General features: G+C 44.4%; 1 protein-coding gene across 1 annotated transcript; it reads left to right on the forward strand.

Annotated features, from left to right (window-relative positions):
• The first annotated feature begins 27,748 nt into the window (after window positions 1-27,748).
• LIPG (lipase G, endothelial type) lies at window positions 27,749-49,347 on the forward strand. The gene is made up of 10 exons (XM_078674789.1): window positions 27,749-28,155; window positions 32,398-32,594; window positions 34,658-34,837; window positions 35,255-35,366; window positions 37,126-37,350; window positions 37,827-38,069; window positions 39,756-39,876; window positions 44,687-44,908; window positions 45,919-46,029; window positions 47,004-49,347. Exons 1-10 carry the CDS (start codon window positions 28,068-28,070, stop codon window positions 47,035-47,037), a joined length of 1,533 nt encoding a protein of 510 aa, XP_078530915.1. The 5' UTR covers window positions 27,749-28,067; the 3' UTR covers window positions 47,038-49,347.
• Window positions 49,348-72,089: the final 22,742 nt, after the last annotated feature.

Consider the following 72,089-nt stretch of genomic DNA (forward strand, 5'->3'; position numbering starts at 1 on the left):
CCTGTACAATTGGCAATACCAATAAAATCTTTTTTTTTTTACTCAATTGTGACATTTTATTATCACTCTCTTTCACTTCACATTCACAAACCCAGCTCCGCAGTAATCTGGCGTTGCAGCACACCAGGGTGGCATTCGGCCACTCCTGGTGGGGCCCGATGATGAAGCATGTCACCAACCAGGTTGGTGAGTGAGGGCTTTCTATTTAACCTATTAAGGTGGTCATTAACAAGAGACTCAGAATCTTTGCTTGACCACTTGCCTATCCTGCTCTGATGCATTGCAGAAAATAGTGACACTCCTTTGTTGATTTTTTGGTTTACCGCCCAAGGGGAATAGGAACGCTCCTCGTTTCCCTTTCTCTCTTGTTGTTATAAGTCACCTCATTTTTACACCACAACAGTTCATCCATAATTTGGAAAAATTGTTACATACTAATAGCAGACTACCTGCTCTTTAATATATGTTTATGATCGTAGCAATGACCTTCTTGAGTACCTCATTCACCTCAATGGCTGTAAACAATTCCTCTTCTGATAAAGCATTTCCACATCTAACACACACACTAGCTACAATCTCATTCGGCTTAGCTAGTTCCTCAACCATGCAGGTTTTTTCAGGTAGCCTTGATAAACAATTAGCAATTCTATTTTGCCATCAAGGGATATACTCAATATCGTAGTTGTATTATTGAAGTCTAGCCCCTATTCCTTCAGAACACTTAACATTAACATTAACATTAACAGCACCTCCAGGTTGCAAAACCTTTACTATTGGTTTATGATGCATTCTCAACACAATTTTGAATCCCCAAATGCAAGTAAATTCATATTTCACACCTCATGTAGTTGCTAATGTCTCCCTCTCTCTATAATAGAGGAGTTTCTCACAAACTTGCTAAGAGACCGATATGGAAAAGAAACTCTATTTTCCTTCCCTATTGTTGGGCAACACCCCACTAAAATGCCCCTTCTTTCTCGGCAATTCTCACACTGCAGTTTTGTCTGCAAAATTTCTAACAAGTTTTGCATAATATTCAACAAGCCCCATGAATGACCGCACTTAGGGGCATATGTATCAAGCTCTTCTGAGGTCGCAAACACTGCGAATCGCAAAAAAAGTGTTTGCGATCGCAAAATAGCTGTCTGTATGTATAACAGACTTTCGCATAGCAAAATAGGTATTCACTAAATTTGTGAATACCTATTTTGCAAGGCCCACAATCTGCGAACATTCATTTGCGAATTCGCACATACTGTATCGTATTTTGGGAATATCGCAAAAAACCATATCGCAAATAGCGAATTCGCAATCCTATGTAACAATAAATCGCAAATTGTGAATATACGAAATTCATACTTTTGCACCTGATTTTTACCACCAACTCAAAGCAGGGGGTAACCAGGTGCAACCAATTTAAACAGGCCCACAATACCACAGGGACTTCCACAATGGCAGCGCTGTGTGTGATAGCCAGGAGGATGCGGATTCAAGCAGCAGCACAGAGAAGGAGGCGACAGGAACAAGTCTTCAGAGTGCACATCACTCTGTTCGAGCAGACAGAGGAAGAGATACATGAGAAGTATAGGCTGGACTCGGATACCATACTGGACTTGATTGCTGAGCTCAAACCTATGCTTGAACACCCAATCCGCAGGACCCAAAACATTCCATCACATGTGCAGGTCCTGTGCTCACTGCACTTACTGGCATCGGGGAGCTTCCAGGGGGTGATAGCGACAGCAGAAGGGGTCTCCCAGAGTTGCCTGACGCGCTTCTTTCATGCATTTTTGGATGCACTGTTACAGAGGCTGCATCATCACATCACATTCCCTGCCACACAACAGGCATTGCAGCAAACCAGAGTTGATTTCTACCAGATTGCCCAATTTCCCCATGTCATTGGTTGCATAGATGGTACCCATGTAGCCCTCTCATCCCCCTCAAACAAGGAGTACGTAATTCAGAAACCGCAAATCATTCCATTCACTCAACATAAAGGTCATCTGCAACGCTAAATATATCATAACTGATAGTGTCAAAATACCCTGGAAGTCCACACGATTCCTTCATTTGCAGACACAGTGGGATATACACACGTCTCACTGGGGTGAATTTGGCGAGGGCTACCTGCTAGATAAATGCATGTCAAGCACTCTAACATACAGTTAAGGGCTGAAGTGAGAGGACAGTGATTAACCATATGTCTTTCATCCTGCAGGTGACAGTGCATATGCAGTGCGCAAATTCATCCTCACACCTTACCTCAATCCGGCTAATCCAAGAGAGCGAAGATACAATCAAGCACACAAGTCAATGCGCTGCGTAATTGAGCGGACATTTGGTATACTGAAGAGCAGGTTCCGCTGCTTGCATAAAAGCGAAGGAGCACTACAATACAGCCCAGAGACCTGCTGCAAGATTGTGGCTACTTGTGCAAAGCTGAACAACATTGCGACTAGAAAAGACATACCGGTGGAACTCTCAGATACAGAATCAGATGAGTATGAGGTACCAGGTCCACGTCGCAGACCAGCAGGTGGTATAGGGGCAGCTGAGGGATGACACAATGAAAATAATGATTTGTGAATGACTGTGTTTTAATGTACCTTAGCATCAGGTAAATTGCATTCACACAGACTACAAACACACTTTGTTAGAGCGGCAGACCCTGATGCAGAGGTCTAGCCCGGGACCAGGGTTCAATTCCCCGCCTCGGCGGGTCTTGGGCTCAAAAATTCCACGGACCTGATAATTCTCGCCTCGGTGCCTATTCCAATCATGGAGTCCCACTCTGCAACTCTGGGCAATAGCTTGCTTAATATCCACAACGGCCCCCACAACGCTAAGGATGCCTGGCCTCCACCTTGGGGGTGCCCAGGAGTGGACACCTCACAGGGAAAGCCAGGATGGGTTCCACAGCGGTATTCGTACAAGCGCCTTGAGACCCATGCGGGTGAGTAGTGCGCTATACAAGTATCAATTTACATTTTTACATTTACTTTATGTGTGACACTTGCTGTTGCACATGTCAAGTACACAGGCCCTGGGTAATGGGTTTACAAATGTCCATATGCCATGGGTTACTTCACCCATTAGCATTCATCTGTGGTGACTCAGTTCATTTCTTCCGTGCACGTCCTGCAGTTGCATGCTCTCCCTTGAGGCATCTGATGGTGTTCGTGCCTCACACTATGCTGTCTGGGTTCTGCAATTGGTGGGGTGATGCTGCTTTGGCTGGAGAGCTCCTCACTGTCCCCTGAGCCCAGGAGACCTGTCTGCAGCTGGTCAACTGCATTGGTGACCTGCACCAAACCTTTGGCAACATCCTGGCTGCAGTGTGCCATTTCTACCTGCATGGTCACTGTGCGGCGTGACAGTACCGATGTGGCATTTGACAAGTGGTTGACCGCCTTGCTATGTATGTCCAGATGGCTGAACAGATGTTGTTTTCCCCTGCGTCTGGATGCCTGGTCCCTTTCCATTGTGGCACAAAGTTCTTTTATTGCTCCAGTCATGTCCCTGATGCTGTCTGCACAGGCCTTATGTCCCCTCATCGACTTTCTGATTGAGCTCTCTGATGCCCTCCTTCATGTCTGTAAGATTATGATTAACAGACACTAAGTGCCTGTGTATTGATTTCATGCTTTTGGCTTGCAGGCGCTGGAACTTCACCATTGTGCCTTCCAGGCCGGAAAGTACGGAGGGATCCTCTCCTGCGTCTGCGCCGGTGTGTGCCCTTGGCTGTGTCTCCTGCAACTCTCGTCCCTACGGTGCATAGGGGGCTGATCATATACCTGCTGTACACGCTGCTCTTGCTCTGGCTGTGCCTAATCCTCTATGGATTTGGGTTCTCCCTCCAGCGCCAGGAGTGGAGGCACAATGGTAAGGTGTCTTCATGGGATAGGTGTTGGCAGTGTAGTCTGCTTTGTGTCCTCTCCTCCGGCCTGGTCCTGTGCCTGTGCTGCCTCCTCGGCTTCAGTGTTGTCACCCTGTGTTTCAGGTTCAACTGTAAATACAAAAGCACTTTTTATTGTGTATTCTGTTTTCCATTGTTCACTGAATAAAGTTTTCTGCATTTAGGTTACCTAAGTACTGTCTTGCATTGTTGGCTTAACTATTTTGTGTCAACTCCCTATACATTGCTGTGTGGCATTGCTCAACTGTATTATTTATTTTTTTTACAGAGTTTTTATATTGCGGGAACTTGACCCGAATCGGGTATCAGAGCGTTTTACATAGCAGCAATTGAATTACATGAGGACACATTCATTTTTGTTAGGCACGGAGAGATTAAGTGATTTCCCAGAATCACAGGATGTTCAGCATCATTGCCGAGACTCGAACCCAGTTCTCTAGATTCGAGGTTGACCGCCCTAGCAGTTAGGCCAACTCCTCTCTTCTGTATTATGAATGTGGCTACATCTCCCATGGTGGAATGGAAAATGTGGAATGAAGTAGCATTGTTACTTCGTAATTGGGGCATTCCTAAGTGTGTAATTAAGTTGGTAATGTGTCAGGGCTGATTTAGCATGCTCCTTACCTTGTCTGGTGTTGAGCGTGTCAGAGCTATCGATGTCTGCCACCCCGCTGATGCTTTCAGACTGTAAGGTGGACTCCACCAACTCCTCAAGGGGTGTGGATTCTATCTCTGTGGATGTACCCCGGCTAGTCTTCTTCGCCTCCGCAAGCCTGGTGGCAATCTTGTCCTTAGACCTGGAGCACATGTCATACCAGCGCTTGTGTAGGTCAGCAATGGAACGCTGGGTTACACCTATGGTATTCACCTTCGCCTGAATGTCCAGTCATATTTTGCGCTATTGGGACTCAGGGACATGAAGGGATTTTTTGCCAAACAGCAATTCATGGCTCTTAACCATGTCATAAATGAGTACCTCCTGCTCCTTCTCACTGAATTTGTGCTTTCCTTTCCTCCCAGGTTCCTCCTCATCTTTTTCCTGTGGATCCAATGTTTATTGGTGGTGTTGCAGTTCACAGTGGTATGCTTCTCCTCCCAGCCTCTGACACAGCCTCAGGCAATCAGGAACAGCATGGGCAGGCACACTTCCTGGGTGTAATGTCATTAAGCTGTACCTGAATAGCAGATTCGCTAATTTTCCCATTTCTTAATAGTAAAATCGCTAATAATGAATCGCTATTATGGAGTTCACTATTTAATTTTGCAATTTTTAAGGAATTGCTAAATATTTGTGAATTAATATTGGCATCGTGTTTTGCAATTCTCAATTAGCGATAAGCTAAAAATCGCTAATTGAGAATCGCAAATCTCTTTTTTGATACATAAGTCCCTTAGTCTTTGTTCTCTGGGATGGTTTCTTCTTTAATTGCTCTCACCAGATCTTTCTTTGGTTACTACCCAGCAGCAGAACTGCTATATCGGAGGTACTCCACATCTTCCACTGGAAAATGGCATTTACCCTTCCGTAACGTAACCCCAGCTGTTGACAACCTGTATAACACTTGCATTAGTAGAATGTTCTGCTCTACAACACTTATGACAAAGCTCAACATATCAACCTGAAAGAACACAACCATTTCCATGCCTGCAAAATATGTCATTATTCGTTGGAATATGTTCACCGCTGAGGCAAGACCAAACGGCAACTGTGTGAATTGGTAACCCTCATCAGGTGTGATGAAAGCTGTTAGTGTCTTCGGGATGGAGTCTGACTAGAGTTTTATAGTGCGCAAACTCGACCCGAAGGTATTGAGCGTCACTGCCGAGATTCGAACCAGGTTCCCAGATTTGAAGCTGACCTCTCTAGCAGTTAGGCCAGATCCTCTCCCCGTTACCAAGTGCCTATGTGCCATGTGCTACAGGGCGTTGTCTCTGAAGGTAAAAGCAGACCCCTGCATTTGAGAAACCTGGTAGTGCCCTGTTGGCAAGATAAATAGTACTTCGTATATAACACCTCATGACTCTCAAATCTGATACACAGAGCTTTAAGTGGGCAGGGTCTCACCGGTTCTGAGCACCAGCAGTTTTTAGGTCTCGCGACCTATGCGCATCGAGCGGAGCGAGAATTCAAGTGGCGAAAATCTTCATGAAACCACCAGCTTTTTGCTGGCGGTTTTCATGAAGTTCACATGAACCACGTGTTCAAACATGAACGCGCATCAGCCTCCCTCCATTTGCCGCACAGCACATCAAAGGGCTTCGCCCAGCGTGCGCTCTGCGGCTTCTCCTCCCCTAATTGAATTCAAAGGATCCGCTCCCCCATCCCCTGCTTTAATTACATTAGCGGTAAAGGGCTTGTTCTGGTTGTGTGGGCCATCCTAGGCTCAAACAATTGTAGGGCACACACACAGCTGCATCCTAGCACTTTACTGCTGTTTATAAAACAATGTGCATGTTAAAGAGGCTTGGGTACTATTTCTCCCCTACTAACAGACCCTGTAGCGCTACTGTATCTATTGCTTGAAGTTTTTACCTTTTCCGAACGCTTTTGCAGCGCTACTCGACCAAAATGGCTTCAGGTTCACCCCCCCCCTCGTGTGCTGCAGACTACGCTAATACAGCTCCTACGCACACAAACAGCCTCAGCCAAGGAAGATCCTCACCGGAGGATTTCGAAAGGCTTTACAACACTAGCTGCATTGCAAACTCCTGTGTGGCAGCCTAAGCTTAAACAACTGTAAGCTACACAAACAGCTTCATCCTAGCACTTTGCTGCTCCTTAAAACAAAATTTGTATTTCAAAAATGCTTCGTTGGTATTTCACTCCTTCTAACACTACTTGTAGCGCTACTCTACGTACTGCTTTTTTTTCATATCCTCTAAGGTGCTTTGTATGCCCATATGATAAAATTTGCACGTGTTCGAGTGGCGACTCGCACAGGTTGTTGCCTTAATTGTGGCTGATTCACTATCAAGTGTTACTTTAACACCATGGGGGGGGGGAGCTTTTACATAGCTGGCGCCGTGTTAATAAGCTTCTTCCTTTCGTAGATCACCTAGCATAACAAAACATAGCATAACAAAACAGCAAAACACAACAAAACATAGCATAGCTTAACAAAACACAACAAAATGTAGCATACATAACAAAACATAGCATTGCAAAGCATAGCAATACATAGCATTGCATAACAAAACACAACAAAACATAGCATAGCATAACAAAACACAACATAGCATAGCATAACAAAACAAAGCTTAGCAAAGCATAACAAAACATAGCATAGCATAACAAAACACAACAAAACATAGCATAGCATAACAAAACAAAGCATAGGATAGCAAACCTAAGCATAGCATAACAAAACAAAGCATAGGATAGCAAAACAAAACATAGCATAGCATAACAAAACATAGCATTACATAACAAAACATAGCATAACAAAAGACAACACATAGCATAACAAAACATAGCAAAAAACAACAAAACATATAATAGCATAGCAAAACATAGCATACCAAACACAACAAAATATAGCATAGCAAAACAAAGCATAGCATAGATAAAGACAACAAAACATAGCATAGCATAACAAAACATAGCATAGCATAACAAAGCATAGCATAGCAAAACATAGCATAGCATAACAAAACAGCATAGCATAACAAAACACAGCATAGCATAGCATAACAATTCAAAGCATAGGATAGCAAAACATAGCATAGCATAACAAAACATAGCATAGCATAACAAAACACAGCATAGCATAGCATAACAATTCAAAGCATAGGATAGCAAAACATAGCATAGCATAACAAAACAAAACATAGGATAGCAAAACAAAACATAGCATAGCATACAGCATCACTCCGCACCACCACAGCATCACTCAGGGGCACCACAACATCACTATGCGCTACCACAGCATCACTGAACGCTACAGCATCACTCGTTCGCCATCACAACATCACTCAGTGCCACCCCAGCATCAATCTGTGCAACCATTTAACAACACCTGGTTCAAATATGTTTTCTCAATGTTTCAAGCTTTATTACAAATATAACAAAAAGATGTTAATATTTCACTTCTGTTCTTGGATTTTCGTCACAATTAAATACACTGAACATAATCTTCACAAAAGTTATTTACAAAACTTTAAGCTATTGCCAATATGAATTACAATAACTTTTATTTAATTATTAATTATTGGGAAAAAATTAAAAGCCATTGTCATTTGTAATAGCAATACATGTAAGCCACGTAAATACAACACATATTGCATTACAAATGCTATAGGTGTCACATTTGCGAAAGTTATAACTATTGGCATTGTAAATGACACAGCAATTAATTTAGCTATTTTCAAAAACAAAACAAATACAAAATGTGTAATTTACAATACCAATAGCTCAAACTTTCCTAATGCGAGACCTATTGCATTGCAAATGCTTGTTTAAAGGGGGGGCTCGAAATGTGTCTCGATCAGGCTCTGTTTTGTGACATGATGCAGGCGGTCTGTTTTTTCCGGACTGCAGTGACAGCAAGCACATTGATGTGCACGTGCTGCCACTGGTCACTTCTCACTAGTGGGGAAGTTACACCATGGCGTCATGCCAGGTGAGCGTTGTAGGGGAAGGGAAATCCTTTAAAAAGAGTCATTTTCTCTCTGGGTTTACCTTCTCTTTTGAAACTCAGGAGCAGCAACATTGTCCTGGTGTCACCAGAGCTTTAAGTGGGAGCGATTTCAATATTATATACCAGCCATAGTTGCTGCTTATTTATCTTATGCAACTAACAACCATTGACAAAGCCAATAGTTCTGACTTGCTGTAGGTATAATGTTACTTGTTGTATCATAGATCTGGATCACAGAAACAGCAAAATACAAGTCAGGCGGCACACTATGCTAATCACAGATTTGTAGGTTATGTGTTATTTTTAAACCAAGCCCTTAATTACATTGGCCACACCCCTTTGAGAGACCCCTCAGTTTTTTCATCCCATTTAAAGCCCTGCTGATACACAACATGGGCAGGGAGGTCAGATCAGAGCTACTGAGACTGGAGTGGACAGCTACTTAGCAGCCAAGGTCTTCCTGAAATTCTGGTATCAAACTTACGAAGTCAGAATTCTATGTGCTTTAAGAAGTACCTTCCAGCAACAGGATCACTTCATGAATGTCTGGTAATGAAGCGGTCTATCACAATATTCCTGTTCAAGCAGGGCAGGTCTTCGTAAAACCTAAGTTTACTCTTGGCCAATGAACATGCAGTGGCAGATAGTCCGCTAAGGCGGAGGAGCGCTGCCCCACTGCTGCAAAGCAGTGAAAGAAAGAAAAAATACAATGATAATGACTCTGACAATTGGTCCCTTATTATCTTGTCGGTTCTAGGCTTAAATTCGCACATTATGGCTAATTCTCTAAGTATTGCCACAACTTCATCAACTGATTCTTCAGGGTTTTGGGGTATAGTATAGAATTTAGCACACATCAGATATTTTCACCTTCGTGAGAGTCCAATTTCCCTGGAAGATACTTAAACACACGCTGACCTTCTTTCCTACCGTACTCACCAACAATTCTATTTTCCTGCTGGAGAACTAATTTGACCACATGCGTCCACGTCATTCTCAAAACTTTCAATCCACACCGAGCAGGCAATAGGCAGACAACTAGAAGGTTGTAAAAATGAGGGCGTTGTAATGATGGCTTGTGCCATTTCCGTGGTGGTAGGAATGCAGCTGGTTAGAGAAACACTTGAGGGGGGGGGGGGGACATCTTCAGCACCTCTATCAATTTCAGAAAATATTCTGTATTTCAGAAATTAGACGAGACAAAATAAAAGCAAATAGTGTAAATATGTTTTTAATGGTAACATTACTTGAAACTACCTCTAGCACAATTGTTTGAACCAAGACTATGATGACGTAAAACACTGGTCACACACAGAACGTTCACACTCAGTGTCCCAGAGCAGTACGCTCGTCCATCCCACCACTAGGTGGCGCCGTAACTTCAGAACCGGAGATAAATTGTTCACACCTCACCTTAAAGCCCTCATGTCTTCTACTGGGAAAACAGTGCGGTGGCTGATATGGGAGAACAATGCAGTGGAGCCGTTCAGATAATATGTTGGCATCTATCTGTGCTTCCGCGCTTGCGCAGCTGCTCACGCTAGCAACAAAGAAGTTACAAAGATGTTCTTCACGCACTCGGAGTCTCGGACTAAGGCTTGTTCCGTTTTGATTTTCCTGCGGCCGAAATGGGTTCTGAAAGACTCTAAACTGAAACGCTAATGCTGGAGGGTGTAGGTGCAGCAGTGTTTGTTCTTTCATGCACTGACTTGGATGAGTGATTGCTCGCTTCACGTCTCAGACTGGATGCGTGTGTGGTTGTGGACTACCCCTAAAATCTTACACCCCAAAAATCACCACCTCAATAGCACGCCCACAGGTGGGCGGATCACTGACTGTTAAACCTCACTTATATGAGGTAATGTGTCTAAAGATAAGGAGCGAATCAGCATATCAAAAATTCATTCAAGTTAAAGGGCAGACTCAGTAAGAGAGTTCTAGGGCAGAGTTAAGCGTTTGGAAGGATTTATTAAAAAAATTCAAAAGGTGCAATACAGAATAATCAAAGTACAGATGTAGAAATAGTGCCATGACGGCTCTCAGTAATAGGTCAGTACAAAATAATAGGCAAAATTAAAAATAGACTAAGTACAAACAAGCAGCAAAGCAGTAAGACATCGGGCAGCATCCCTAGGAGTATGGGAAAACTCTGGCTCACCTCCAAACTTGAGGGTTTATTTAGGAAAACACCTCATAGAAGAAAATGGAAAGTGCATATTTTATCATGGGGTGTGCAAAAGAATTACATTTCCAGCAAATCAGAGCACTGGATTAAAGAGCATCATACAGCCTTACCACTTAAGCACCATCCAACTACGTGAATATTGATTCAGTCCCCTCGGACCTAATGTAATTTGGTGGTGTTAGAACAAACTAGTTACAAAAACAACAGTGAACTACTGTGAAATAACGCAAAATTGCGAACAGGTTGAGAAATCTTGAGAAATCTGCAGCAGAATCGACTACAGCAACACACTGTACGCAGGCATCACCCAGAAACTCCTGAAGGAACTACAGAACATTCAGAAGACCCCTGCCAGACTCATACTCAACATACCCTGCCACAGCCACACCACCAGTCACCTGAGACACCTCCACTGGCTCCCAGTCAACAAAAGAATCACCTTCAAGCTCATTGTGCACACTTACAAAGCTCTATACAACGTAGGACCTGCGTACCTTAACCACAGCCTAGCATGGCACGCACCCACCAGAGACCTCCGCTCCGCCCAACTGGACTTGGCCACCATCTCACATATCCGCAAGACCATGGTTGGAGGAATATCCTTCTCCTACCTCACAGCAAAGACCTGCCTCTCCACCTCAGGCTATCACCATCACTGCCTCAATTCAGGAAGGACCTTCAGACCTGTCTCTTCAACTGTACCACAGCGCCTCTGGAAGCCCCGCTGTTTCTCCCCCAGCGCCTTGAGACCCTTACAGGTGAGTAATGGCACTTTAAAAAAAAACTGATTGACTGACTAATTGATTGATTGCTTGAGAAATATAACATTAGTGAGCTCATGCTAGAGAGAGAGACAACCTTCTTTGAGAAAAGTGTCATTTGGAAATAAACAAACATGACCTGCTTAACTTTGTGCAGCAGAAATAATAAACAGTCAATGAGGCCTGATGAATTATCCATTTTGAAAAAGATGGTTTTAAGGCCTAGCATGGGCCTATTTAACATAAATCTAAAAAAAAGCACTTCAAAAGGTCAAATAAAAATCTTTTCAAAGGTATTAGCATCATTCGAGAGTGCACATGTAAATTCGAATGTAGATCACACTGCAGATTGTTATTAATCCCCTAAGAGAAATTGGGTTGTTGGTTGACAGTGAAGGGGACCCCTGTTTAAGCAACAGCCACAATCAATGTCAGGGTGAGCCACAAAAGTCACTAAATTAACCTGTACCTAACCCCCTGGTTACTAGGCACAAAAGCAATCAGGCATTACTTAGAGGCAATGTGTAAAGTATTTATGCAGTACACAAACAGTAATAAAGTGGAAACAGAACACAAGAAAAATCCCATACTAATTTTAAAAATGAGAGAACATTTTAATCAATTATTTGACACCAAAATGACAAAAATCCAATAAGTAGAACCGGAGTTATGAAATTTTAAAGTTCAAGGTAAAAACTAGGGCCTAAAAGATTAAAGCGGCAAACGCACGAGACCCGGTCAAAGTAAAAAAATATGGCTGGCCACAATAAACACGCAAGTTGGATACAAGAAGTGAATTGGGCCTGTTCAGTGTTTACCTTCCGACTTAGAAGGAATTTGAAGAAAATATTCAGAGAAAGTAAAGTTCAACGAAGTAAGGCTGCAGGTGGTGGCTGACAAGGGTATGTCATCACTGAGGAGACACTAGATGAAGTATTGGGGAAGATTTCCATGTTCGGACTTAGGCTCATTTTTGGAAGTTGAAAATCTCCAGTGGAATGAGACAGGAGGTTGCAGCCAATGAGAGTTCCAGGAGGTCAGATACCCCTTTGGCGCAGGACCACCGAACAGGATTTGCTGCTACGAAGAAGAACATAGTGGGCGCTAACGCGAAGTCAGGTTGACCGGCCAAACACAATGAATGGATAGAGGAGCAAGTTTTTTGTGTGTCACATTTTTGATTTTGTCTATCTGGGCACATTTAGTACCATCACCAAGTGTCCAGGACAAGAGGAGCTCCACTTGGGGGGCGTTAGGAATCAACCAGTTTGGGTCCAAGTGTGGGTTCAATACAGTGGGAACTTGGTATTTCCCTGTGGCTCTGAACAAAAGGCCAGTAAACTAGCCCCTTGGAGTCACTCTGGTAGTCCTGGATTCAAGTCCTTCCAGGTGCAGCAAGGCAGTCTTTTGTAATACACAGCAGGCCAAGGCAGCAAGTAGTCTTCTGAGAGCCCTTCCACAGGTCCAGAAAGTGAACTGAAGAGTGGGTCTGAGGGTCCTTTTTGTATACATGGTGCTCTCTTTGAAGTAGGAGAAGTTTCTACAGGTTTTCCTTTGAAGTGCTTGGAATTTCCTGACTCCCCTTCCCTGGAAATGCAGTGGTGACAATTCCTTTGTGTGAAGGCAGAGCACAGACTATTCAGTTGCAAGAGGGGCTGTGCCCAGCTCTGACTTCCATCCTGTCAGGATTAGGTGTACCTGTATTCAGGTACACCTAATCCTTCTCTTGTGTGACTGGAAGGAATTAATAAAGTCCAACTGCTAACTATACCCAGTCATGTGCCTTAGGGCAGGAAATAGCAACTTTACAAAAGCTGCATTTTTAAAATTGTAATTTAAAAATCAACTTTACCATTAAAGAGGATTTTTAATCACAATTTCAGAGACATCAAACATGAAATGCTCACCTGTTCCCAATCAAAAGTTAGAACTTATTAAATTTAATAAAGCAACACAATGTTATCCAATGGGACAGGTAGCCCTCAAAGTAGTGAAAATTGAATATAGGAGTTTTTCACTCCCAGGAAATGTAACACTCAGAAGTACATGTCCAACCTTTTAATTACAATGCACCCTGCCTTATGGGCTACCTAAGGCCTACCTTAGGGGTGACTTATATGTTGGGCTACCGGTTTTATGGTATTATTTTTTTTTACATTTCCGTCCGTATTTTTCCGTGGCCATCTTATTGGTATTTATCCATATTTATTTTGTGTTTCAAGAATAAATGTAGCTGTAAAATGGTATATTTCTGCGCTTAAATAACTCTTTGACGTACACTGAAACAAGGATGCCTGTCACGTTTTAGTAAACTGAGCAGCCACATATAACAAAAGTCTACACTCACAGCTACATATTAGCATCATACTACAAACATGTCAACATATGCCTGTATTTAAGGAAATCTCATCCAATATTTTGACCCTCCATGATGTCTGTCTGCTCAGCTGTTGCCTAGCGCAAAAAATGTGCAAGCATTCGTGCCAAGAATTTTCAATTCTATTAAGGACGTGGAGGCGAGGATTATGCTTCTCTTTCTTTACTGTGAAAACAGCAGCCAATGAAAAACGTTTTCATAACACAGATAAACTACATTTCCCATGGTGCTTTTCCACCAGTCATGTCCCACCAGACCCTATAAGAGTAACCATCACTGTCCCGTGAGCCTCTTTCTTTGCTCTAGTCCATAATCTAAGTGCGAACATTAATTCGATGAGCCATCTGTGAGTCTATGACAAATCCCAGGAAGTCTATCGTCTGGGCTGGGGATAAGACTGATTTGGGTTCAATGATCACAGAGCCCAGGTTTTGCAGAAGGGATATTGTCATATGCAAATGAAGATTGGCCAATGATTGATTCTGAGCCATGATAAGTATATCGTCTAAGTACACTTTCATGCGAACTCCTTGTGCTCTGATAGGAGCTATTACCGGCTTCATTACTTTGGTGAAACACCAAGGCGCTGAGGAAAGCCCGAAAGGAAGGGCCAAATATTCCAACCATCGGATCCTCCATTGAAACTGGAGGAATCGTCGATGAGGGGGGTAGATAGGAATCGACAAGTAGACGTCCTTTAGGTCCAGTTGGACCATCCAATCCCCCTTATTTAATAGATCCGCCAACAGATGTATACCTTCCATCTTGAAGTGTTTGTCAACCATGAAATGACTGAAGTCTCTCAGGTTTATCACCAACCTGTGACCACCACCCTTCTTCTGCACCAGGAAGATGTTGCTGCAGAACCTCTTTGTCGCAATAAGCAATCACGTGTTTCTGCAGCAATTCTTCTATTTCTGCATCTATAAAAACACATTCTTTTTGGGGAAAAATGTACTTGTCTGGATTATCTGTTCTGAAAGGGTGTCTGATAAAACTCTAGGTGAAAACCCTGAATAGTCTTTAAGACCCACGCATTTTGTGATAACACCCTCCAATTGTGTATGAAGAATTGTGTACGACCCCCCAAGAGTAGATGAGACAATGCTGTTACACTTACCTGTAGAGTTTTGAGCTTGAAATCCTTCTCTGGGGCCACCTCTGTTGAATCGACTTCTGTTGAATCGACTTCTGTTGAATCTTTGTCTTTTCGGATAGAAGGTTCCACCTCTGGAAGAGTCCAAGTTGCCTCTACCTCGACCATAGTCTCCTCTGGGAGGACCTTGGTAATATTGGTGACCTGCTGAGCGTCCTCTGCCTCGCCAGGCCCTATTAAAAAGGCCAGCGTGAAAGACACGTTTAATTACTGACTGTGCCTTGTCTAGGGAAGTAAAAGTACCTACGAACTTTGACACATCTTTGACGAATTTGTCACCAAAGAGGTTACCCTCCGCCAGAGGACCTGGCTCCTCTGAGGCCGATTCTGTCAGATTGGAGTCCATCCTCATTAACAGAGATGTGTGCCTCTCCGCGGAGAAGGCGCAGTTTGCGTTTCACAGGAGACAAATTGCTTTCTGTGTCCAAGCCACCAGAATATCTGTATCTAAAGGACTGGCTGGATCCTTACCCATGAGGGCAATCTCTAGTATCTTGGCCAGGGGTCCTGCTACGTTGAGGGGCTTGTCTTGGCAGCCTCACCAGGCTCGATCAATGCCCTTTTTTGGATACTTTGCACACTTTTAAAGAAATGTTAAAAGGCTGGCATCGATATTGGGAGTTTCTGCAACCCTGTCTGAGATATCCGGTCGAGGGCACTCCGAGCGCAATCTATTGCTCACCTTTCTGAGATTGTCATGCAAAGGTAAACAGAGTATTGGAATTCTTATCAGGTAATAGACTGCCTGCCTTCCTAGATTTCTTTTTAGGGTGTGCCTCCTCGTCCGTAGTATTAGTGTCTGTCGTGTCAGTGTCTATGTAAACTTTTTGTTTGCGTTTGGCTTTGACACCCTCAGCGGTTGCCGGTGTTGTGTAAACATGATCCACTGCGTTCACCTGTGGCAGGTTAGACAGTGCATCAGCATGGGGCCAGGACCCCGACTTCACCTGAATAGCATCTACGGGTGTCTCTTTAGGTGTCTCAAGAGGATTTGTGAACTCGTGACGCTTAGCAAAACTTTCTAGCTGTTTGGTAATTGGCTTTAGAGCCGCTGCCAAGGCTTGTTGGACCGTACTGGGGACCGTGCTTTCAATTGCCCTGTTGATCAACTGCAGAACCGATGCGTCCAGCACGTGGACAATAGTATCTTCCAATGCATTCTCTTGCTGTCCATTGGGCTATGCATGGCAAACGCTTTGTGGCTCTGCTGTAACGTCGGGCTTGACAAGGGAGGCCTCCGACAATGAACACTAGACTCGCGCTTGCATTTCACACCAAAAATGTCCCAGAGCAGCCTTGTTTGCCTCGGAGCAACCTCCGCTCCTGTGGGAGCCGATTTCCAAGTATTTAAAGACTGCTCGGGGTCCAGACACACTCACGCTAAAACGTGCGTTGGCAAATAACCCCCGGGGGGTAATTAGCAAGGAGATCTCCTGCTCGACTCAATATACACTTGTGCAGCGTGCATCACAATGCCACAGCAATCTGCAATTAACAAAGGAAAAACCGGCCGCTCGGGCCAGGGAACACTTGTGCAGGGCACACAACAATCCTAAAGCAATCACACCATTAATCATGTAAATAAGGGCAATATGTTCCCATAAGCGCTCGCACAAGGAACAGCTAATTGTACAAAACGATTATCGATATAAGCAATACATCGAATAGCACTGATCTCTGCCATGTACAGCAAAGAAGGAGGCTCATGGGACAGTGATGGTGACTCTTATAGGGTCTGATGGGACATTATTGGTGGAAGAGTACCATGGGAAATATAGTTTATGTGTGTTATGAAAATGTTTTTTCATTAGCTGCTGTGTTGACAGTAGAGAAAGAGAAGCATAATCGGCAGCCTCCTGTCCTGTAATAGAATTCATGAAAGACAGCATGGAGAGTTTCTCACAAGAAGCCACATTTTCAGTATTTTCCCGCTTTTAAAAATAAATACAGACAGGAAACACATTGTTTTCTGTCTGTATTTTTCTGTATAAATCAGTAAAAACGGAACACCGGAAGCCTTACTTATATGCAGTAAAATGGGAGTGTAAGGATTGGCAAGGGGATTATACTGCCAAGTTAAATTGTCAGTATCAAACTGCATTCAGACTACAATGGCAAGCCTCGGACATGTTTTAAGGGGCTACTTGACTGGGTGACACAATAAGTGCTTCAGACCCACTAGTAACATTAATTTACAGGCCCTGGGTATTTGGTATACCGCCTTAGAAGGGACTTATAAGTAAATTATATATTCTAAGCAGGTGTAAGCCAACTTTACCACGCCTAAGGGAGAGAGCATAAGTACTTTAGCACTGGTTAGCAGAGGTAAAGTGCACAGAGTTCTATGGCCAACAAAACAAATTCATCAAAAGAAATAGGAAGGGTGATAGCAACACGGTTGATGGTGACCCTGTAGAGAGGGCCACGTCCAACATGCACAACTAATCTTAAACACAAAAACACTTTCACATGGATCCCTTCACCATCTTGGTTGTGTGGATGCGCTGTCTAGTGACAGCAACTTATTGCCATAAATAATGTAGTGTCCACAGACAAGTGCCTGATTTATAATTATATGTTTTAATGAAGGCTCAACCCAGAAGTAGCACTTCTGTCACTTGCCAACTTCCCAGCTGATAAACTGTGACCTTCCTTTGACTTAAGAGCACACTTGTAAAACACATTCATTTTTGCCTAACAAAAATGAATGTGTCCTCGTGTAAATCAACTGGTGCTCATGTAAAGCGATCTGATACCCGATATCATCGGGCCAAGTTCACGCTATATAAAACTGTAAAAAAACAACAACAAAAAAACCATAGAACACATCAACTCACAAGGTTTTGTCATAAAAATTAACAAATCCGTACAACATACGCAATACTTTTGGCCTGGATAATAATTTGCAGACAAATACCATACATTCCCCTTTTGCAAACCCCAGAAAGGGGTAAAACACATGCTGTTACTGTGTTGTGCCCCATTCTGAGGTCCAAAACTCTGAATGAAACAGGAATATCATGCTCAGCAAATACTACAACACATGCTATCACAAATATTGGTGCGATATTACTGCACCAAATTTGCAAGGAACACAAAATGAGCCACACACAGGGCACACGGATTTAGAGCAGAGGTGGCAGGGGTCATGCCAAAGCTCATAGAAGGCCAAACCACCATACCAAGCACCTCGACCACTGCTGTGACTGCTGTCCAGTGCCCTGAACCAGCCTCTGCCTGGTGAGAGATGGGTTTGGAGCTGTGAAGTGTGGTGCTCAGGAAGTGAAGTGGCTCCTGTCTGAAAGGAAGCTGGAAAGAGAAGAAGATGGAAGCTCATTAGAGATTAAGAAAGGAAAAAGAGAGGAGAAAGTAGGAGCGTGAGAACGAGAGCGGGTGAGAACGGTAGAGTGAGGCATGTAGGAGAGAGTGGGGAATCAGGAAAAAAGATTAAAACAGGTGAATGTAAGAGAGAGAGGGGACATCAGCATAGAAGAATGAGTAGGAGAATCATCAAGTTAGAGAAAGGAGAGCGGATAAGGGCAAGGCTGAACAGGAATGTGAGTTTACTTTAAAGATAGAGGAGGATATGGGAGCGTGAGAAATAAATTGAAAAAAGAATGAGTGGTGAATGAAATGAAAATAGAAGAATGAAAGGGCAAAAAAATAAGCCTGACGAGAAGCAATATATGGAAACTGGAGCTAGAAAAATAATCAATCTCCAATGTGTTCATCTCTATTAACTGAAAGGAGACCTCAGCAGTAACCACTCAGGGAAAAGTCACAGAGGGGTGAGTGGCTTTAGGGGCAGGATATTTGGAACTCTTCCCCTGAGCTTTTTGGGTGGAGGGTGCACTGGTGCAGTACAGGCAACTGCAGGGCTTGCAATGGTCAGGACATGCAGGGGTGGGGGGTCTTGGTGAGGTAGATAGCATGGGGTCATAAAGTTAGGTAGTTCTTCTTTGGTAAGTGAGCACATCGGTCATTAGCTAGACAGGAGCAGTTTTTTTGTATCCCGCCCTCCCGCCCTCCCGCCCCTGAAAATAAGGTTTGAGTGGGTTTGTTCTTTATTGTGCGTTTGAAGGAAGTTTTTGTTCTTCAAGACAGAGGTGCGCAAAAAAAGGTGATTGTTGATTTGTTTAGGGCGTTGCTGATTCACTGGTGCAGCATAGTGGCAGGTTTGCCGGCTGTTTGAAAAGGTTGGTTACACTACTTGATGGGCGGATAGGCTGGGCGTGGGGAGAAGGGAGAAAGGAAGGGAATAGAAGGGAGGGGAAGAGAAGAGAACTGAGAGAAGGGAAGGGAAGGAAAGCAATGACTCAAGCCCCTGGAATTTTAATACGTTTAGTTATGCAGGATGTGTGTGGATTGGAAAAAGGGGCTGCTGCACTTTTGGGGATCATTAAAGGGAGATCAATTAGGGGCCGGTGTAAGGGTTCAGGATGACTTATGTATAGTGAGGACTTAAAAGTTGTCTGCACGGTGCAGTATTAAAGTATTTATTGATAATTGTTCTGTGTACTGTAGGAATCTGGCACTTTATGTCATAGATCAATAATCTGATATACCATGTAAAGAGCCCAGGGGTTCACTTATGAGTGGACAGGGGCTTGTTCTAGCAATCCTAACTCACTCTGATAGGTATAGTGTGGTCGAGCAGCCTTAGGCTTAACCGGGATAAGTACAAGACATCTGCAAAATACACACAATGACCAATAAATGACACACATGACTCAAGAAGGAGATCCACACCAATTTATAAAAATAGCAAGCATCTTTATATATGTTGAGGCATCGGAGAATAATCTTTCAGGTAAGTAAGTTTTTAAATAGGAATTCTTTTCAGTTCAAAAAGTGGACACAGTGCAGTTTTCAGAGTTCTTCAATGTTATCCTATGGAAGTAAGAACAAGTTCTGCAAACAGGTATATATACGTACAGTCGTAAAACACTGATTCCCATGCTCCTTCTTGGAAGGCTGTGCATACTTACAACTCTAATAACATGCAAATTGTGTGTGGTGGGGTCTGTGTGCTGATAATACAACGCAGTTATGCGTTTACAGACCAGGTGGGTCGTCTACCGAAATTAAAAATAGTCCAGACAATTGTTTTTAATTCTGAAAGCCCATTTCCGCACAGGTAGAAAAAGAACATGTTCTGTAGAACATTCTAGTGTGAAACAGAGACATTGTTTCATTCAAGCGCCTCAAAGCAGTACTGTGCCAGCTGCGTGGGTTGTGTAAGAGTTTAGTTTGTTTCCTTGCCCATCAAAAGACTAAAAACTATTATACAGCGGTCAAATATGTATTATACGTGTTCCTATTGTAGGTTACCATCAAAGCACTGTGGCGCTCGGTCATGCTAACTCACTGCTTGCAATCAGATAGACCCATGATTATTTATTTTTTTAAACACCCTTCAAAGTCAAAAATCTCCTAAGTAGACGTGCAATCGGTGTTTTTCGACTAGCCCTAAAAACCTATAATAAACGCATCCTTGAATCCTCGAGTAGAGAGAGAGGTGTGTGCGAACCTTGTTTGGGCTCCCCCCTCCCTCGTGCTCGAGACGCTCCTCCGCCGCCCCCTCCCTGTGGGAACGAAAGTGGCCTGATTTTTTAGCAGCTCCCGCTTGGATCAAACCAGAGCAGGGGGGCGTGGCCGACAGGCTGGGGTTACTGGCGGTCACGAGCAGCTGCTGCAGCCCCACCTTCCCATCATCCGGGACACGCCCACTCCCAAACTCCAGCCAACCGGCACCTCGGAAGACAGCAGCAATCGGCAAACTCGGTGAACTTCCGCTCATAGGTAGATGTGCTACTAGGTGTGTAGTGTGGTGCTGCGCAATAGGCAGGTATATTATGGGTTCTGCGGTATTATATAGCGCGCACTTGGCCCAGTGGCACCAGAGCTCTTTACAACAGAGCCAATCACATTTTTATGTTTTTTGGGGCGGGGGCGATTAAGTGATTTTCCCCGGAATCTCACGATGCTGACTGTATAGGTTCATTTCGACATCTCACCTGTGGCACTTAGGACGCTGAACAGTGTTCCAAAGTGCATGCATATGGCCGGTTGCAGAGATGGAGTCACGGAGCTCTCGAGTTTCTCACTTCTATTATCGAGTTCCCCACCCAGTCCACCTTTGTCCTTTGCATACTGGGATATGTGGTCCTCTTCCTTTACAGGTGCAAATTGAGGTCTCTGCTTTTCCATTTGTGATAAAAGTTTTGTCATTGGGCGGACCACACTTTTCAACTTGAATGTGGTCCTAAGACTTTAGAGTGCGCCTTGCAAGATGTCCAGCTAATTCTCACATGTTAGTTTGCACCAGCGTTCTTCATTAGGGGTTTGACCCCCATGGAGGGATGAATTTGTGACAGGTGTGCCATCAGTCTCTGACCACGAGGGGGTTTAGTATGTCTCTGGTGAACACGCGGACAGGCGTCATAACTGATAAATGAACACACTGGGACACTTTTAGGGTGTTAGATATGTCAACAGCAGGTTGACACTCATGTATTTAACTGCACTTTTAGAAGGGATAACTGAACGTAACCGCAATGTTCAACATGTTAAACGTATTTTGAGGACCAAGTGGCCCCACTGCTTGTGAAGCATCTTTAGCATATCCTGGTGTTTTAGCCAGTAGTGCCTCGCATTTTGAGAATTGTTTTTTTTCTTATTTAACATTACAAAAGTGGGTTTGAAAATGTTAGAATGCAAAATGCTTTGGGCTAAAATGCTAGGACTGACTGGCGGTGTCCAACGTGACACGGGGCTAGTTTCCAGCTGAGTATGAAAATGTAACAAAATAAAAGACGAGAACGACCAGGAATGTTTCAAGATTTTTTTGATATGCTTTAAAGCCCCTTACATATTTTTGCTCCTTTGCTTACATCATTTTTGTAATTTGATATATGGGATTTCATGTAAGAAAAAAGTGAAACAGAATATTGTTTCTGGGGCGTTCGTTCAATATGGCCCTCTACCATGCATTCTCACGTGAAATGCTCGACTTGATTGATTTAGTGTACCCTGCAAATAGCTAGTGAGGCAGACTGAGAAACTCAACTGGCAATCAGCTGTGTGAATGTTAGTGAGTGCCTACAAGCCCCGAAAAAATATTTTAACTGTCTTGATCTTTTAACATTATGTCAAATTAATATCAGAATTTATGTTTCTTGTTTTTGGAGGGGCGATGCAATTATTTGCTTAAAGCTTTAGAACCTTGTATTCTGGTCCTTGTATATTTGATTTTACTAACATAACATTGCTAACATTACTTAAGACCACTGCATGCTGTGTTGCAGTGGAATTTTTAGAGAGAAAGTGTGGATGATAGGGTTAAAAAAGAAGCTAATCAACACACAGACACATACAAAATAAAGAGATGACACGTCTGTAAATACATATTTTATTTGGTTAACACTGCATCTTTAAAGTACATATTAAGTATTTGTATTGCATACTGTTAAAATGCATAGTGAAAGGATCTGGGAGTGAGTCAGCAACGGGAAGGTGTGTTTTTTAAACACATTGAACTGGTATTGGTGATTTATCGAACCTGGTGATTCGATGTTGTTAAATATGCTGCCTATCCCTGGCAGCTGAGCTCCAAAGTAGGTAAGCAGAAACAGCCATTCAATCAGTGCTTAATTTGTTAAAAAGAAGTTCAGGGCCCTCGTCAGGAGGCTACTGAAGCTTGCACAACTCATTGTCCCTGCCAGCCCTGCCGATGACAGTAACAGCACAACTAGTTACCATCACACCTCTACAAGAGTCACAATTCAGACTATTCCAGGCCCCCAAATCTATGAGAGTGGCTTGGGCAGCACGTATTAGCCCTTTTAAATGTTTATTTCATTAATAAACAACTGTTGTGTGCTCATCTTTGACTTAGACAAACAGCGCCACCATGTGGTAGACTATCATAAGTACTGGCGTTGCCAAATAAGTGCCGGTGCTGAGCACTGGAAACCACAGGCACAAATTAAGCACTGCATCCAATCATGAGCAAGGGTCTGACCCAAATCCCACTGCAAGTGTATGTTAAAGAAGGGCTTGCAATGCTGTCAGCAAAGAAAGCAGTCTGCAGAAAGCCCTCAACTACTGAGAGACGAGGCAACCAACCCTCTCTGTAGAAGCAATTACTGCACTTTTGTATATCATGGCAAGAGAAAATAAGTCTTGACAGGGCGAAAACGGTTGATTGCTTTATGCTGAATAGTTTTTCTGAAGTGTTCACACTGCAAGTACAACATGACAGAAGCAGTGAAGATATGCATGGCTACCCCACTCTAGTACAGGCACCACTGTAATATTCTTTCTCTCACACACACACACTGCCTCTTGGTACATGCAGCAATGCAGGCTTCTCTCTCACTCACAATCTCAGTACACGCAGCAATGCATGCTTCTCTCACACACACTATCTCAGTACACGCAGAAATGCACACTTCTCTCACACACACACTATCTCAGTACACACAGCTATGCATGCTTCTCTTACACACACACTATCTCAGTACACACAGTGATGCACGCTTCTATCATACTCACACTATCTCAGTACACACAGTGATGCACGCTTCTATCACACTCACACTATCTCAGTACACACAGTGATGCACGCTTCTATCACACTCACACTATCTCAGTACACAGAGCAATGCACATTTATCTCACACACACGATCTCAGTACACGCAGCAATGCAAACTTATCTCACACACGCACAATCTCTCAGTACATGCAGCAATGCACTCATATCTCACACACAATCTCTCAGTACATGCACCAATGAACGTTTGTCTCTCAAACACACACACACATTATCTTCCAGTACATGCAACAATGCACGCTTCTCTCACACACAATCTCAGTACATGCAGCAATGCACGCTTCTCTCTCACACATGCTATCTCAGTACACGCAGCAATGCATGCTTCTATCATACTCACACTATCTCAGTACACACAGTGATGCACGCTTCTATCACACTCACACTATCTCAGTACACACAGCAATGCACATTTATCTCACACACACTATCTCAGTACACGCAGCAATGCAAACTTCTCACACACACAATCTCTCAGTACATGCAGCAATGCACTCATATCTCACACACAATCTCTCAGTACATGCACCAATGAACGTTTGTCTCTCAAACACACACACACATTATCTTCCAGTACATGCAACAATGCACGCTTCTCTCACACACAATCTCAGTACATGCAGCAATGCACGCTTCTCTCTCACACATGCTATCTCAGTACATGCAGCAATGCATGCTTCTATCATACTCACACTATCTCAGTACACACAGTGATGCACGCTTCTATCACACTCACACTATCTCAGTACACACAGCAATGCACATTTATCTCACACACACTATCTCAGTACACGCAGCAATGCAAACTTCTCACACACACAATCTCTCAGTACATGCAGCAATGCACTCATATCTCACACACAATCTCTCAGTACATGCACCAATGAACGTTTGTCTCTCAAACACACACACACACACTATCTTCCAGTACATGCAACAATGCACGCTTCTCTCACACACAATCTCAGTACATGCAGCAATGCACGCTTCTCTCTCACACATGCTGTATCAGTACATGCAGCAATGCACGCTTCTCTCACAAAAACTATCTCTCAGTACATGCAGCAATGCACGCTTATCTCTCACACACACAATCTCTCAGTTCATGCAGAAAGCACGTCTCTCTCTCACACACACACTATCTTTCAGTACTTGCAGCAATGCACGCTTCTCTCTCTCACACACACACTATCTTTCAGTACTTGCAGCAATGCACGCTTCTCTCTCTCACAGACACACACTATCTTTCAGTTCATACAGCAATGCGCGTTTCTCTTACAAACACTATCTCTCAGTACATGCAGCAATGCACGCTTATCTCTCTCACACACACTACCTTTCAGTTCATGCAGCAATGCATGCTTCTCTCTCACACACAATCTCAGTCAGTGCAGCATTGCATGCTTATCTCACACACACACACCCAATGAATCAGTACATGCAGCAATGCACGTTTCTCTCTAACACACTACCTGTTAGTACACGCAGCAATGCACGCTCACTCACACATACAGATCTCTCAGTACACCTAGCCATGCCCGCTTCTATCTCAGACTCTATCTCTCAGTACACACATCAATGCATGCTTTTCTCGCTCTTACACACTATCTCAGTACGGGCAGCAATGCCTGCTACTGTTGTCCACACACCTTCTCCAGTACTTAATTTGTAAAAAAAAACATAAGTGTCAGGGCCCACGACAGGAGGCAACTGCAGCTTGTGACACCTACTGCCCTTGCCAGCGCTGTCAGTGAAAGTACCAGCATAACTGCTAACCATCCCACTGCTACAAGTGTGACAGTTCAGAATATTCCATGCACACAATGCTATAAGAATGGCTGGCGTGGGGGGAGGGGACTGGTATTAGTCATTTTTACGTTATATTGAACGAATAATCAACTGTTCTTACCCTGAGCTCTAAATGAGATATACAGCGCCACCATGTGGCAGACTGTCAAAAGTCCCGGTGCTGAGAATTAAGTGCTGCTACCAAGCACAGGAAACCATGGTCTCAAATTAAGCACTGACCTTCTCAGTCTACCACATACACAATTGTACTGGTGAATATCGAGGCTATGAATATTGCCGACAAAATGTCGAACACCAAAATATCCGAAATCTGAATCGAGGCTGTAAATTATGGTGGACAAAATGTCGAACATCAAAATATTGAAAAGTAATATCAAGGCTGTGAATATAATGGACAAAATATAGAACCCCAATATATCGAAAAGCAACTGCATATAAAGGAAGTAGAGATTTACTATTCCTAACTCCACATCTATATACCATGAAGATATATATATATATATATATATATATATATATATATATATATATATATATATACACATATATATATATATATATATAGAGAGAGAGAAAGAGAGAGAGAGAGAGACAGAGTGAGAGAGACAGAGTGAGAGAGACAGAGTGAGATTCAGAGTACATAGAGGCTAAGTTTAGAGAATGCACACTTACTTGCCTTTCCATAGTTTGGTTTCGATATTTTGTTCTCAGTATTTGTCGCCATGGATATAGTAGCTTCAGAGACGTATGAACAAATACACACTTTCAGCACAGGTAGCAGTGCACGCCTCTTCCTCACAACACACACACACACTCGCTCTCTAAAACTGGTAGCAGTACCAGCTTATCGCTTCATGTCTGTAGCTCACTCTCACAAACACAGTCTCGCTCTGTTTCCCCATTTGCAGCAGTACACGCTTCTCTAGATCTCTCACACTCTCTCTATTTAGCAAAACTAACATCTGTCAATCCAACACATTCCACTCCCCACTGTTCCCCATTCTCCATCACCGCCACGATGCTCTCTAAAACTCGCCTGCTGTCACACACAGAACAGTTATAACACAGTGACGTGTGAGACACACTTCTCTGAAGAGATTTCAAATGTTCACCTTGGAGAGGTCCCTGTTGCACACACAGTCGTATCATATTTTTACACGACTGGCTCAATCACAAGGACCTTCTTTTCGTGGACACGTTCAACAATTCATCAGCATTTTTTTGTGCTACATCATTTTATTGGGGTTCGACTGCTGGGATGATGTGGCGGTAGGGTTAGAGCTACTGCCTTTCCAGCCGGTGAGCCAAAGACTGAACATCCTGTGATTCTTGGCAAATTACCTAATCTCCATGACTCAAAAAAAACAACAACAAAAAAACATGAACCCGATTTTGTGTAAAGTGGTGCACTTCTAAAGCTCTCCAATGTCCTTGGGCCAAACTCACGCTATATAAAACCGCCAAATACGAACAAATAGCACGGGATATGCGAAGCTTTATGCCCTCCCCCCTCATACTTTTCTCAGTTTTCTGTTGATGGTTTTATTTGCATTTCGTTTTATGCAGTTGCAGTGTACTGCAGGGGATCGTTAGTTTTTACAATCGGGAAACGGAAAACAACTATTAAAATGCCATTCCAGTAAAGACAGAACTGCGCTATTAAAAAAAAAACTACAAAGTTATTATTATGATGATGGATTTATTGTATAGCGCATGGCTACCCTGCCCGGGTTTCTCAGCGCTTGGAGAACTGGCAGACCAACCTAGGGAGAGCTAAAACAACCATGTTTTCAGTTCCTTCCAGAAACAACAGATGTGTTTGCTTCTCTCTCTCGCATGGAAGCCTGATCTATTCATTTTAAATTGTCTCCAACTTCTGTCTCGCGCACCTGATTCCAAAGCTGACACTGTCCCACTTGGAAAAGGACAGTGCGGATGACGCTGGGGTGATGCTGGTGGCATCACCCGGGCTGAAGTAGTGTGTATGTTGCTATGTGCAGCCCCGCCTGGTCCTTTTATTACACAGTTCCCTACGCATGTCTTTGTTTCTCTGGGGGCCCTTGTCTCCCCAGGCTCATGATCCTGTCAGAAGGGGGAGTGTGGGGGGATTAACTGCCCTCTCCACCAATCCTCGCACCCGCCGCGGCCGCCGCCCCCTGCCGGAGCTGGGAGGGGTGCAGCAGCTTTCATTCAAACTGTTGGCTTCATTGCAGCGTGTCAGCGGAGGGGCGCGACCAATCAGAGCGCGGCGCGGTGCATAAATTATGAAAATACGCATCTGCTGATGCCTCGGAAGACTGCGTCAGCACTGTTAAAACAAGTCTGTGCCTTTTCTTGCCGGACAGACGGGCAGCACCCTCTCAGCGGTCAGGGTGGTAGGGGGTTATTTATTTAATTATTTATTGACCCATTTCCTCCCCCACCATCTCTCGCCCTGAACGGTGCAAACTATAACTTGTCACCCGGAGCAGAACAACCTCTGAGAATCTCCCCACATACAGCACTTATAAAAGAACAAGAGACCCCCTCATTTAATTAAAAAAAAAAAAAGTAGCCGGGTCTCCTGTGAATTATAGGTTTCCAGCGACCACCCCCTTCCCGGGCGACATGAGCAGCTGGATTCTGTGCCTGTGCATTGCATGCCTCCTCGCCCCCGTGGAGCCCTCGCAGTTGGCCGCCGAAGGGCTTCTTCAAGGTAGGACTGTAGTTTAAAGTTTGTGAACTGCTTGCAAACATTTAGGTGTGTATTTATCTGCCCGCGGCACGTTTGCCGTTTTCCCTTTGTATGCCTTTAAATCAGTGTGTCTCCTATTTTGTTCACACAAAAAATGTATTTTGTTTTAAATAAAAATGTACTTCCAAATTTAGTTCGTTAGGTTTTGCATGTGTGTATCGTAAGTGTGTGCCCCCATCTTTCGGCCCGGTTGTGTTTCACTTCTCATAATTTTTTTCTAACTCGGAATCTTAATTCGTTGCCCCTGTGGACTCGCTTTACTCTAACTTATGATTTCACCCGGGTGTGCGCTTCTTCTGTGTCGGGGGAGGGGGTGGACCTAGGGGCCCTGGTTAAAGTGCATCATGGGTAACATGAGACCGATGCGACCCTTACCCCAGTCGCCCTCTGCACAGAAAGCGAGGAGGCCTCGGTGCTGTTCAGTCCGCGGCCCCGGCACAAGCGAGAGTTCATTCATTCCCCTGCTCAGTTTGTGTCATGAATGAATGATCTGGTGCTGCTCCCGGCTGTGGGTGGCTGCCCTGAGGCATGGTTGGTCTGTGGGCGGCACACGCCCGGCACCGTTGAGCTGGTTCCCGTGGGGTTTAGTTGCGCCGGTGTTACAGCGCCTGGGATGTAATTACTGTCAGGTGTGGGGCCGGGACCGGCGCCCCTCCAGTGGATGGGTTGTTGCTGGAGTGGGCGTGGCCTCTGCAAGCCTTCTCCCCTTGGTCCCTCGGCTAGCAATGATGCCATGGCCCTGGGGCAAACGAGGAAACTCCCCCTTTGATTGCTACTGGGGGTAATAAAACACTTATCGGAGTGCAGGGGCCGCTGCGCCCGCGGTAGCTCCAATCTCCCGCCCGGCTGCAGGGTTCACCTTTCTTAGTCTCCGCCTGCGTTTGCTTAGGTGTGTTTTAAGGCTAACAATGACGAGGCGGCAGTGCGATTGCGCGGATACCAGTTAGTCGGAAGGGCTTTCTTTAGAAGCAGGGGGTGTGGCAGGGTGGCTGGCACTGTGTGAAAGGTGTGTGGGAGGCATTGATACGGTCAGTGCATCGCCTCGCAGAAGGAAGTCCCTGCCCCCCTCCCCGAGAGGGAGTCGTGCCGCATGAGTGACTGAGACTGCGCGCGTGTCGAGTGACAGCCGCTGCGGTAGAAGTTACTGACTCCCTGAGATCACCTATTGCAGGGGGGGGGGGGGGGTGCGCCGGGAGTGTCTGGCACTGTGATAACTTGCACTCGAACTTAATAAAAGTAAATGTTTCTGGAGAGCAACAGAAGCTGCAGGCACCCCAGTGCGTCTCTTGCCACAGCATCGGTGGCACAGGCTGTGGGGCACCAGTGACCGGGGTCCGTGGCATTGATGAGTGGCACTAAAATGAGGGTCTATTTGGCAGCATTTCCTGCCTCCGCGCAGGGGCCCTTCCCTGGCGCAGGCGCTGTTTTGAGTACCTGTGTGTAGTAGCAGGGGTTGCAACAGTCTTGTTGCGGGGGGTGTGGTGTGTGCATTTTGTGGCCATCTGTCTCGACTTGGTGTAGTTTGTGGTGGGAGGGAGCGGAATTATCGTGATGTAGGTTTTGTAGTTGGCACTGCGTGGGGGCATCTTTGTGTAGGGTGTGGCGGAGGTGTTTGGCACGCTTGATGCCGGGCATGTGGCATGAACAACGTGGGCTGTCCTTGTTAGAGCGATGTGGCAGGTGTCTGCAGTTGGGTGGATGCTGGGTGCCTGGTAGGCACTTCGTAGCGCTGCCTCTAGCTGTAGGAGCAGCCGTCATTACATTGAAGCAGGGTGTGGGGCTTGTCTTTCTATAAGGCGTGGCATTGCCTTGAGGCAGGCTGTGTGGTGTGCACTGTGGGGCGCATTCTTTAACTGCAGAGTTCCGGGGTAGTGGTGTCCGCCATTGTTGTGATGTACGGCGTGGGATCTGTCTCTGTGTAGCGTGCGGAAGGCCTTATCTTAATGTAGGGCGGGTGCCTGTGGGGGTCTGTCCGTGTTTTGGTCGAGGGCGCCAGCAGTAACTTGTAAAGCGGGCAGCGCGTGTGGGCAGACGCTTGGATCGAAGCGCTAGAAATAACTGTCCCATGCGCTGGAGAGGCGGCTCCCTACGTGTGTGTGCCATCGCTAGGCGTGTGTGTACGTACAACAGTACAAATAGTTATTATATCAGCAATATGCAAAGAAGTGCCTTGTCACGGTGGCGTCAGCGGGCAGGTGTGGCGCCCTTGTTTCATGGATCGGGCAGGTACCGGGCTACTCTTTGTGTACACGGATTAAAATGTACTTTGGCTCAGGGCAGGCAAACCTGACGCAATCCTGTGCCCCGTTCGGAAGAAAATAAATGTGGCAGCGTCCCGGGGGCACCTTGCTCAGACGCGCCAGTCTGCACAGGCGATGGGGTTCCCCGTGCACTGCGTGATGCTATGATTGTGCTGCCCTGAGGGGGGCAGATGTATGTGTGGGCCAGTCTCGCGATGGAGCATGTGCTCCAAGCTGCTCTCACTGGCACGGCTGGGTCAAGCCCAGCTCAGGGATGCATCCGGTCAAATGCATAATAACCCTGTGTGTGCTCTTTGGAGGGGCCTGAAACTGCCCTATATATTGGTGCGGTGCCGTTGCACGAGAGATTGTAGGATCCGCGAAAGCATATCTCTGGCGTGAGGGTAAGCATCTGACACACGTCATCCAAAGGGCTAAGTGTTCCTAGGCGCACACAAACACTGGCAAAACCATCTATAGAGTTTGAGTTTGTTGGCACAAAATCCTACACAAGCAAAGCCATCCTACAGCTTTAATGTTCGTTAGCTGCACAATTTCTGGAATTTTATTGGCACTCCCAGGCATGCTACCACCAGCTTCGGTGTTTGCTGGCGCACATCACATGCCAACCAACCAGAGGGTTTGAGTGTTGGCACCCAGGCAAACTGCACCCAAACGTCCAACCTGCTTCAGTGTTTCACACATCACACTCCAGTCCGTAGGCATACTTCCCCCAAATATAAAATTGACTCGAGTGTTTTTTGTCCTACTTCACACTCCAATCAATCCATGGGTTTCAGTGTTGGGCACACAAGCATACTACATCGAATCCGCTTCATTGTTGTCCTACATCTTACGCCAACTACATCTTACGCCAACCAATCAATTGGGTTGAGTGTTGGCACATAGGCAATCTTCAGCCAACCGGCTTCAGTGTTGGTCACACATGCACACACTCCCATATTTGACTGTACTGCTCATTGGCTCACATGGTATTCCATCCAGCCTTCAGTGTAGGCGTAAGTTCAACCTCCTAGGAGTCCACCTCACCAGCATGAGGCGCGAGTGCATCGAGTTCTGACATCCAGTGGTAGGGCACGCTTTCAGTGACTGCCAGTGTTCAAGGGCGTTTTTAGTTATTGGTGGCTCAGCGTGAAGTCTTGCAGCCACACCCCTGCCTTCTACACACTGTGCTAGTACAAGGAAAGGTCACCCAACTGGTTGGCCCATAGCCAGCAGCAAAGAGATTCAAATCTAAATGCTGCCATGACCTTTTTTCTGTCAGACCTTGCTGCTGGACTCATCAATAAAAAAAAAAAAATGTAAAAAATGGCTAAGAGCAAAATTATTGTTTGGTCTCAAAACATACTTTGAAATAATAGTCCCTAACACTGAAAGGAACTTCTTTGTGTGTGGATGTTTTCCTTGTGAAAGGGCAGAAACCCGTCACTAACAGTGAAGTTAGCCAATGGCTGAAACGAGCGGACTCCTTGTCTCAAGCTGTGTGGCTTGGTGGGCAGAAGAAAAGTATAAATGACACATTGACCAGCACCAACTAAATAAACAAGACACTTAAAAGAAATTTCATCACCACAGACAACCAACAGATGACAATCCCAGCACTGTGTGAAAATGGCGTCCATATTAAGAAAGCGTATAGATGGCTTACTAATGGTAGAAGGTGGTGGGCAGGTGCCGACGTCTCAATGTCTGCTGCTCCCAATACTTTATTATCAAGAAAAGGTGGTCCCTATGGAGGGAAGTATGGCCTTCGACTCCCCATAGGGACCAGCCTTTCTTAGTAGGAATTGTCCAGCCCAGGTCGCTGGGTTCCCCCTTTCCCCCAATACTTCAGTATGTGTTGTAGTGCTTGAACCGCTTCCCGCTTCCAGTATAATTGTTCATGGGTGCCTGCTACACTGGTTCTTTATGATCCATTGGAACTTTCTCTTTCTCCCAACAGATGACACAATCGCCAACATGCTGAAGGAGGTGCAAGAGCCTGCGGCCACAGAGGCTCTCCACGTGAAGTTCAATACGAAGTTCTCCCAAGACTTTGAGGAGCAGGGCTGTTACCTCTCTCTGGGTCAGGATAAGTGCCTCGAAGACTGCCACTTCAATATAAGCGCCAAGACCTTTTTCGTCATCCATGGATGGACGGTAAGCACGCCCCCAGCAATGGAAGTACAGACAACATGGTGGAAGATGCTAGGGAGCATTTTGTTCTCCATTTGGAAACTGGGCTCCATGCGGTATGATACATGGGTGTAGTTCAGTCTTGCCTCTACTTTTGGCTCGGTGTGTAGAGGGTGCTATGCTACGTTAATACCAGCTGTGTTACCGATCAACACTCTTGGGTGGGTTTCCAGGTTCTGCTTTAAACCTTGCGTGCTCCGGGTACAAAGGCTGGGCTCAATGTGGGTTGTGTCATCACTTGTAGAGTTTAGTTTTGCTCTGAGAGGGAAGGCTGTGGCGGCTTTACTCAAGCATTTTATTGCCAGGGGTTCTTAGTTTGTGTAGGATCTTCTCTGGGGTGGTGGCTACTTGTTAGTTTTTTATTCTTTGATTTGCTGCAGGGAGGCAATCTACTACTTCCAAAATAGCAGTTTTACCCAACTTTTAGACTTGTATGATTTTATAAGGGCCTTGCCTGGACCCCTAAATACCTGCATAGCGTTACCATTGCATGCCCGTGCTGCAGTCAAGATGTGTTTGGCTGAAAAGCCTTTGCAATGGGGCTATCACACCAAATTTGCGGTTGGGCAAGCAGCCGTGAACTGGTATCTGGATGTGCACTTCTTGCGATGGCACTCTAGGATACCCTGCTAAGTCGTAAAGGCGCTGTGGACAGTCTGGGCCTGTTACGTAACATCAACCATGATGATCTACCGCAAGGTGCCTTACTCATGCCATTTAAGTCCCAGTCTAAGCTGTGCTGTATGGAGATCTCATAAATTGCTGAGCCCTTGCCCGTGGGTTCGCAGTCGCAGACCTTTTCCATAGTTTAGTCATGTGACTCTGGAAACTTTTGCCCATTCCTTCCAAACTTCTTGCAGTGAGCTCCTTCTTCACTCCGCATATCTCGGCATCACTTCAGAGCTTGCTCTGGCAGTGACCGTTCAGCATGGACACAGTAAAACCCAGTATTACTTTAACATGGGATGGTTATGCATGAGGTAGGTGGACAGGAAAGATAACGTGATGTGGTGCTAAGGATTTTGAGGTTGGAGTGCGGGTAACATAACCCTCCATTATGGAGCTTTGCCCCCGTTGCCACTTTCTTGGTATCAAATTGGCCAACATAGATTCTTGTCCATCCTTCTTGGCCATTGATATTCCTCAAGGTGACGATTGATTTATAATTTATTATTCATGGCGGAGACAAGGTTGACCCATGTCAGTGTTGCTTATCGCGTGGGTGTCCTCCAGAGGTACAATCGCACACAAAATTGTATCTTGGCAGAGAAGAGATGAATTCTGGCACATGATGCTCTTCAAAGAAGTTTTGCAATCCTTGTTTTTTCCACAATATGTGCTCCAAGATTGCTACCTAGAAGGTAGTGGAAAGGAGTTTCTCTTCCTCGCTGATACATGGTTAACATAAACCACTAAGGCTGGATTTGCAAATCTTGTTTATTTGTGGACTAAAATTGTCTTCGAAAGTAGTTAAAAGGGAGCTTATAATTCTAAAATCCTAAATACCCCAAGCTGTTTAGTTAGATTTTTGTTGTCAGCTCAGACATTAGTCTACCACCTAAAATCCTTGTATAAACAGTGTACACCTATTCTGTCATTCGGTAAAGTAATTTTTAATTTGAGATAATAGTACCTTGTATCTAAAACTTTTATGCAGTAGAAGCACAGAACTAGTTAAAAAAAAATGCAGCCAATGAATACTAAAGTTGTATTTTGTCCATGGTTTGGATACAGGGATGAGTGGACCATCTGTCCACCATAAAGACCATTGTGTTTGGTAATGGCGTCTCAATACGTTTGTGGCTGCTGGACAATGACGACTTGCCCAGCACCACGAGTATGCGGCACTGCACTGCATGCTTTATACCAAGGACTTGAAAGAAAAGTCTCCTCATGCATGAATGTGAATGGCACAATGGTTGGTGGGAGCATAGTCTGTTTCTTCACGGTTGGTTGGAATGTGGTTTTGTTTGACAATGTTTTTTTTCTTTCTCCCCCCCCCCCCCCCTCCCCCCATCTTTGTGTAGATGAGCGGCACCTTTGAAAGGTGGCTGGAGTCGCTTGTGATGGCTCTGAGGGAGAGAGAGCAGGACTCCAATGTGGTTGTGGTTGACTGGCTTCCTCTCGCCCATCAACTCTATCCCGATGCTGTGAACAACACCAAGGCCGTGGGGGAAGACATTGCACGGCTATTGAACTGGCTGATGGTAAATATTTGATCATTGGAACAAAACAATTTTAATCGCACATTTGTGGGTTTTTGGTTGTGGTTTAAAATAAAAATAAAAATGTTTTAAAGGAAATTTCAGTTTTTCCTTATTGAAATGCATTTGTAGGCATAGCCTGGAAGGTTAGGGTCTTGTAGTATTGACTAGCCATATTCACACGCCAATAATACCTAGACTATTATATTTTTTATTCTAAAGTCTGCATCGCAGTGACTGTCATTGACTCTAGCATTTAAAACCTTTCTGAACAAATGATCTACCTGTGTGGAGTTTGAACTAGCGCTCGCACACTGACCGCTTGCATCTCGTGCTTTCCCTCACGCATCACTTTTGCTGGCTTATAAATGAAGTATTATGGTAGAAGACTGGTGTTGAACACCTTTCTATTTCTTGCAGGAGAAGTGGAATTTCCCACTCCACAAGCTTCACCTGATTGGCTACAGTCTTGGTGCTCACGTGGCGGGGTATGCCGGCAGTTTCGTAAACGGCACCATTGGAAGAATTACAGGTTTGTTTCACCACTTTAACCAGGGGGATCTGACAGCTATCTGTGAATGTCTCTGTGAGCACCAGATTTTTCTTAGTCTATCCCTTTCTTACATTTGAGGTAACCTATTCTGTATTTCACACATTACAAAACGCTTACCTCCTCACTGATTTCTGCTTCCTAAAATGCCAGGTAGAGAACATAGATTGGCAGGGCCTTTAACATTGAGTGCTACATATAGTTTGATGTAATCTTTTAATATGGATGGAAGAGTTTTGGTGCATATTAAGTGTGCTACATAGATTACCTCCAAGGAGGGAGTTGACTCCAATGGCTGGATTGGGTATTCAAGAAATTGGCATGGGGTAGGTGTTCTAGACTAAGGGGATGTTCACTAGAGATCAGTTTTCTAGTAAAAACTCAAAGGGGGTTGGGGGGAGGTAGAAGCACGCGGAAAGATCACTCTGCTTCCACAAATTTAGCATGTCTTAATCAGAAGAGAGTGAACTTGGTGATTTATTGGTATTTTAGTGTACCAGTTGTCAACGTAAAACACTCAAATATTTGCCACTGGTTTCGAAAGCTTGGACCGTTATGGGCAGTACAGGCCGAAACTTGTTGACCGTATGTGTGATGTTACGCATCCAAACATCACCTCCTCACCTTTTAATTTTAACCCTGTATACTGCACCTGTCTTTAACATCCATTTTTAGATATAGGAGGTAATTTGATATATCACTACATGGCTCCTGCCAGTACCTTGCTTCAAAAGGAAACCATACTCACCTAGAGAAGCAAGTACCTAGGTGCAAAAACCAAAGATGACTCCGCCCAATACTATACAAAAGTGGTGATTACTTAACACCACCAGTGGCAAATAAAGGTTGAGGGTTTTGGGTTATCAATTGGTACCCTAAATATACTAGTAAATCACCAAGTTCCCTCTTTTTAGATCAGTTTTCTAGCTGCGCCATTTTTTTTCTACAAGGAAAGCAAGCATTCTACTGGTGATCGTGCGTTGGTAAATTTGTCGGGTTGAGACGGTGTCTAAAACATTGGTCTGTACGAAGCAAAAAAGGAAATGTTATCTACTGCTTCTGTGCAACTGGTAACCATACACCTTTTTACATTTTTTTTGTTTTAATTAAAGTGATTTGGTTACTTTCTTCTTTCTGTTCCCTGGGGTGCTGCATAGCCTGAAGTCTGGCGTCTCCTTGAATGTGAGAATTGGTGAGCGATTGATAAATGTAGGTTCGCATAAGAACATGAGCTTTATTATCTTCCAATAACACAGTAGCCATAAAGTTCCTAGACTCTTGACTCTCAAATTGCATATCTTCTGGCTGACTGAGCAGTGTACTGTGCTGATCCTATAGCCTTCTCATTTCCACTAGGCCGTAGAAGCAATAGTTGTACAGCTTGATATTGGTGCTTGTGGTGAACTTTTTTTCCTTGTATCTTGATGCCTGCTAGTAGCAAACCCATAGCTGACTTTAAGCAGGTATGTGTTTGTACCAAGCTTCTTCCACGCCTTTGAGTTGGTTCATATTTGGTGTTGGCTTGAGCACAGTGCAGTCCTTGGCCCAAATGACTTGTGTTGGCTACACTGGTTAATTAGACTTGTGGACCTCTTCTGTTAAGTCTTCCTCATGTTTTCTTAACTTTTGCCCCGAGGCACAAGGGAATCACTTTTTCGGTAGAAGAAGGCAAAAATAGTGGGTAGCATCACACATCTAATGAGTGGTTATTTCTATAATTCGCTCTCTTGATGTCTTTCAGGTTTGGATCCAGCTGGCCCAATGTTTGAAGGTGCTGAGCCAGACCATCGCCTGTCCCCTGATGATGCAGAGTTTGTGGACGTCCTTCATACTTACACACGAGAAGCACTGGGTGTGAGCATTGGGATCCAGATGCCCATTGGCCACATGGATGTATATCCTAACGGAGGGGATATTCAGCCTGGATGCGGCTTTGGCGATGTTCTGGGAGCACTTGCATATGGAAGTAAGTTTTGACCAGTAGACGTGTGGTTAAGCCATTGAGGATGCACATGTCAGTTTCTCGGCTCTTGGCGAAAACAGTTTGCCCCAATTTTGGACGCACTTGTCTTTCCCTATATATTTTCGAGCCACCTATTGGGTTATGGGTTGAGGTACGGTATTATGCGGGTAAATCTAAGTTTAAAATAACATGAACATGTGTGGTCTCCTATAAATGTGCAACAAGAACTTTAAATCCAGTCCCCTTGGTGAAGACCAACTCTTGCTTTTTTACAGTCAGAACTTTTAGAAATGAAAAAGTTTAATATTTCATCTGTTGCACATTTTTGCAAATGTAACCCTTTCAGTTCTATTCAGCAGAAGTCAGCCATTTTGGATTGGACAACATCATTGCTTTTCCAGCCCTCTTAGTGTCGCATATGTTTTCTGTTGGTTTGTGTGAGCAGAGTTGTCAAACTAATCAGTTGGTGTTTTTTTCAGATATTGGCGAAGCCCTGAAATGTGAACATGAACGGGCGGTGCACCTTTTCGTGGACTCACTCGTGAACCAAGACAAAGAGAGCTTGGCCTTTCGATGCACAGACTCCACCCGCTTCCGGAAGGGCATCTGCCTGAGCTGTCGGAAGAACCGCTGCAATAACATTGGGTACAATCTCAAGAACATCAGGAGCAAAAGGAGTAGCAAGATGTACCTAAAGACGCGGGCAGATATGCCTTTCAAAGGTAAGGGCATGGCTTGTCAGTGGGGATCCATATGTGCAGGAATGTGACTATTGCTTCATATTCCTTCAAAGACTAGCTTTTTTTTTTCTTTTTAATTTCCATTGACCAAGTTATGAGCTTTGCCTAAAGCAGTTCAAAGTTGACACTTAACTAAAAACATTTCCACATATGCCAGTAGTAGTGATAGTCAAAAAGGCAAAGTAATGCAGAAATGGGACAGAGGGTGGAGATGTGAGAACAGCAGCGACCAAGATATTGTCAAGACCGAAATCGCCAATCTCAGTATGGCCATTCCACGCCCACCCCTTCCAAAAAAATGCAGCAAAGTTAAGAAATTAAATATTGCCAGAGTGTATGTGCCTTTAGACCTCCTCCCTGCGGCAAGATCTCGGGGCATTTCGCTGCAGAACTCGGATTTATGACCTTGATTGCCAGAGTAATATAGTTTTTAATTGCTTTTTATTTTGGATCCAAATTTTAGAGTGCCGGCCTACTCAAAGTTCATTGGCTATATCTTTGGGTGTCCTTTTTCCACATTTGGGGGCTGCAGTTGTAGGAAAATCGACTTAAGTTCTATAAATTATTATTTTACTTATCCGGGGCAGCGTTATGTTGGAGGTAGGATGGAGTGATAAGGGGAAAGTAGTCCTACGGAAGACCAGGCCTTTCTGGTACGGCTTAATTTCATGGGACTTGTTGGACCCCTTACCCCGCCAGGGCCGCATCCTATAAACCACAATATATGCATCTCTAGTCGGTGTTTATTTCTTTTATGGATCACTTGGCAGTTTCCATGACTGCTGTAAGAGTTCAAATCTGGTGTTAGACGGCAATTCATGATTAGTCTGCGCACTGGATTATCAATGTGGCCTTTACCACTGTGGGAGTGGCTTGTTTAATCTACCAGCGGAGTATGCTGATTGGACGGATCCAGCCTCCCCCTTGCTTATGATAACATCAGTATAGCTAGTTGCCTTCACCAGACTGTCCCTTGCAACAACCAGGTGTACCCCTGAGTTCTAGATATTGAGTGAGCCAAGGACATTTGGGAGGTACACATAGCCATTTGGCCATGTATGTTCTCTAGTTCTGCAAGTAATTAGGTTTGAGATGATATTTGCTGATCAGTGTGTGAGGTAGATCGACAAAATGTTTACGTTACCTTTTCTTTATTCAAAGTGTTTCCTCAAATTCTAGTGTCTATAATACATGCTGTATAATCAGGCCGATGGTTTAAAGGGAATTCTAGAAACTGATCACAATGGAACCTGATGTTCTGTGAGCATAATCCCGTGTATTGGGTTAGAGGGGAGAGATTGTTGTAGTAAGCATAAAATAAACATTTCTCTCACTTTAGAAAGACTGTCAGTAGGTGATTTTTGGTGGGGTGGGGGTGACTTGTTAAGAAGGGAATGATATTGGCGGTCACTCTAGGGTTGTGGTCTACAGGATATTCAAGTTCCAATGGTGGTGCAAAATAAATTCTTTTTATGCTTTTACATTTGGAGACTTTTAATCCTAATGTGTGTGGTTCGATAGTTCTGGTTAAATTTGCACATCTTTTTCTTTAATGGGTGTTGCGTTTAGGAGCGTATTCTGTACAGGATTGGTCACATTGTGTCTTTTTACAGAAATTCTATTTTCTATCTGCTAGACTAACTCTATATCCGAATCTTTATTTTACAGCTTACCACTATCAGATGAAAATGCACATCTTTAACTACAACACCTTAGAGGAAGAGCAGCCGAGTTTTACTGTTGAGCTTTATGGCACAAATAATGACACACTCCCACTTGCTCTAGAAATGTAAGTAGCATGGATCTCTTCACTGAATCTTGAAAAGCTCCAAGGGTTCCTTTAAATTTGGGGTTGTGCAAAATGGTGAAGCTAGCTGGACCACTGGCATAGGTCTCCAATCCATTAGATGGAGCTGCTATTTTAATAAACCTATTCTGAACTACAGCAAAGATATTGGTCTCTTGTGGCTGGTAGTATGCATTTGCCTCTCCTAGCTTGAATGAGGTTCATTTCGTTATTCTAAAGACCTACGATGGTACTCTTGTTACATCCTGTACATGACCATCTGAACTCCAATGTTGTGCTCATTGCAGGAGGAAGTGTTAAGAGCCTGAAACCTCTCTCCTCTGCGGTTTGCTTCCTTCTCTTACCCATGTGGACCCTTGCTTTGTCCACTACCACCTACATCCAAAACCATCTCAACAAAGATCTCTTGGGAGAACCCACATTAAATAATTCAGACTTATTGCATTCAATTCTGCACCTGGCTGGGACCCATCAGTGGCATAGAACCCAAGACCTTTAAGTCCTCGTCCCTTTGATAATCCAGTGGTGGTATTAGATGGGCATTTTATGGTGCAATATTTGTTTCTGACTTTATCTTCTGCGTTCTGTGGTGCACAGCTGACCACAGATTATTATTGTTGTGTTTCCTGGGCTGGACCTGTGCTCCTCTCCTTTGTCGAATGCCATTATAGAAAGAGCAGTAAATGCTTGATGTGGAAATGACCATTCTTCCTCTTTCAGTCCCCCTGCCCCCCACCCCCCGCATTCTTAATCTCTCAAACCACTAGTGCTACCTCCTTAACAAATCCAAGAAGTTTACTACAAATGTCCTAACATGACCATCTCATCAAACATTTAATCTAATCTTCACTTTTGACTCGGACATACAATGTCCATAAAAGCTGTAGTTTCAAGCAAACCTGCAAATGTCAATTGAGAAGCTGATTATGACCCAAGCAAATTATTTCCCCAACCCTTTGTGGTACTGTAAAAGGTTAAAGGAACGAAACTAAGGCAAATCCATATGCCATCTTGAAAACCAGTATTGATCAGAATACTCATCTGACCTGACCTAGGACTACAGGTAGCCATCCGTGTAGGGTTTGCCAAGATTCACACCCAACAGTACAATACTGTTCCAACACCAAACTTTTACAAGAATTGTTACGTCAGTAGCTCCATATTTCATTGCCACCACAAATTCTTTTCCCACTTCTGCATCTCCCGCTTTTAATGAGAAGCTGTGGGTTTATGCAAGAGGTTTTATGAAAATACCCCATAAATCAGTGGATCCTATTTGGCTGTAGGGGGAGCCTAGTCTATGGCAGGTTCAGGATCCGTAAATGTGCATGCCATTGAGAAAAGATTACGTAGTTGTGGTTGTGTTGAAAATCTGGGTTCCCTGAATTTAAAATGAATGTCCATGCTGCAAACCCACATGATCCAGTAGCACCTAGCTGGGTTCCAAGGAATGTCGTCTGTACTAAGGATTTTTCCTTTTGAAGGCAGCCTGAAGAAAATATTGCCCCTTAACAATAATAGGTTGTCCCATTGTCTCTCAGAACCTGGTTTCAGACATCCCGCAGGGCAGACCTGTTTAGTTACCTCTTCGCTGACTGATAATAGAATCATTTTGGCTCTTTGAGGTTTAGAAGCAACATGTAGCCTCGCAGTATGGCCCAAGTGCGCAGATGAAGTATGCACCTTGAGAATTACTGATGCACACAAGTCGATTTAAATAAGGTCCACATTGAGGACCCTTCCCTTTTTTTAGGTCGAGCAGACGGAGTGTCTGCTCGACTACTATTGTTGCCCATTAATGGGAATGTGGACACCGATGTGGACGATGTGGACAAGCGTTTCCTTCGCGGTTTTCACCGTGGGAGCGCGCGTCTCACCCGCGCATGCGCAGAGTAACTCAGCAATTTTTTTTTTTTCCCAGGCCCGAACCGAATCAGGTATCAGAGCGCTTCACATATAGGCAGCGCCCACCCCTCTGCATGCGCACACACAGGCGAGCGCATGCACACGCAGGCACACGGCAAACACTCGCTCACACACACCCCCCTCCCCCACAGTCACACACACGCACTCCAGACACATACACACACGCACACACACATACACAGCCCGCCCCCCCCACTCGCGCGCACACATGCTCTCCCCCCCCCCCCCTGCTCAGCAACCCACTCACCGGCTTCATTCCTGCGGCGGCTCTCCTCAGCTGCAGGGCAGCAGGACTCTTCTTCCCTCCTTCGGCACCCGAAGGGTAGGCTCCTGCCAGCTCCGGTGCTTGAAACGCGGCTCCCATCGTGGCTCTTCCGTTGGAGGCGGGGTAGGCTCCCGCCCTCCTACTTCCTGTTTCCTGTTGTCGCGCCGGCCTGCCTGACTTCCTGGTCGCAGGCCGGCACAGTGACGGCGGTGATTTGCGGTACTAATTAATTTAGTTATTTTTTTATTTGTAGCGTGGTCCGCTTTCACTTTAGCGGCCGCGTTTTTTTATTTATTTAATTTATTTGCAGCACGGACCGCTCACTTTAGAGGCCGCGCTTAGTTATTTATTTAATTTGCTGTTTTCTTCTACGTGAGGGGCACAGGCGTGGCTAGAGCCGGGCACATCACGCGAAGCTTGATCACGCCCTGCCCTTCAGAACAAGGAATGCTGTACAATAACCAGGTTGTAATTTGGGTCTGTTTGGTATTCGACAGATAAATCAATAGGCAATAACGTGGCAGAGATTAGACACTTGCAGGCTGAGGGCATCAACAATTAATCTGGGTAGCTCTACATGTGTGCTCTTGGACGGAATCAGCCCCGCGGATTCCAATTGCTCACATTACAAACAGGAGGGGCCTGACTTCAAAGAGATATTGGGTTCACCCTATTAAGACCCCATTAGCATAAGAACGAAGCAGTTTCATGTGAAGAGAATTTAAAACCGAAGCACCCATAGTGTTTACAAATACCCCGTTTACAGTTACATTATGTAACGAGTTACAAGCTGTGTTACTTAACGAGTAACCTCAGCTCCCGGCTCCTGCTTTGGGACTGTGGACAAAGGTGTTCGGTGTCTTGGGTGAGGCTTGGAGGGCTTTTATCCACCCGTTGTGGTTAAAAGTAGGAGCCCTCGGTGTGCTGGACTCTACTAACAGAGGGGAACTTGTATGTAAAGTCTTACGGGAATACACAGTCCGCGCAGTCACTTGAGCTCGGAGACCCCACACTGCTTGTGGAAGGAGCCGGGGAGTGCACCCACAATCCACAGCTCTCAGATCTGCTTGGACCATGTGTTAGCAGCTCATCCGCTCCAAGGTCTGCTGTGCACTCTGGGACTTGTGGTCCGGATTCTGTAAGGGGCACAATAGGACTACAACACCCAGAATTCAAAGAAAACAAGCATTTGCAATGCAATAGGTCTCGCATTTACGCGTGTGTAAGCTAGTGGCATTGTAAATGACAATGCCTTTTATTTGTTTTAAAAATGAAAACAAAAATAAAAGGCATTGTCATTTGCAGTGTTAATAGCTCAAACTTGTTTATTCTGCTATTGAAGACAGCTTAGTCTGTATTTTTCCTTTAACACGTACATCTGTACACGTCTTTCTGCTGATGCTTGCATTGACATGAGCAGGCCTTCACTTTCTACATTCATTACACATTCTCCCCTTTAGTTGAAATTTTAACTATTTCCTCACCTTTCTTTTTGCTTGGAGTCACTAATGTGTATACATTCTCCTCAAATGTGTTTTGGAAATCTTTATAGTGCACGCTGTGTACCTGTTTTAAAAGTGCGCTGGGTAGCTGGGGTTATAGTAACGCGAGTGATGCTCACACTCAGGTGCAGTTTCCAGTAAAACGGCGGACCCGCAGCAACTCTGAAGATCGCACTGTAGCAGCCCACAGGTGAAGTCCCACATCGCCACTGTGGTTAGGACATCCCTGATCTCTATTTTGTTTTCTAGAAAGATGCCTCCCCTGTTAATAGCAGGCAAATATTGCTAATTATTTTACCCAGTTGCTATCACAATAGACATTAACAGCAGGAAACCACATCCAGCGTTATAAAAACGTAACTACTGCAAAAAAAAATAGCCAATGCCATTTACAATACTAAAAGCTCAAACTTTTCCTAATGCGAGACCGATTGCATTGCAAATGCTTGTTTTATAGTTCTGGGTATATTTGGTCCATGTCTACCTGCAACAAGTTAGATGCAGACTCCTTTGAAACCAGGCTGCTTTGAATTCCCTTTGTCCTGAAGAAGACCCATTGTGATGTGTTGAATGAACACACTTTCCATTGCGGGTCGTAACTTCGACAATAAGAGTAGGTGTTCGTCTTAATGTCTTATATACCTACATCAAAGGAATAAGTATTCATGTTTGAACATTTCAACCAGTGATGAACGGATTCCCTACTGAGATATTCTTTTTATTTATTGTGCAATGTTTAGTGTCTTGTTTATTGGATTATGTGTTATGTGATTCACCCTTTGTATGGCACTTGTATATGTTGTGTAACAGTACTGTGATTTTGGTATATGACCTGTGTTCCTTCATGAAGGAATGCTAATATACCGTATAATTTATTTGCCTGCTTCTTTATTTCGTACTATCAAGACATTAGATATTGCAACATTGATTGGCTTTTCATAGTTTATCAAGAAACTTATATTTTCAAAAGAAATTGTTTAATTCTCGACAGAACCTATTGTTATATACCAAAGGAAATATTGGACATGGCAAATTGGCTTGCTTTATCAAAGATGTGTCTAGTGTTGAACCTCAACTGTTCTTCTGTCTTGATTTCCAGACTTGACCAGATTGGCTTCAATTTCACAAACACCTTCCTAGTTCACACAGAACATGACATTGGCGACCTCTTAAAAATTAAACTCTCCTGGCAAGGGACATCTCGGACATGGACGTCCTGGTGGAAAGGTTTAAAGAGCTACTACTGGTCTCCTGAGGATGCCAGAAAGGAAGAATTGCACATCCGGCGCATACGTGTGAAGTCTGGTGAAACCCAAAACAAGTAGGCATAATTGTCATAACTTTTCTTTCATTTGCTCAAGTCATTTTATCGCTTCCATCTGGTGGTGCGCTGGTAAAGAAGGCATTGAAGGAACCAGTATAGTGGCATTTTACAGGATGACTCGTGTCGGAGTGCTTGAACCAACAACTAGGTCGTCCTACCCCCCCCCACCTGTCTGAGATCCTTGTATGTGAATGGAAGGGACATCATTAGTTGGAGCCTGCTTCATAGCTATGACCTTGCCCTGGAGCACATCTGTTTCCATCGATAGATTCCAAACCGGAGTCATAGAGCAAAGGTTTGTAGATGTATATAGGGTTATAAAACTTCTTTTTAATTGCAGAAAAGTATGAAAGGCGCTGTAGCCTTCTCGAATCCAGTGATGCGGCTAGGAGCCGATGGCTCGTACTTGGAAATCTCGCTGGAGGCACATCTCAGCGAGCACATAGCAGACATGTAGGGGATAATGCCCACTGGGAAAAACAGATGCCATTTTTATGCAGTGAATGCAGCAGTTCCGTTTACAGCCTGCCCTACGCAGGGTTTAATCTCCTAATAATCCAATGGGCCATCTAAGGCCAGCACAGATTTAAATCTAATCGCCTAGATTTTTATTTTCAATTTTTTTTTTGTGTATGATAGTCTCCATATTTCAGTTCGATGAGAATTTCTTGCATGGCTTCCCAAGTTCAGAGGTTGTGAACCACGTTTTACATTGCGTTTTCCAACCACAAAGAGGGAGGCAAAATTTACGCGTATTGCATCTCTTCGGAAACGTTTCTTCATGCAGAAGTCTGTTCATTTTAATTTTCCTTGGTTAATTTTCAGTGTGGCGAATTCTCATTGCATGGCCCAAGTTTGCAGGCCCCTCTGTCTATAGCCACAATTCCAAATCTAACTCAGCAAGCTACCAGCTCCCTCCGTTACTTTCTTTCATGTGCTCCTGTTATGCGGTCAAACCTGTTCGTCACTGCATATGCCCCTGTTTATGAATGTTCTCGTCTTTCCAGGTTTACGTTCTGTGCCGAAGACCCTCTTCTCATTAACAACAAGATCACGCCTGGTGGGGAGCTTTGGTTTGTCAAGTGTCGAGACGGCTGGGAAATGAAAAGGGGGAAGAGGTAAGGTGTTTTTTGTTCACTTTATTAGGTTTCTTATGATTTACATACATTTGTGCCTCTGCTTGAAATGGACATGTTTCCTAGAGCCTGTAATCTCAAATGAACTGGGAATAGTTAACCAATTCTTTAGATCTGTTGCCCTGGGAACAAATTCCTTTGAGATGAAGCTTGTGCTTGTTGGTGCCTTTACACTTTCTGGTGCACCGCTTAACCTTCTGTACATTGAAGAGGATTATATTTAAAGTTCAGCTTTTGGTCTAAGCTGGCACAGTATCCACTTCTTTCCTGGCAGGCATTTCAAAGAGTCCACTGAGGGATGGTGCAGGGTGTCTCCTCTCCTTAGGAGTGGGAAGGGGAGGACCACCCACCCATCACTGAAAAGCAACACGCAGCATTGCTGAAGCACACTCTGTTCCTACTGCTCCGTATCTGAAGCCGCCTTTTTTAGGTACCAGGTCTTACTTGCCTGTAGAAGCCTAGTTTGCAAGGCTGCATCCTGGTAGAGATAACGTGTCGATACGGTGCCTTTCTAGCGTCTGCTCTCACCAACAGCATGCCTATATACCTGTGGCATGCCCACTTGCCAACACAGCTTGAGAACTCCAACTCAGAACCACCTACCCTTTCCCATTGAGGGAGTGGGGGTATCCTTTGTGACTTTAGCACTTTTGACCAAAATGATGGCCTTTTGCCCAACACACCGTAGTTTCTGCATTTGAGGCATTTCCCCTCTACAGGTCAAAAAAGACCTACCTATGTAACACATGCAATGATTGGTGGAGAAGAGGCACTCAAACCAAAATAATTGTTGACTGGGTAGAGTTTGTTGGCAACTTATATTTTGTAATTCTCGCCTTATGTTTAAAAAATCAGGCACGTTTTGCATCACGTTCGAAGTTTTCTCACAAGAGCAGCTACTTCCACTTAGGAAACAGCCTCTTTCACTAAACATTTTAATTTCTTGTTTTTTTCAGATTTCATTTGAGCTCTCAACATGGCTTGCACTGAAGATCTACATCAAACAAAGATTGCCAAAAACGCACTTGAAAAGAAGTTGCTGCACAATCTGATCCCCAAGCGCCCCGTGGTGACGCGGAAGTGAACGCACTGAGGAGACTCTTTTCTCATGGTGGAGGGTTGGTGGCTGGTTTCTGGTCCCTCACTTCCACTCCCCTCACACTCCTGTCCTGTTACTGTGGATCCAATTTGAAGACCATCTGAAAGCTGGCCCACTGTACAGACGAGCGCTTTAAATTGTCCTGTACCTGCGCACGAAGTTGTCCCAAGGAAAGGACTTCAGGTTACATTTGTTTGTTTGTTTGTTAGTTTTTTTTTTGTTTTTTTTTTGTGGCAGGTTCCCAAGTATACATGGAGTTTGGTGTTGGATGCTGATGAAAGGACCTTCATTTGGACAGAGTTCATTGACTCGTTCAGAGGTGAACTGAACTGGGAAGGAACCATACTCATTCCGGCTATAAGAATGCACTTAATATGATTCAGAACAGAACATAATCAGCTTTTTTTTTTTTGTTTTTTATGGATACAAATCGAAAAACTCTGGTCTGTATCAGGATATGTGTTGCTTCCCTGTTCTCTGCCCTTGTTTATTGTAGCATGTTTGGGATTTTCATTGTTTACTTCCTCCATTTGTGGGGAACTGAACCCAGACGTGTGTGCACGTGCCCTAGCCGCTGCTGTGCAGTAGGAAACAGGTCATGTGTTTCAGGGCAGGTTCACAGTTGTCAGTATTTCATGCGTGTCCTGGCCAACCACTCTGTCCTCGAGCTTGCGTCATCGCGGTCTTATGAAGTAGTATGATGGAAACAACATTTGTGTTCCTGTCTGTGTGGCTGTTTGTTACGTTTGCTGCTTGTACCAGTGGGAATTGTGAAGAGGATGCCCTTTGAATTCTGTTTGCTCAGGTCTCTGAGCCCTGGTAGACTAGCACTGACTTATGTTTTTATAGTTCACCAGTGGTGTTTTTTGGGGGGCATTCTTGAAAACCTCTAAGGTGGTTTAGGTGTGAATGAAGGCATATGTGATTGAAGGGGACCCCTTTTGCCCCCTCCTGAATCCTAGATCTTCAAAGTAACGGGGTGGTAATGCACACATTTCAGTGGTTTTCCTGGAAGAGCAGACGCCCAGAATATAATTTGTTTTGCTTTCAAAGCTTAGATATTTATTAGTAATTTTTAACATGTATTTTATTGGCATGTGTGCTGTTCTAGTGAAAGCTAGCCTTTCTGGATTTTCTTTGTGCATCCACTCCTTTTATTAAAAGATTAACTCTGCCTCCTGATTGGTTACAGAAATGTGGAAGGCAGCACGTGCTCTCAACTGTGCCAACAAAATGGCCACTAAAAAATGAAGCTGCTGTAGAATGCCCCACATACTAAAGAATATGTTGACATACAAATGTTGAATCCTTAAGGGAGGAAGGGTTGTTTCTAGGGGACTAAGAGGTTACTTCATGAATGTTGTGCAGGCTTTGCTTGGTAAGTCGCTGACCTTTGGTAAATGGCCATGTGATTCTGTTGAAATTAACTTGCACACCCTGATCATTGCCTGAAACATTGCACTCTGCTTGCCCATTGCAATGCACTTGTGAACTTTTTGTAGATCTAATTTATTTTTGTAGGTGGGGGTTGAGCAGATGACTTTGCTCATGTACTGAGGCTTGCATGAAAGAAGTCTCAATGTAAGGTTGCCCATAAATGCACCATAATGGTGCGAGAAGAGAACTGGAAACCTTGAATATAAATTTGTCAGTGGTGACATACTGTCATCAGGGACTTAATACCCTTCTGCTTTGTAAATGTACGTTTGTGTTTCACTTTATTGGCTAAAACTCTTTTCCCCCACCCGGTCTCAGAATAAGCAGCCGTTAAAAAACAAAAACAAAAAACAAAAAAAAAAAAATGTTTTTAGGACAGAGTATTTTCATTGGCTGTGAATATTTTGATATATCAAAGCTGAGGCTTCCTTGTTTTTGGCCCCCACAGCGCTCTCTCTCCACTTGCGGACCAACCATGCCCGATCCTAGCGAGTCGGGATCTCATTCCATGTTGAAGTCTGTCTCCACTGAGACAGATGGAGCATTGTTGTGAACTTTCTTATGTGTGCGCACATTGGAGCCTACGATATTTGTTTTGCCTTTTTATCATTATGCCATATTTATACAGTTCTCAATCTTTGTATGTATAACTTGTAGTATTTATTTTCTATGTATATAATATAAAAATGTTAGTTGCACATGCTTTTTGAATTAACAGTGACTACTTTCGGAAAAAAATTAAATAAAAAAAATCTCAAACTGTGCCTTTGCAATTGTGTTTGAAAATATGTTTCGGCTAATTTCTGGAGAGGTCATGCATTGCTTATTCAAATGTTTGAAACTGTTTCCGCACAAAAAAGTTATTTTGGTAGCCTGGCTTGGTTCTTATTGTTTCAGGTGATGAGTCTCCTGGTTCGACTTTGTCTTACTAGAAGCAGTGTTTTTTTCCCCTGCAATCCCCCACACTTTAAAGAATTTTGTGAAAATACCCGCACATGTCGAATGTTGAATCCATATTTTACACAAGGACAGTGGATTGTGTAAAATACACTACTAGCAAAACTGAACTATTAACACCCAGCCCTAACGTATCTAATATTTAACCATTCAATAAACATTCATAGGCCCCCAAGCAAGTGCACTTTGCACCATATCAAAATAAGTTCTCCTCTATTAGCACTAGTACAACATGGCGCCCAATTTGTTCTTCTCTACTCTTAATGCCCGTTGCAATCTCTCTAAAGAAAAACTTATTGTAGAGTTCACTATATTAATTGTGTGGGAATGGGCAATATTAGTGTTCAAAGTCTAAGCATTTTAAACCGATTAGGATTTAAATATTAAGTGGCTGTCTTCAGAGTCTCAATCACTCCAGTTCTTGTTGACGCGCCACAGCTCAGATTTACGATTTGCTGCAAGGCAGTGTGTTGTAAATAGATCAGCAGGCAAATCCAAGGAAGTAGAAGAAGTCCTTTATTAAGTCGTAGAGTAAGACCGGAGCGGACTCTTCCCTGTAGCAGCAACCAGTAAACTGCCACAGAACTCACAAACATAAGATCCCAAGTACACAGAAGTAAAAGCATTCCTAACATTAAGCATTCTACTTTTATATTCTAGAAAGACTAGAGCGATAACAAACACTACAATGTACTACACATCTTTCTTTCAAAAGAGAACGCAAAATAAAAAAACAAAAAAAACTAACCGACCAAATCTTGTAAATAAGCAGGTGGTCTGCAAAATCTTGGAGTACGTACATTTGACAAACCACACTCAGGTAGACCCTGAGCATAAGAAGCATGATTTTGAGAAACAGGAGCATCTCCAGCACCAGAATTACTGACCTCACTTCGAGACAAACACTCCACTGGGGAATGAACAGCCAAAAGATAACCACTGGTAGTAGGAGAAAAAGAATCAACATTACCATTGGATCCATTGGTAGTTGGAGAAGAAGAATGAACATTATCAATGGATACAGCCCTATTTCTTTTGTAAAGAGCTACTCTCCTAAAATTCCAACACTCTCCAATGTTGAGAATAACAGTGGTCAAGAACTTTCTTCACTTTGAAAGGCCCTTTGAACTTTGATAGCCCTCTCTGCACCCTACCACTTTTAACTTTAACCAAGTCCCCAACTATGAAAGGAGATGGATTACTCGTAGTAGAAGAGGCAGAAGAAATGTCAGAAGAAGCGTCACAATGCTCAGTTTGTAATGTGTATATATTTACAACAAGGGGTGGTGAGGGACAGAGTCTCTGAATTAAGCAGAATACTCTCACCCAGTCAAGAGATCTGGGCTAGATCCAACACCGTTTTTTAGCTCATTGCACCATCCCAGTTTCAGAACCTGGCTGTATGCAAATTAGTCTGTCCCTGGCCCAGTGCATCATGGGAACAGGGCAGACCAGACTACAAAAGCCAATTCTTACACTGGGAAGGAAACAAGCTTCCGGGGACCGGTTTCTGGCATTACAGCCGTCTTCGGCCCGGCTTGCTTGAATCCTGATGGTGCAATGAGCAAGGGACTCATGTCTGAGTATACCCTTCAGGCGAAGACGCCTGAAATGGCAGAAACCGGTCCCCGGAAGCTTGTTTCCTTCCCAGTGTAAGAATTGGCTTTTGTAGTCTGGTCTGCCCTGTTCCCATGATGCACTGGGCCAGGGACAGACTAATTTGCATACAGCCAGGTTCTGAAACTGGGATGGTGCAATGAGCTAAAAAACGGTGTTGGATCTAGCCCTGATCTCTTGACTGGGTGAGAGTACTCTGCTTAATTCAGAGACTCTGTCCATCACCACCCCTTGTTGTAAATAATAGTTTGTAATGTGACCACTTGCTTCCTCCAGACTGGTACTAATTTCAAGCCAGGGTTTCGTCCCCTCAGTATCTGAAAAGGTGATTGCTGCCCATGAACTAAAGGAGTCGTGCGATAGGCCTATAACATTTCATTGGCCATTTTCCTGACAATACCCCCACTAGTAGATGCCATTTGGATGATACCCTTAACAACCTTGTTGGCCCTTTCACATATCGCATTCCCCTGAGGATTGTACAAGGAAGTGCGATGGTGTGATCTGCCACACCCCTTCAAAAATGTTTGCATGTACCTTGAGAAGTTGCGCGCCGTTGTCCGTGATAATGACAGAAGGCAAACCCTCCTCTTTAAAAAGATTACCCAAGAATCTAATTGTGCTCTCAGTGGTAATGTCATTAGTGAAATGTACAACCAACCATTTTGAGTAGACATCCACCACCACTATGGCAAACCTGTCTCTCTCATTTAGTTCACCCATAGGACCGATGAAATCAAGACAAATTGTATGCCAAGGCAGGTCTGGATTTTGTATATGTGCTTCAACAGATTTTGGCCCTACTTTCAAACGCTTCTCACCTTCCCTGCACATGACAGTTTTCCACCCACTCCACCACTTGAGCATCAATGTCAGGCCACCAAAAGGGACTCTTAATACGACACTGTGTGAGAGTTTGTCCCATGTGACCCTCATGAGCTAAAGCCAACAGTTTGTTCCTAAGACCAAATGGAGGTATAAACATCTCTTTAAGCAAAATGTTATCATTGATGATGGGAAGATCATCCAAAACCTTAATGAAAGGCCTGACTGAGACCGAGACAGAACTTTCCCGCCTAGAACCAAGTTTAATGAGTTTAACAACTTCTTGGAGAGTATGATCATTAACCATCTCCCTCTCCCAGTCATTGGCCAAAAAGACACCTTCTCCAACAAATACAGCATCCTCAACAGAAGCAACAGCAATATCATCCATGCCCACAGAGACCTCAGAGCTGTGAAAGGTACGCCAGTCCAAAGTCAACCTAGAAAGGCAGTCTGATTGCACATTTTTCCATCCCTGGATATACTCCACTGAATACTGAAATTCTTGAAGTCTTGCAGCTAATTTCATAAGCCTAGCAGAACCCTTCCTAGCCCCACCCGGGGAAAGAACTTTAATGAGAGGCTTGTGGTCCTTTCTTAGGATAAATTTCATACCCCAGCGATACGTTATAACATACTCCACTGCCCAGGAGGCAGCTAACTCCTCTCTTTCGATGACTGAATAGTTTTTCTCAGACTCAGTCAAGGTCATTGACGCAAAGGCCACTGTAAATTCAGACGCGCCCTTGATTTGTGAAAGCATAGCGCCCAGGCCAGTCGCACTAGCGTCTACTGTAACAATAGATTTGTTTTGCACATCAAAAGGTGACAATACATTGGCATTACAAATTTCTTTTTTGATGTTGTCAAAGCACTCTATGTTGAACATTCCAAGCAAAACTGATACCACGCTTAAGTAGAGACCTCAAACATGCAGTTTTATCTGAAACTCTTTACCAACTTCAAGTAATACTCGAAGTCCCATAAAGGAACGTAATTGTGCCTTGTCTTTCAGTTTGGGGTGCAGAATGAATGGCTAGACACAAATCCCTTTTTGGTTTAATGCCCAATGGAGTGATGGTATAACCTAAATCAAAATGATCAACCGAAAACAGGCACTTATCTCTGCGAAGTGTAAGACCAGCAGAAGACCACTTGTCCAGAACAACTTTAAGAGTGGAGTTGTGCTGTTCCACGGACTGGCCATAAATTAAAATATCGTCTTGAAAGTAAACGACATTCCCTACGCCCTCAAATATACTAGAAACCATTCTCTGAAACACGCTAGCCGCAGAATTGAGGCCAAAAGGGAGACGAGTAAAGTGAAAGGTACCCAGGGAGTGATAAAGGCAGTCAAACCTTTAGACTCCTTATGCAAGTCAATCTTGTGGTAAGCACTCCTGAGATCCAGTTTAGAAAAACTCTAGCCCCCTTAAGCGTAGTAACCAGTTCTGTGATGTTGGGCAAGGGAAAAGTGTCTGCCACCACACATTGGTTCAAAGACCTCCGGTCAACACAGAAGCAGAGTTTGCCGTCCGATTTCTTCGTGATGACAATCTGAGAAATCCAAGGAGATGCCTCCACAGGCTCATTCACACCAGTTTTCAACATATCATCAATGAGCTGTTTGACCTCATCCCTGACCACAATAGGAATTCGCCTGACTTTGTGTTGGACAGGAATCGAATTTCTTTTTAAAATAATTTTGTGTGAGTTCCCTTTAAGGCGACCAAGACTCTCTCCAAATAAATCTGCAGCACCAGATAAAATCAAATGTTACACTCCATCTTAAATGATCATTACCTGTGGGTCGGCACGGGGATTAACTATACTAAGATCATACTTGTGAACCCACCCCAAACTGACAGGACCAGACACATAAACCTTCCCTTGAATTTCCCTGGTAGAGAACTAAATGTCTGCCTCAAAATAACCGAGAATGTCTAAAGGTTCCCCTTGGTAACCCCCAGGAGAAATATCTTTAGGACGAAGTGGCCCTGTGCCCCACACCTCCACAAACAAATCATTAGGGATGATTGTATAACGTGAACCAGTGTCAACCATTAGTGAACAACCCTATCATTGATAGTAAATGGTGCTTTGGGTCTATATTTCCGTTTAAATACCTCTTCAATACTACAATTATCGGAACCCACCACTAAAATGTTATTTTCATCAGACTCACTAGTGGAGTCTTCTACACATGCATCAGAGGCTTGAAATCCGGCTCTCCGCTAGATCCATGTCCGGCCAAATGATTGGGGAAAGTGGCTTCCGCCATTAACATCTTGGTGAACCCCCTGCTGAACACATCTTTGTCGACAGGGGAAGTGCCTCAGGCCTGGAAGCGGGCCATGATTCTACCACTGCTCAAAAAACACAGCTTGGACCCCCTGATACATGCAAATTACAGGCCAATCTCCCTTCTCCCTGCTCTGGCAAAAGTGGCCGAGCGTTATGTGCACAGGACAATTTCCAGTTTCATCGAAGGAAACGACCTGTTGCACACCTCGCAGTCCGGCTTCCGCGCTAATTTTAGCACGGAGTCGGCTCTGCTGGAGGTCACTGATGCCATCAGGGAAGTACTCTATTTGGGGGGGAAAGGCCGTGTTAGTCATGCTTGACTTGTCGGCGGCTTTCGACACCGTTCCTCATGATGCCCTCCTTGTAAGACTCTGGGAGTGTGGCTTTCGAGGAACGGTGTGGAACTGGCTAAAATCTTTTCTGGCCGACCGCCGACAAACGATCTGGGCGCCTCCTTTCTCCGCTGATATGGCTCCGCTAGAGGTGGGAGTCCCGCAGGGCTCCATTCTCAGCCCTATGCTGTTTAACATCTTTATGGCCCCTCTGGCGGAAGTCGCGGAGTCTTTCGGCGCCCAGATCGTGTCTTACGCCGATGACACCCAGCTCCTGTTCACATGTGACAGGGGTGGGTCATTTGATGGCATAAAGATCAGGGATTGCCTTGGTGCGGTATTTGAGTGGTTCAGAGGTCATGGCTTAAAATGCAACTCTGATAAGTCAGAGTTGCTCTTTTTCGGCTGCGCACCGGAACATGACTGGAAATCTTGGTGGCCACAGGATATGTTTCCCCCTGACAAGGTCGCTGTTAAGGCCAAGAATTTGGGAGTGATAGTCGATTGTGATTTATCCTTTGGACCCCACATCTTGTCCATTGTTGGGAAGTGCTTCGGCATCTTACGGATGTTGAGGAAATTTCTTCCTCTACTATCACTCAACCACAGGAAAACAGTAGTTCAGGCACTAATCGGGTCGCGACTGGATTACGCAAACGCTCTTTTTGTGGGTCTACCGAAATATCTTATGACCCGTTTGCAAGTTGTCCAGAATTCGGCAGCCCGTTCCATCTTTGGACTCCCGAGGAGAGCAGGTGCCACTGCCTTATTGAACACCCTTCATTGGCTACCTATCTCCAAGCGAATCCTTTTTAAATGCCTGACTGTGGCCTTCAAGGCCTTACATGGTATTGGCCCCAAATATATTGGGAAACGTTTTTCCCGGTATGTGCCAAGCAGGACTCTCAGGTCATCTGGTCTGTCTTTGCTTACTGTTCCTGTAATTCGTCGTGCACGATTGGGAGGTCGATCTTTCCGCTACCTGACACCCAAGGCATGGAATGAATTCCCATTGTCCCTGAGATCGGCCCCCTGTCTCCTTACTTTTAGAAAGGATCTGAAGACTTGGCTTTTTAGGAAATAGTCTCTTTATTTCTGTTCTTTTCTGTTGTGTGGTTGCTTTCTATGCTGTCTTTCTTTGCCAAAGCGCCGGGATGCTCCTCTGGAGTCGCCGTGCGCTATAAAAGAAATAAAGTAACATAACATAACATAACAGAGGAGCGACTTTTGCCCCTACACACCCTTGCATAGTGACCCCAACGTCCACACTTTAGACCCTCTTGCTTGTCAGCAAAGCAAAACTTGGAGACAGATGCATGACCAGAACTGCCACACCTATTACACAATTTAGTATTATGGGCTCTAACAGGGTTTTGAGCTTTCACGGATACAACTTTTTTGAAGAACTTCTTGTTCTTAATTGCAGCAACATCACTTTGATCCTCATCACCCTGAAACTCATCCGAAGAGTCATGTAAAGCCACTTCGTTTACGTCACTGGTAACTGCCCTCTTCTCGAGTTCCTTCATGCAACCCTCAGACTGCTCCACTATTTTCGCCAAATCAATGGCTGTATGCAAGTTCGGATTTCTGGCTGCCCACAACCGTTCCTGAATTTTTTTATTATTGCACTGGACAATAAGCTGATCACTGATCAGATCATCAGTCATGTTCCCAAACTTGCATTTAACTGACATCTCACGAAGTCTCGAAACAAAGTCCTCAATAGACTCACCAATTTTTTGACTTTTTGTGTAAAACTTGTACCTATTCATGACTAGGTTTTCTTCCTTTGAATATCTAATCTCCAGGCGTGAAACAGCTTCCTTGTATTCATCCAAAGGAGCTTGTGCACCAGCTTTTAGAACCTGAGGTAAGAACTTAAAAACACGCTGGCCTTCTTTCCCCCATGAGCTCAATAAAAGCGCATTATTTTGCTTGGCCGAAAACTCTTGTGCATCTAAATAATTATCAAACATGGGAAACCAGTCCTCCCAAGATATGCTAGGTTGGCCAGGGTTAGGAGGAAACTGGGTGGAAGTACAACAGAACAGTTCTGAGGAGCACTTTGCGCAGACAGTAATAACCAATTACTACAAAATGTGAAAACAAAACAAATGAACAATTATAAAGAGCTAAAAGTGTGAAGTCTGTTGCTTGAATGAATGGATGAGTCAACTCTTAGGCCAAATATGAAGGCCAAATAGACAGTACCTGAAGACAGATGAATAAGACGTGTGTATCGTCGAAGTTTTTGGATCCCTCAGCATTTACGCTCGGATACACAAGTGGCGTGTGTATCGCAGAGTAAAATCCTGGAACAGAAGGCAACACTTGAGTTTAATACGCAAAAGACGTGCGTATCGTCTAAGACCTAAAGTACTTATTGCTTTCAGACACACAAGCGGCGTGTGTATAGCTGACGCAGGCTCTGGGTAAATGCGCAGTGTTCACCGGCGTTTACTGACTGGACTCAGGTTGCTGTAGTAAACGAAGAAACAGATCGGTGTGGTTACGTAGCTGGAGGCTAATTGGATGAGGCAGGTTGCTATAGTGAACAAAATGGCTTCCTTACGTGGCGTCAAGACGTAGCTGAGTAGAGATTGGAAGAAAGGACGTACGCAAACACTAGACGTCAGCAAAGAGCGTAGCCGTCACCTTGAGCAAGACGATTGGATAATAGGCAACGCATCATCAGAGTCTCCACCAACTCCCATGAGCATTCCAAGATGTCATCACAACTGCGGAGAAGTGCAGAGAACAGGACGAGTGAAGCCAAAGGCAGTGTTAGACGAGACACAGATCCAGCAGGAAAGGGTACACACTGCAGGCAATTACGGAGTGTTGTTCACAGGATGTCCATCAGGTACAGCATGTCCATCACAAAGGTTTCCCCCATCCAACAAAACAGAGTTTCTTCACACGGAGTCTAAATGTAAAAACCCACACAAAACTCAGTCAATAAAGCGCTCACCTCACCAGCGATGCTCACAAGGAGGTTGCTAAATGAAGAGTGAGGATGAAGCTAATATGAAAGCCTCAGTTTTGTCCGCTCTTGTCAAAATGGATAAACTAAGTCAAAGGCATGCGATGAGTTCAAGATATCGTCGCCAAAAAGTTGTAGTAAATAGATCAGCAGGCAAATCCAAGGAAGTAGAAGTCCTTTATTAAGTCATAGAGTAAGACAAGAGTGGACTCTTCCCTGCAGCAGCAACCAGTAAACTGCCACAGAACAGAACTCACAAACAGAAGATCACAAAGAACACAGAAGTAAAAGCATTCCCAACATTAAGCATTCTACTGACGTATTCTAGAAAGACTAGAGCGATAACAAACACTACAATGTACTACACAGTGCAGCAACGAAATCCGTTTCACTGCCTTGTGTCGAAGGGAAAGTGAAGAAATGTGTCATCTATGGGTCATTTTTCTCTCTCCACTTTGCATAGAATCACATACATATTTGACACACCTGACCATTGCTTTGTGCGCCTTTGAAGAGACGCCATGGATTGGATGACCATGTCTTCTGGACACCCTTATGACCCATGGATGGGCACTGTGAGATATTCAATCTGCCGTTGACCTGAACTCCACAGTCCATAATCGTGGCCCATTCTAAACACACACACATATCTATAGAGGCAGCTCATTTCACAGTACACACTATAAATGAATAATAAGTTGCATGGGGGTTGGGGAGCTACAGAAACTCACCCTCCCAAAAAAACAAAACTCTAGAAGATGAAAAGGTAAGCAATATGTGAGATCTAAATGGAAACTATATTGCTGTTCCCAGACTGAGAGACCAGCGTATGCAGGCTTCAGCTGCCACCTGGTGGTGGGGCACAAAGTGTGGGGTCAGATTAGCAGTCCTGCCCCCTAGAGGCACCACCAGGTGCCAGGAACAACCACCGACTGTGTTCAGGGTGAAGCGGATGCATACAAAGTAGTCCTGGGTGGGTTTGCTTGGGTGCATGCTGGCATTTTACACAGTGAAGATGCGATTAGCCTTGACTTAAAATGAAGGAATTACAGGTGCTTTAACTTTGCACTAGTTTTCATTGATTTAGCTAATGAATGTAGCCTACAGAGACAATTCAATATAATAATTATAAAAGATTTATAAAGCGCACAGCTCCTAGGAGAGTGTCCTGGTGCCAAGCAGATGGAGAACCATCATTGGAAAGAGCCATCCTACTGAGATGCTGAGTGGCAGAGCCATTTTTCCAAATTACGCTTTAAGCACTACTCGTCCTTCACCGCACGTACATATGAGGGTGGAGCATTCCAGGCCATGACTGCAAGGTAGGAAAAAATAAAAGCCACTCCATCTTTTTATTTTTATTTAAGGAACCATGACCATATGGCCACCAGAGCGAGGGGTTCTCGCAGGGCGATACGGGGGGTAAACTCTTGGCCAGACATGTGGGTCTGGTATGGTGAAAAGCTCTATGGGCCAGAAGGTGGTCTTTAACCCGCATCCTCTCCTTGATTGGCAACCAATGCAGCTCCCGAAGGAGGTGGTGGTGGATCTACTCTCCTCTGGGAACCTTCACTAGTAGCGGCATTCTGAACCAATTGCAGTCTCAACTGGTAGGCCGGGACACACCCCTAAAGAGCATTGGCATATTCAAGCTGAGAGGTAATTAGAGCATGAGTGACAGTTTTCTGTCTCTCCGGTGGAAATAGACATTTCTTTTTTGATTTTAAAAGTCCAAAACACAAGCCCACAACGCCTGCCGCCTGGGGGTAAAAAGTAGCAAGATTGTCAGACTTGACTTTAATTCATGTCAATGGGGTGACACCTGGGAGAGCCAATGGGTAACTGCTGAAGTGGATGAGAAAGGTGGAGTGAGAGGGTCATTGGAAGTAGCATGTAGGGACAATAGAGTGGCAACTTTTCTAGCAGATAAGGAATGCCTTTGAAACGAGCGGGTACTGCCCAAAGTAACCACCATTAAGAGGACTTGTTAGCTCAGGTAACTGCTTGTATGGTTGTGATGTGCTACAGGTTTTTGCTTTAGGGCTTGTATTTTTAGTGCTACAGTTATTGGCAGAAGTGGGGTATACTCCACAAAAAGTGCCACATAATTGAGTTCAATTTCAAATGCTTGTACCACCATAAAATCACTATTTACCACTGTCTTCTCTCACAAGAGAACTCTGACACATATTAATAACTAACGGCTAGCCAGCGCTTGTACTTTTATCCACACACACCTAAACACTACAGGTAATATTACCAACCTATACACATTCCTGTTTTGTTGTACGACAAAGGTTCAAAATACCAAAGTAAGGCCTATAGGATGTGAACATTGACTTTTCACCATCAAGAAAACCGAATCCATAGTCTGAGACCATGGATTCTTCATAATAAAGCAACTCTGGCCTATAGCCTACATCAATGTTTCAACCATTTACAAACCATGGTTTTGTATTGTTTGTAAGCACATAAGGTTCCTTGAGAATGGGACAAGCAAATCCTGGAACACTGAGAGGAGGTACATGGAGCGTTTAAAGAAAAAGGTAGGTCCAGTACCATTGCTCCCAAGAACTAACATGTACTCACTGGTTGGTAACTGTTCCTATACTTAATAACCTATTTCGGTTAAGAAGAGAAAATAAGATAGAATTAAGTCTCTATATGTGGTAGAATTAAGTCTCTATATGTGGTTCCACCCTAAAGAAGACGGGGGAAATTATCCTTTAGAAATGAGTGCCCTCAACACTCTTGAGTGTCATGCTTCATCAGGCGTTGCTCCTCATGGGGGTGGCGCTGCTGTCCTCCACTGGCCCTGCGACAGGGCACTTTATCGGAGATCTTTTAGGAGACACCGCAGTTGTGCATGCGGGTGTGTGTGGGCCTAAAAGAGATAAGTACAAATGTATTAAAATTACCCCACCGTTACCCAGAAGGCAATTTTTATTCGTAGGTCCGAGAGGTAAATGTAAAAGAATTACCCGGGGGAGATAAGGCACCTCTAATAACAAATATGATAGAGGTTGCGGTATTAATCTGCTGCTCTCAATACCCGTTTTTGTATGTGAATGTGAAACCTGGTCAATATGTTTCACGCTGGAATGAAGGTCCCTAATGGATCCTGGTGCGCTTTGTCAGGACCTTGCAATGTGAATTAAGTGAATTAAAAATAGGAGCAGGGACAAGAACACCCTATATTCCTATAAAACCTCTATTAAGGTGTTGAATGCGTCATAGCGCTTATAGGAACATCTCATTCATGTTCCTTTTAATACCTGATGGGGGAAAAACAGGAGTTGTAAACAAACATATAGAGATAAACATAAGTTATAGTGAATACAAATATATCCACATTTAACTTAATTTCAGCAGCTGCGTATCGACCACAACATGCAACTTGTTGCGGCAAGTGTGGGAGAACGTACCCTTGACATTGAAATTCCCCCATCTTCATCAGGTTGGAACCACATATAGAGACTTCATTCTATCTTATTTTCTCTTCTTAACCGAAGTAGGTTATTGCTTTAAGTATAGGAACAGTTACCATCCAGTGACTACAACCAAGCAAATCCTGGCCAGACCAAACTTGAGGTCAAAAGGTCTCCTTTAAATACAGATGCCAGAAGTTCACCTTGAAGAGAAACCAAGCAAAAAATTAGTTCAGGTCCCACACTATCAAGAGCGCAACGGTTGTGTGGCCAGAGCCAAATACAGAACTGATCTCTCAGGAGAGTGACTATTAGTACTTCAGTCAGTACCTAGGTTTTGTTATTTCTGCAGCCCCCATGTGGATGCAGGATTGCTTGGTAATCCAGTCGGCGCTTGTGACTATCGAATGTGCTACTACTACGAGCGCACAGGCATGTGCTTGGTTGTCTAGAGTGCGGTCTACCCCCCAGGCCCGGACTGGCAACTCCGGGCACCGGGCAATCCCCCGGTAGGTTGGATGGGGTGGGGGCCGGTTTTGTGGCAGGGGGCCGGTTTTGTTCCTGGGGGCCGATTTGGACCCTGGCGTCACCGAGCAGAAAACACTCACACCTCTCTGCATAAAATGCAGCTGCTACCTGGTGGTGCTGCACGCACCACCGGGGCCAGTACTAATAGCACTAAAATGTATATTTATTAAAAAAATCATACACTGGGTGGTGGCACTGACTGCACAGCACCATGCACGGAGTCTTCCGTCTCCGCTACGTCTGCGCGGCGCGTCATTGACCCTCAGGGTGGGCTTCTGGAGTCAGTGGGTCTGGTTAGGGGTGCTCATGAGCAATCGCATTGGGGTCCCGAAAAAACAGGGCGCGAGGCAGAGGAGGCCAGAGAGTGAGACGACGAGAGGCTGGAGCTGAGCCTGGAGAGAGGCCCTCAACCCGTCCTTTATTTAACCATTTGTAGCCTGCCCCGGGCCATGTCTGCTGGCGGCCACCTGGCGCCCACAGGTGAGTGGTGAGGATCAATTAATTAATTGGCCTGACTGTCTCTGGGGGAGTCACGACCGGACGGAATTAAAAGCAATTAAAGCTTGGTTAGGCCCCGGCCCGGCCCGGCCCGGCCCGTGGATTTATTCAAGATGAAAAACGCTTCCCTTACTCAAAGTCAGATCTGACTTTGAGTAAGGGAAGCGTTTGTCACCTTGAATAAATCCACGGGCCGGGCCGGGGCCTAACCAAGCTTTCATTGCTTTTAATTCCGGCCCAGACCGTGGATTTATTCAAGGTGACAAACACTTCCCCAGCACCCCGAGAGAGAGAGAGTTTCTCCACTGCGCCAGCAGCAGAGTCTTCCAGAGAAACCCCAAAGGCATCCAGGTGCTCCCCGAAACAGTAAGCACGCCTCGTAATGCTGGTGTGGGGATCTTGTTGCATTTTATGTAAGAAGAACATATTTTTATTCAGCGTTTTTTAACAAGACCTTTTAATTCCGTGCTGCTATAAAAAGTAAACACAATTTGCCAACCACATGCCACACTTTTAATTCACCCCGGGAAGATGAAAGGCGGAGTCAACCGGCAGGCATTTGAACTTTTGACTCATTAAATACCAGCTGGTTTCTGCAGCAGCTGAATCTGACTATTTTACTTGTAAGAGTTACAGGAGAGTGACATAATAGTTCCAGCAGTTGTCTTAACAAAATCTTTGCCTATAACTTGCCTGTGAAAATTGTTCATCCTTTGTGCAGTGAGTGTGCATGGATTGCACAGTGTATTCACGGAACAGGGGTGTGTACAAGGAGTGCCCTGTAGACCTTGCTCTGTGACAGAGATGGAAGTGAAATGCTGCACAGAGGCTGAACGGGAATGAACTTAATTTGATTACAGATGATAAGGAGCGTGCTAGAGTCTGTAGGCATGTGGAGTGAGCTGCAAAGTGTTCTGTGTGAGTGGGTGAATGAAGAATGTGAGTGAGCTGGGTAGATGAGTGATAGCTAGGTGTGTGAGTGGGATGAGTGAGTTTGAGGGGAGTGAGCAAGTATATGGTATAGGTAGGTAGTGAGATAAGTAGGTGAGCGAGTTAGAGGAATAGGTGACAGGGTCCGATGTGAGGGTCTTTGACTTTCAGATTCACTGTCTGGCAGCAAGGAATAGACTTGTGGAGCTGCCAGCATGAGCGAAAGTGGTGTGCACTGCAGGCACTTGTGTAGTATCAGCTTTTTAGTGCATTCGTTATGGAGTTATTCATCATGCATACTTTTGTATAAAATATTTTTTTGTAAGACGACTGGTGGTTAGGTAAATTACATTTTTTTTTGTAAAAGCACACACTAACCATATTGGTCAATTCACAACCCTGTGTTCTATTTCGCTAGCAACATTTCTAGAATAGAGTTTTGTTTAGAGGACAGGTTTGGGGGAACCTGCAAACAGCTCGGCCGCACCCCCTCCTCTCCCCTAGGGGGGCTGGCCAAGCAGTGTGCCAGGGCCGGTTTCGGTTACCAGTCCGGCCCTGCTACCCCCTGAAGTAGGGTTAGGCTGGAGTGGGGAGGCAGTATCCGTATACAGCAGTGCTGTGAGTGGCTTCGCTCTCTATTTTGGCTGCAGGGGTAGTTCACCCACACATGTGGGCAAAGAGCCCTCCAAGACCCTCACCAGAAACCAACCACCCAGATCACTGCGAGGGGGTGAGGATATAACATGGCAGCTGATGAACGGGATTAAGATTTCCATTCCTAGGCCGTGACTTGTGCTAACATTTTGAGGGCAAGAGTAGGAAGGTGAAGAAAATCCATATGGACAGGATTTCCAAGTTTGCTCTCTGGAGCCTCCTGTAACTCTGAGTAAGAAAACTAGAAGAACAAGGGGCGTGCCGCAACCGGCCAGGACCTAGTCTACCCCTGCACCTTGAATGTTGATGCCCTTTCACCCTACACATCTCTTCGGCACATGACTTCTGGTCCAGGCAAGGTGTTTGTTGTGATGTTAAGCTTAATAAATTGATTGCAGTTGCTACCTGACAGTCGAGACTGTCGGATGCCAGGTTACCTTCTGAATAAACCTATCTTAAAATCTACTCATGGTGTATATGGATTTCTTCAGAAATCCGTCTTAACAATTTTGGCGACGATTTCACTTCCTCGCCGGTTCCAGTTTACCATCGGCACATGTGGAGGTTACCTGGTGATCCTTTGGTTTTCTTCTCTTCCTTCTGCTTCTTGTTTCCCAGGCTGCTCTCGGATGTGAAATTGGAGCCTCCACACCATTCTGGTTACCGTCTCTGAAGGTATTTATTTTTACTAAAAATTTATACAGAGAGATGTGGTAGCGAACAGTTGGGCGCGAGAGATTATCAGCACCCGCTTCTCTCTGCAACTTTCTTCGTTACGCTGGAGTGGAACTCAAAGCTGACTCTTCCTGAAACACACGACGGACGTCACTCTGATTATGCTGTGCGTGATGATGCACGTAATTGACGTACCGCCATTTTGGTTTCATCGGAAACCCGAGAGATTGTCGGCTTGAAAGACTTCAGCGCGCACTAATGGAGTTCTAATTTATTAGAAGCATTTTGTTCTTTTAGAATCCTCCTACAGCGAGTTGGGAGTGCTTAGCTGGTGATACTGTTTACTTGTTCTTCTACGGATTATAATTTTTTTACGCTTGGTGAGTTTTCAACATTTTCAACACCTGCATCTGCTACAATTTTGTGCAGTCTCTAAATCATATTCGGTGATCTGCACACCTATTTCTTCATTGACTTTCACATTTAAGTTATATTTGACTCAAGTGTTATACACGTTACTTAGTGTTGTTTTAACATCACACTTTTATTTATTTTATTTTTTTTCCTCCTTTTTCTTATTTGTTTTATTAGCCATGTGTGACTCGCATTCTAATGTTATTGTGCCACCTCCATTTTTGCCTTCATCTTGTACTCCCAGCATTATGTGGGAGGGATTGGTTAGGTATGCTAGAAAATTACATTATTGCTCTGGATGGTCTTCATTTCTCTTCTGCAAGAAAGAAGGCTCTTTTATTGAGTGCTCTTGGAAGCGAGGGTCAGCGGGTTTTTAAATATCTTCCTGTGGCTATGGGTCCTAATGGACAACCAATGGATGATGAGTATAAAGAAGCCATTAAACATTTAGAAACAAGGTTTGCTAAAGAAGTCAATTTAGTTATGGCTAGTGTGGAAAAGTAAATTTTGCCATGTCATATGTGCCTACGTGTTCCCCATGTTATGTCATATGTGCATGATCGATATGCATGTATTCCTTTCTGACCAATTAAAGACGCAATTACAGTTGTGTCCATCTCTAGTATGCCAGTTTCCAGTTCTCGTGAAAGCTACGAGTATAAGGCCTATGTAAAGCTACGTTGCCACGTTTTACAGTGTGCACGTTAATTCATTGAATTGTCCCCGTTTCTAGGCCTCAAAAGGGCCCGGACTCAGATTCAGCTCCTGTTTCCTGAACTCTCCGAGGAGCGATACAGCCCCCACCTGTATCCCTGACCCTTCACTTACTTTCATGCCTCGCAGTGCCCGGCTAGGCCTGGCTCTGCCTCCCAGTCTGCCAAGAGTATGTTATGTTTCTAGTTATCAGTCCAGCCCTCCTTCTCTGCATTCCTAAGCTACTGAATCGCATCAATAGTTTCCGTCATGGTCTAGCCTTTATGTCTCCATGTAAGAGAAATACTGTATTCATATTCATAGAATATTCCTCGCACATGCAATAAATTTAGAATAATGCATGCACCAGTCTTAGTGTCTGTTAGCCTTTACCCTGATAACTTTTGGATTCTATCAACATGTACTATAAACACCAGATACTAGATATGCCTAGGTACATGTCGCTCTGACCCTCCAGACTTTAGTCTCCTCTTCTAGTGCAGAAGTCATAGCCCCCAGTTCTCCCTGGTAACACGTCATTGCCAGTTTACGCGCACCACTAGGTTAGAGGTCCCAGCTGCTCAGGTAGCCCCCTCCATGTTTCCGCCCCGTTTATGACATATTCTGTTACGTTGCATCACATGTCTATGTATACGCCCTGTACACACCTCTTGTTACACCCACTTTATGCCTTATCTTTCGCGACTGCTACAAACTCCGCCTACTGCTACGCCTACTGTATTGAATGCAATGTAATTGTTTTTAGTATATATATTAATGCACTGTTATTAAAAGCCAGCCAATTCCCAGATCCTGCCCCCGGCAGCTGCCATCCTATTCCCATGCAGGCTGTCCTGTTCCTGTCCTTTTATGCCTGATTAAAGCCTGTATACTTCAGCTACCTCGAATCTTGACTCTTATTTATTGAGCTATCTGTTATTAGAGTATCCTGAAAAATAGAACCGGTAATTAATTATTTATTTACCACATAATGGCGCCCAAACAGGGACTTGCCCTTTCCCCACGCGCCGGAGAAGCCACGCAGGCCCCCTGATCCTCTGCAGCCGTGACGGAACCATACCGGCCACGTGCAGATATTTCTGCTTCAAGTATCCCTCAGGCCCACGGAGGAGACGGAGGTTGCGGTCCAGCATCCAGACGAGGCGGTGGAGGAACGTGGCGAGTCCCGACCAGAGCCCAAGCCGAGAGTCCAAGGTCCGAGGAATCCGGAGGCCCACCTGTAATGTAACTGAAGTCCGAAGTTCGTCCGTCCGTCGTCGTAGCAGTCCAGTCCAGTCCGAGGCCTTCCGTTCTTGCTGCCCGGTGAGTACCGTTGCTGGGGTAGTATCTAGACAGGGTCAATGAATTTTGTCTCTGGTCCGTGGGTTTGGGTACGCAAATCCAACACGAAGTGTCCACCTAGGTGGATGCGGGTCCTGACGTGTCTCTTTATGGGACCGGTAAGTTTCGTACTGTTTTAGCAGTTTATCTAGTCATTCTAGTAAGTTTCTGTTCCAGTAAGTTCTGTTCTCGAGAAAATTCATGTATTCTGTCCGAACTGTTATTATAAATGTTATTTCATGTGTTTTTCAATGTCGTGGTATGAGTGATTTGTTTTCTTAAAGTTATTATTGTGTTTATCGTGTATTGTATTTGTGTCCAGATTCCAGTCTAAGTCATGCCTCTGTTCTCGAAGTTACGTCAGTTAAAAACCAGAAAAGGTCTGCTCGAAGAAGCAGTTCCTGTCCCGCCTAGGGACAGTCCAGGTCATTTTATGTATCATAAGCATGGCATAAGTGCCATATTATATCTAGACTTATGGGTCGAGTATACTAAAGATCTAGAAGAGAAATATAGATGGCCTGTATCAGGTACATGGGATGCCGAGTGCATCATGCGAGTAGAAGAAGCATTATGGAAAAAGAAATCCAGACAGTCCCAGAAAGATGCCATCGAGTTATGGCGCAAAGAATCTCATAAAAGAACCGAAAAAGAAATCAGAAAGTCAGAATTAAGTAGAGAGTCCTCAGAAAGAGCCCAAGAAAGGGAATTAATCGAAGTAGGTGAACGAGTTAAAGCCGAACAGTCAGACAGACAGAGAAATGCCCTCATTAAGGGTATGTATCCTCTTCTTGCCGAGGGCTTGCCAAAAGCAACCCCGGAAGCACCATGTAATTTTCCGCCGCCATTAGTTCCGATTAAGCTACGTCACAAACCGACCGCAGCTGATATTTTTCTCTCGTCCTATTTGGACGACACAGTCCCAGAATATGCAAATCCTGTTCCGCCAGCTCCTGTTAATAATGTAATTCCTGTTCCTCCAGCCACCGGGGCACCTGTTACAGCACCTGTTACGGTACCCCCGGTCCAGCCCATAGTACAAGTTCCCGCTACATCGGTCACTCTGCCAGCACGAAGAGTATCAGTCGACGATTCTAGCTTAGGGGCCGCGGGGGGAGGTCCTCCTGGTACCCCGCCGCCACACAAACGTGTAACGTTAGTCGAGTTACATGAACGTGCGTTACAGCGTACGCCCAAATACCAGTCCGTTGCAGATATCAGACGAGCTCTTACCGAATGCCGTTATGATCCAGTCCCAGGCGATGATAATATGGTTATATATTCATTGCGTGTAAGACGGGTGACCGAGTATTTGGACACCCTACCGAATATGAAAGAAGATCTAGACAGAATATATCGTTTCATCCGTACAGGAGATGATCCAGGAAGTATTGGCGAAGCCATGTCTCAAAGGAAAGCTGAGACCCAGCTCATGCTATTAAAGTTTTTAATCAATTGTTTAATAAGGGAACAAGATTATCCGACTAAAGATCCGATCGAAATGAGAATCCTGACAAAGTGGAGTGATCATATAGCCGAGGGAAGACACAAGACACTCAGTAGTATAGAGAGTATGTACAAGAAAATTCGTAAGGAAATAATAAGGCTACACGAGAAACGAAAAGCAGCACAAGTGTCCGAGAAAGAAGACAACACTGATACTGAAGAGGTAGAAGACGAGAATCCCGCCAGAATAGCGTATGTAGGTAGATCTAGACTTCCAGACCGACATTCACGTCTAGAACACAAGAAAGTTTTTCACCTTCCAGCACTAGAACAAGACAATCTAGAACAAGTATTTCAAGCTACCGATCACATTCTGAAATCACGTATCGGTTATAGTGAACTTAGTACCATGCATGAACAAGAACTAGCCCGATCAGCAGTCCGATGGACTACTGATTCTACCACTTTTCCAGACGAAATAGTGGCACAAATGTTTCTGAAACTGCCCCCAGCCGAGCAGCGACTGGTGGGTATGTATATGATCCAGCACCTCATTACACTGTATGAGGGACAACATTCTGATCCAGGTCCGTTACATGATGTTCTGAACGAGTTACTCCAGTATAGATGGAGAGGTTTAGGTACCGATTTAATTAGTATCATTCTAGAACAGCGCCACAAATATAGAACGTTTCTGAACCCGCATTTTGTTCATGTCCCACCTCCAGAAAGTAAATCCTTGTACATAGATAGACAGCATCCGTTACGAGAAGTACACCCAGTTAGAGGAACGGGTGGTGATCTAGAACGAGTATTTGTTTACACCCCTATTACAAAGATGGAACTCTTAGAGATGAAGAAGTTAATTCCCTGTCATGACAAAGATCCAGCAGGGTTCCATCGAGAATTAAAAGACATGCTCCGTATGGGAGAATACACGTATCCTGATATCATTAAAATGTTAAAGGTCCTGTTGCCCGCAGGGGTATATGAAAAACTCAAGGAAAAAGAATGGGAGGTGGGAGAGAAAAAGATAGATTGGACAGCTCTAGAAGCTGAAGATAATTCACGAGTACCAGGTACCGGTCTAGGGGGTAAAGTTAAAGAATTGCCCGAGTTATTGATACAGGTTTTGCCAAGGTTACTAACCACGAAAAAGGAAGATTGGGATGCAATCTCAGCATGTAAACAGAAACAGGATGAAGACACTAGTGATTTTTATTCTAGATTTGAAAAATGTTTTATTATTAACAGTGGTTTGAAGACAAGTAGCGAGTCGTACCCTCATCTTTTTGTTACTAAACTAGTCGAGAATTCAAGTCCACAAGTCAAAAATCGAGTTTTGAAAGTCGAAAGTACCTGGCAAGCTAATACCCCGTCACAAATGCTTCAGATGCTCCAGTATCACCAGAACAGAATCAGGGAAGAGCAAGAACACGAAAGGAGACGTATGAAAGACACGAAAATGAAAGTATTAGTTGCCCAATCTGTTCCACAAGACAGTCAGAAGAGGGGTCCGAATCAAGCCAGTCATCCTGCAGCTCCCGTTAAAGGGACTTGCAATTACTGTAAACAGCCAGGTCATTTTATAAACGAGTGTGCAGTTCTGAAACACAACATAGCTACTGGTAAAACTAAAGAAAGACCACGTCCGCCTAGACAAGAACAAGTTTCACAGACTTCTCAGTCACCACAGAATGCACAACAGACAGTTCCAGCACCGCAGCCCATCGCTGCAACACAGCATGTTACACAGCAAATGTACCAGTATGCTCAGTCAGAATATCCAGAGTATCAACAGTACTCATGAAACAGCCTAGAGAGGGAGGTAGGCTTGCCTCTCATCGAGATACCTGTAGATCAAGAGGGTCCCTATGTACACAGTCAAGTATTAGGGAAAGACAGAAAGTTTTTGATTGATACAGGGGCAAGTAGGACTACTATCAGTCATGACGAGGTTCCAGGGGCTCCGCTCTCAGGCTCTAAAAATGTTTCCCTTGGATTTTCAGGAAAACCGATTGTTAATGAGATTTCAAAACCAGTTTCCCTAGAAGTAGGTCCATTGTCCCGAATTACTGATTTGTTACTTACGAAGTCATGTCCCGAAAATTTGTTAGGCATTAAAACACTGAAAGAATTAGGAGCAGTTATATGCTGTTCCCCAGAAGGAGTACGTTTGTTTTTACGTGACTTTAAAGGTCACTATGTATTACGTGATTTTGATCCAAGATTACTAAATGTACCGCAGCATTTATGGGCGCAAGGTCCAACTGATGTAGGTTTTATGCAAATCACACCCCATCGTGTGACTCTCAAGCAAGGTATAGTTTTGCCACGAATCAGACAGTACAGATTGCCACCTGAGGCTGTAGCAGCCTTATCCAAAATTATTGACGAGCTTTTGCTCAAGGAGTGGTTGTAGAAACTGACTCCAATGTATGTAATTCTCCTATCATTCCAGTCATGAAACGTACTGATCCAGATGCACCTCCAGTATATCGATTAGTGATTGACCTTCGAGAGCTTAATAAATGTATCATACCTCAGTACCCAGTAGTCCCAGATATTTCATCCCTATTGACAGCCATTGATTCTGAAGCTACGTTCTTCACTGTTATCGACCTCAAGAACGCATTTTTCAGTGTCCCCATTCATCCAGACAGCCAGTACCTTTTTGGTTTTTGTTTAAATGGAAGGAGCTATAAATTCACACGAGCTCCTCAAGGTTTCACAGAAAGTCCTAGTATTTACAGTCAAGCACTTAAGAGACAACTAGACAATATTCACATGCCAACTGACACTGCCCTGCTCCAGTATGTCGATGATCTACTGATCACAGCCCGTTCTGAACGTGACTGTGAGCGTGCATCACTTACAGTCCTGTATTTTCTGGCCGAGCAGGGGCACAAGGTGTCCCCTTCCAAATTACAATTCTGTGTCCAGCAAGTGATCTACTTAGGCCACTTACTGTCCAAGTGGGGTAGGCAGTTGACACCAGACCGTATCCAGTTAATAGCGAGTCTTCCACAGCCCAAGACGCAGAAGGAGGTACGTGCTTTTATTGGCCTCACTTCTTACTGCAGACAATGGATTCCTCAGTATGCATTTCTAGCCAAGCCACTGATACAGTTAACGACACAGGAGGCAGCCGTATCGACTGTCCTCCCTTGGACCCAGGAACATACACTTGTTTTTAATGAATTAAAGAAAGCCTTATGCCAAGCACCTGTTCTAGCTACACCGAACTACAGTAAGCCTTTTACACTTTTTGTCACAGAACGTGATGGTACTGCATTATCTGTTCTCACACAAGATCAAGCAGGACAGTACAAGCCTTGTGCTTATTTTTCTAGCACGTTAGATCCAGTAGCCCAGGCTCTGCCTGCGTGCCTCAAGTCAGTTGCAGCCACAGCTCTAGCCATCAGACAAAGTGATTCCATAGTGTTAGGACACTCCCTGACAGTACAAGTTCCACATTCCGTGGAAGTTCTTTTAAACCGAACACAGACTCAGCACTTGACAATTGCACGTTTAACAGGTTATGAACTGACACTGTTCCAGCCACATATAGAAATCAGACGCTGCAACGTATTAAATCCTGCTACACTGTTACCGTCAGTTACTTCAAATCCTGCCACACATGACTGTGTGGAAGTTGTTAACACTATGACTAAGCCAAGACAAGACCTGACAGACATTGCATTACCTAACCCCGACCTGACACTTTATGTGGACGGTTCATGTATGAGAACTAGTACAGGAGAACTAGCAGCCGCGTACGCAGTGACTACTGACACTGAAGTTATAGAAACACACCGTATTGACACCCTGTCTGCTCAAGCAGCAGAGCTAGTTGCTCTGACCCAAGCCTGCATACG

The sequence above is a fragment of the Lissotriton helveticus genome, chromosome 2_1 (genome assembly GCF_964261635.1).
Source record: "Lissotriton helveticus chromosome 2_1, aLisHel1.1, whole genome shotgun sequence".
Taxonomy (NCBI): domain Eukaryota; kingdom Metazoa; phylum Chordata; class Amphibia; order Caudata; family Salamandridae; genus Lissotriton; species Lissotriton helveticus.

Excerpts from the sequence above, each read along its gene's own strand:
- LIPG (XM_078674789.1), top strand. The coding sequence starts at position 28,068 with ATGAGCAGCTGGATTCTGTGCCTGTGCATTGCATGCCTCCTCGCCCCC. Across the intron at positions 37,351-37,826 it reads GGGAGCACTTGCATATGGAA|ATATTGGCGAAGCCCTGAAA; the intron begins GTAAGTTTTGAC and ends TGTTTTTTTCAG. Across the intron at positions 39,877-44,686 it reads CTCCCACTTGCTCTAGAAAT|ACTTGACCAGATTGGCTTCA; the intron begins GTAAGTAGCATG and ends CTTGATTTCCAG.